Raw genomic sequence first — 72,089 nt, forward strand, 5'->3', positions numbered from 1 at the left:
TTTGAAAAAATAAATTTAATTTAGTCTTGAACCAACGGCAAGAATAACAAATATAGTTTTGTGATCAATTGTTAGTTTATCCATAAAATTTATGGATTGTATTATTAAAGTATTTGTTAAATGATTGATTGGATTTATTAAAAATTAAAATGTTAAACACAGAAAATGTTCACTGAAACCCTTTTATTAAGTCAAATTTTAAAATCCTAATTATTTTATAGTTTGAAGGGTTGTCTTCTTTTATAATGATTAAGAGAGGAGAGCAATCAATCTGAAAGGAGAACTTCTAACACCTATTATAAGAAAATAATAATCAAAGGACAAATCCAAAACTTGAATAATGTTTTCAATGTTTTTAGAAGAATTAATTATACCATCTGTTCGAGATATTGAAGTCTATTTTCAAGTGAGAATAATATTTCTCAGATGCAATCATGAATTGAAGTGGGTGGATCATAGGAGCATTACCATCAAAATATTTAGAATAATCACGTGCACAGCTTAACAACTAACTATTCAAGTTTATGAAAATAAGGAGAAATCCAGGATTTATACAAGGTTTTTAAGACGTTTGTGAGAACAATGAATCATGTGCTTGAAAATTTACAAGAATTTAAGGTTACAATACCTATAGTCAAGGGCATCCTCGTTTTTATCAATTTTATCAGTGGAGAAGTTAGCTTTTTTCATTGCTAGAAGTTGCACAGCACAATAAGTTTTTTCATTGCCAGAAACGGGCAACATCCCAAAGAGAGAGACGTAGGAAAAAAGGGAAAGGGAAGCCGAGCTCAGCTGAAAATAACATGCATGCATGGACGGCTCTCTTGCAAGACGAGATTGTACAAGGCAACTACTTTTTTTTCTGTTTTCTCAAGTGGTTAACTGGTTTGAGTGACGGACAGTTATGATTCACACCAGTAAGAGGGCCGACGAAGAAATTAGAGCTGCAGCGGCGGAAGAGCTGGAAATCCAGGAAGCAATGTAATTGGACTAACCGATAACCACAGGCTCAGTATACTGATCTTGAAAGTCTCCTGAGAAAATTACAAACAATTCGACACAAAACTACACCTGCAGCGATCAGAAGTGGAGGAATATCAGTGGAAAAAGATGTGCTCTCTTGTACAGAATACAGATACATCTTTCACAAACATCATGTACAGTCAATTTAAATCCTAATAATTTATGAGGAGAGCGATATCATACAAAAGATTACTCATCTACGATCTACAATCTCTACAGGGCCACACCAGCCATCCAGGACAGTAAAGAATCAGATCTCGACGTTAGCTTTGTTTCCGGCAAGGATGAGTGAGATCTCCAGCCCACGGCTGAATGCTTGGTTGAAGAGCAGGCGAGACTGGAAGGTAGAAACGAATGGAAACCATGATAAAAATGCAATTGGAACAAAAATTAACACGCCCATCCCAGCATCATACATCCTGGCAAACTCACGCACTGAATCCCACAAGCCTAAACTCCAAACTATCCGTTTCCACGCGATAGCAATCTGTTTCAGCAGAATCAAAACGGGATTTGCAGTCAGTGAAAATAAGAATGGTAAGGACATTGATGAGAATATGCAGGTCAGGACTTCATAAAAGCAGCAGTTTTGAGTTTAGACCATTAAAGTGCATGTACTCTACCAAACCTCTCTCCAATGCACGTGTAATAAAAAAGCAGCAGAAGAAAGCTGCTAAATGAAACAACACATCCTTCTTGCCTCCCCAGCAAGCTTTTTTTTCTTTCCGCTCTGCTCTTTTTTATTTTCTTTTTCTTTTTAGTTTTTCTGAGAGGATGTGCCTAATAAAATGCCTGGTGTCATCACATACTTATCATGGAGTTACTTTCACAAGTAACCACTATTACTGCTTGGACTTAAAGCCAAAACACAGGCACATATCCTAGAAATTTGTTTACAGCTCGCTCTCAAACAGGAAAGCCAGTTTTTTCCTAATTCCTACTACAGAATAAGACCCTTCATGTCAGATTTATGCAGGAATATTCATCACATGAATTTTCATTTCAAACATTGCTGTTGATGTGGTTCTATGCGGAAAACAGAACACAAGCCTTTTCAACTTACAGATAGGATAGTCCATCCAGTGGCAATAAATGCAAGAAAGCTCGCAAAAAGATCAGGAATTGACAAATCAGTGAAGGCAACAGTAAGGCAAAGAGCTGCAACAAGTCCTAAGGACGCGATTCCTTGCATGAAGCGCATCAATAGCTGGAAACTGGTAGATCTTTTTGGGCTATAGGTGAAGACCTTCATGGTTATAAGACAATGAACACATACAAACATGAGTATAACACATACTCAAATATAGCTACATAAATAAAGGAATAATAGATGAACATAAAAGGATACAGACCTTAAATATCAAGACAAGGCAAACCAATACGACCCAAGAGAAGCCATAAATCTAGACAACAAAACCAACTGTCAAGATCAAGAAGCAACAAGGCATACTAGTAATCAAATAGTACTTTCAGCCTTTAATCTATTACAGTTCAAATTGCATTATTCAAACTTTAACATCCATCTTCAACAAACATCCTCAGCAATAAATTGGCGGGGAGAAAAAAAAGGCCATGCAAGGAAAAAATGTTTCTTCCTGATCAAAACAAAGGGCTATTAATCATTGTTTCTAAAGAACATACAAGAGAAACAAGATAACAAACTCATATCAGAACAAAAGATAAGAAATATACCGCAATAGATCTATCCTTTCCTGTGAGATGGAGCTTGTATACGATGCCATATTGAAAAATGAGGAATCTCAAGCTTAATATTGTTTCCAATATACGACCTCTCAAAGTTTGGATATGCGCCTGGAGAAGAAAGAAACCGACTTAAAAAGTAATAAACATTAGAAAATGAAAGGTACAAAGCACCAAAATGAACACATTTAAATACAGAGAACAATGTATAGAAACTTTAACACCACCTGTTCTTCTTCCCACCATGATTCCCAGCTATTATCTCCCTTCACCCCTACACCACCTTTATATAAAAGCCAGCTAGTCCAATCTTCAAAATCATCAACAGTCCTGTTTGCCAACATCATGGTAATTAGCAGACAGCTTAGTTCTTACAAAAACATAATAGCTCTAAAACTGTATGACATGAAGGCAAATAAATAAGAACATGAGGCTTACTTTTGCCACTCAAAACCAGAGGGATTAAATATGTAAGGAGCAAATAGCCATGAGATGACAAGAAACCAACTGCTAAGTGTCAACAAAACAAATGACACAGCACCTCCATCTGTGTACCCATATGCTATGTAAACTATGAGAAGCAGGGCAACTTCGAGCCTGAAAGAAAAGGATGAATGTTTTGTAACAAAAAGAGACAACTTTTAACATAGACAAAAATCAACCTAATTCTTCCCAACCCCACCTTGACTCAGGATGGCAGGTGCCATTAGAAAACGAAAATAACAAGAAATCATTCATGTAAATATACTCACGCTTTAACAAAATGACTTCTTGAGTAGAGCCTGTAATTTTCAGCAAACTTGATGTGACGCACCACAAAACCTCTACCAGTTGCTCTGTACTGTTAGCAAAATTTAAGATGCATAAAAATCAATTTCCAAGTATGCAGGTAGAGGTGTGTGTGTGAAAAGAGAGAAAGAGACATACTTTTGCACCTCCATGGAGGATAGTGCGTCCAAAATAATGAGTTCTAGTGCCCAATGAAAACGTGAAGAAGACTGAACACAACTGAAGTTGCATTGTAATAAAGCTGAAAACAGCCTGGAACACCAGACAAAAATAAAATTACCAACAGGAACTATTGCATTGGAGTAACAACATTAAATTAAATAACGTCTCCAGAATAAATCCTAGTGCATAAAATAAGAACTACAAAAAAGGAAAATGGGGTGTAGAGCCTCAGCTAAAATATTCCCAACCACTACAAACACAAAAAGAAATGCTGTTAACTAGGTTAAGTGACCTGACAATTTTGTAGTACAAAAGAAGCGAAATGCCAAGACAAATTAATAAACACACTGTACTGAAGGAAATTAAATGGACTAACCTTAAGCAATCCAAGTTCAAGTATAAAACCCATTATCATGGGGATTGCAGTAAAAACTCCAATCTGGACCAAGAACTGTGCATTAAGAGCAGTATCCAGAGCTGTATTTCCCATCTTCTTTGCACTAACTGATATAGCATTATCAAGTCCAGAGAAAGCCTGAAAGAGTTGACGCAATAAAAATATGTCCTTGTCTAAATGAGAGAATAGGCTTATTAAAGTCGTGCACAAATGACCAAGTACATATGAAAAGTAATTCGACAGGCAATATAAGAAGAGGCCCAGATCCAGTAGTTGTCTTGGAAACATCATAGAGTATACCCACAGGATGAGAAGAATCACAAAGATCCTCGAAACAAAGTGAGAAATTTATAATCCCATTTCACAATGAAAAGCCTGGTATCCTAAAGAGATATATTGATGCAAAACTCTTAAAAATCTAACAGCACTTGTAAATGCAATGTAACCAAACTCTTAAAAATCTAACAAGATGCAGCCAACCTTTTAAAAATCTAATATGATGCAATCTACCCGATATTGAAGTTTTTCAGAATGAATAACTTACAAATCGACTTCTTTTTCCCGGAACAGAATCAAAATCCAAGTCCATTTTCTTGGGGTTAGGTGGGGGTGGTTATAACATGGGACCCTTTCCTAAAGAGATATATTGATGCAAAACTCTTAAAAATCTAACAAGATGCAGCCAACCTTTTAAAAAACTAATATGATGCAATCTGCCTGATATTGAAGTTTTTCAGAATGAATTAACTTACAAATCACTACTTTTTCCTGGAATAGAATCAAAATCCAAGTCCATTTTCTTGGGGTTAGGTGGGGGTGGTTATAACATGGGGCCCTTTCCAATTATGAGCATAGCCACAAGATGTTTCCAGTATTTTAAGAGCGCTATATTCAGAAAGTAAAAAAACGAACTTCTATGTTCAGACTTCAAGTTTCTTCTTTTCATTTGTAGCATAGCTTACAAGCATTCTTCTAATGATGCCCAAAATTCTAACAAGAAACATCAATCATTGTGGACAGCAAAATTGAATATTCCACTACTCATCTTATAACAGATTGCCAGTTAAATGTCCAACAGATAAGGAATAGCCCTGCCAACACACCAATACTCTGAAATTCCCAGATAATGGTAATGTTCCAAGGCTCTGAGAAAAATGAAGTAGAACAAAACTTGAAATCATAATCACCAAGCTCGCAACTGGTCATACAAGGCCATTTGAAACAACCAAAAAGTTTCAGAGCTTGCAGATACAATAGATCCCTTTTAGAACAAATTATAATTTCTAACCACTCTATTGAAGTAGTTGAGGTTTAAATTAAGATTAAATAAAATAAATTTGCAGAGACTAAAAGTTGGTCAAACCAAGACAGCAAAAACGAAGTTTGGTAGATTACCAGGTAAGCCCTTCCATACAAGAATACATATACTGTGAGGACTGTCATCTGAATCAAAGATACATTCCTTGTCAGATAAACCAAAAGATTAGCTACCTGATTCAAAATTGTTTTAAGTGATAAAACTGATAATAGAAACAGACATACCATAGTGCACACATAGTACCCAACAGTTGTAAAGTAGAAAGAAAGCATTCTGAAGAAATCAAATAGTTGCCCAAGCCTGTACACATCCCTGCTTAGAACTTGCTCGCCATTTCCTCCTGCCACTTTCCCTTCAAAAAGGGCAATCTGGTTTAACCCAACATCTCTGCCCTTTCCAACCTACATGGAGAGGGATATCAAATAACATAGAATATTTATTTTCTTCCCAATATAAACTAAAATGAAATAGACAAGAGCATCGAACCTGAATATATTCATGGTGAGTAATATTTCCTTGCCTCAATGTGGTGTTAAACCCTGGAGCAATTCTCGTTTTAGTTACATGAAAATCAGTTGACATAAAATCATTTGAGCTTGTTAAAACTCAGTAAGCCAACATGATCAGCCATCCAATATTTGACAAAAATGCTGCATTATAATAAGCTTGTTGTATCACAAAATATCAACTTAAAAGCCTTCTGCCCCAGCAAATAAAACATTCAAGAGACATATCTCAGGTATCAACAAACAGCAAGATTGACTAAATCATTCAAATATGTTGCACCTTCTAATCAAAACCAACACTTTTCCTTTGATTGATTGACCAAATATTCATATCCAACATAGGTAACAACAACAGCAACGAAGCCTCAATTCCAAACCAGTTGGGGTCAGCTAAAGGGTGGGTAAGACTGGAGATTGGGCATTCATCATGCAATGTGCTCCACATTGCTAAGCAACCACTAGTTCACTAGAAATATAATGCAGGCCATAAATGTCCAAAATGCATGTAAATTTGCATTTGGGCAGGGCATCAGACAATGAGTATTAGTTTAATAATGAGAGATTCCAGCTCTATTAGGATACTAGAGGGTAGAATCAGTGATTTACTAAAACTACAAGATTGAAAGGTACTAGTCTATCCTCCAAAACACACATGATCTAACCAAGAATCATGGGATTTAACAGGCTAGACCAGAAGTTTAACAAGGGAAACACCACCTAACCAAATAGAAATTCAGATTTAGTTTAAGTCAAATGCAACTCCCTATTTGCTTAACCATTTTTTTAAGATTGTCAAAAGAATTACTTCAAGAGCAAGAGACTGATCATATCTTTGCCCAGACAACACTCAATAATTAATAGCTTCTGAAAAAATCCATTTATTTTGCATAAACGATGAATGATTTCCACTATTTCATTAATAATATACCTGCAAATATATCTTCACTAATATTGATCACACGTGATGCCTTACTGATGCCACCTCGAGTTATATGAAAAACACGGTCAAATACATCTGGATGGCCATAGTGCATGCGGACCCTGCAAGATATTTTTTTCAACCAAAAATCAAAATCATAAAAAGTTTGCAGGCAATCCTTTAAGAGTAAAACATTATTATATAAATCTTCCTTTAGTGCACATGCAAGACATAAAGATGATACGAAGCCACACATCTGAATACAAACCATCTGTGCATCAACACAAGCTACAAAATAAATGAAAATATATTTACAATCATCATAAAAAAACACTTATTTGAAAAAAGAACACTACTTTTTCCAATCTAAAAGCCCTTAAGGACGTATAGACTTGGCTTGGTATATGTTCACTTATTTGAAAAAAACAAATCAATTCCTTAATTCAATGCCTTCACATAGGAGATTTGTTACAAATGAAGGACAGAAGTATACATATCTGTTTACTCTGAAATATATTAGGATATGGCTAATGAAACAGATTTGATTAGTAATATAAAGAAACAGACAAAATGACTACAAATCGTATGTTATTGCACCAAGTTTTGCATAGCTATAGGAACTAATAGTTTAACATGTTGCGTATCTGCATTGTAATTCATGCTACACAAAAATTAGGATGCAAAGTGAATACAAATCAAATTATAACATACCGCACACCTAGTCTATGGAAACCAAGCAGCTAATTAAGAAATGGTTTTAATGATAGATTATTGTCTTGAATTGGTCACAGCTAATGGTCTTAGTAGAAGAATTCATTGTGGACAACATTTTCTTTAATCTCACTCGCGCACTTTATAGGGCTGAAACAAGTTAGAGACTGCTCACTTGAGTGGATATGCTAACACACGTTGGCCCAATGTTACAAAGCTTGTTTCTTGATTGGACATGAACCAGGCTAACGATGAAACACTGCATAAATACACCCAAAAACAATGATTAAGAAAACTGTCAGAGCAAAGATAAAAAAATCAGGTAGCCATTATTTCGAGGAAAAGTAGACCAACCTTCCAGTGAAAACATTTTCCCTTACACCAAGGATGGTGGGAGGTCGAATGCCATGATTTGCTCGAAATTCCTCAAGAAGATTTCTCATTTTCATTGCCTCTTCAAGGTAGTTGTCCTACAAAAGGGCATATCAACCAGGTTTAGTTATTTCATTCTTCCCAAAACACTGTATGCAAAGACACACCTATGGCACCAAAACTTCTTACGAAAGAAAATAAAAAATTAGAAGCATAGACATGATAAACAATTCATACTATAGGAAGTATACTCGTACTGCACCATTTACAAACTCAAGCTTGCAAGAAACAAGCATCTGCTAATACACCGTAAAATCCAGTACTTCTCACTAAAATTCAAACTACAGCAACCAACAAACTTTAAGAAACTCCTTGAGCCATTTATTCTTATATTTCAGAACTTACTATAACAAATATGAGATACAAATTTAATATCATACACTTGCTAATCACAGAAGAGGGCCAAATATCATTTTTGAGCAAACATCATGACAAGACAAAAGGTCAAATACATTATTTCAGTAACAACATCAACAATTAGAAAGTATAAGAAGGAAGATTTTCATGATCAATTTGGTTTGAGTGCCGGTTGAAACAGTTGGAATAGAATCTACAGAGTTAAGGTTTACAACATATGCATAAAATATTTCACAGTAATTTTAAATGAAAAAGATCAGTATTTCATCATCTTTGATAGCAAAGACACGTTCAGGTTACCATGTCAACCACAGCTTCCTTACATATACTGGCATCTTGATTAACCCTAATATCAGAAATATAATAATATAAATTATAAAGAAAGTTTCTGCATCAATATGCTGTTCCTCATCAACCTTACACCATTCTGATTGCAATACGAGAATATTCCAGAAACTTAACATTAACAAATGCTGCTGGAGTTGCGACAAAAATGCCTCGTCATCCAGAAGCACATTCTATCTATACATTGAAAGACACCAGAAACAGCACCAACAAGTACTTCACATGGTTTCTAGAGAATACAGGTCATCCAATGCAAAGCATGTCTCTTTGAGGCCAAATAAAAGCCATTGCAGAAAGCATCCCTCAATAATGGCATCTAATCACTATCAGTAAGAGATTGAAAAATCTGTTTGGCTTCAACCCCAGTGCACCGCACTGGTGTTCTGTGTGGCCAGAGATATTATCCAATGATTAGCCCCATGTACTATGAGCATCCAACCACAATGTGAAACTCGGCAAATTGCTCAGAAACTCAAGATTCAAGTAAAATATAAAACCAATTGTCCAGCCAACATCAATCATAAAAGCCAACGAAAGCTTCAAACATAGGGTTGCATTGTTAGTTCCAAAATGCAGCAAAACACCAGAAATTAACCTAAGAATGAAGCAACACAAATAATACAAACACATGCACAAATTATTGCAGTAGAGCACACATCCATGAATATGTACGCATATGTAACCTGGTTCATGTCAATAGTCTGAATGGCTTCTCCACGAGTGAAAATTATAGCATGGTTCTGGTTTTCAGGCTTCCCTTCTCCAAGCTTTGGATTTCCAGGAAGTTTGATTGAATATATTTCCTACATATAAATATAAAAGGCACACAAATACCACATTTATAGCAATGCCCAAGCGAAGAAACTATATATACAACCATTTCTTTTCCAAAGCAATGAGATAAATGCAAAGAGAAAATGATTTGAAAAGTCAATGTCATAGCCAATGCCAGTACGATAACAATGATTGGGTCAAAATGTAAATTCGCAAAAAGTGGTCATAACTGAATAAGTAGAACAAAACATTGCACCATACAGGTTTATATGATCTAAATAGGTAGAAAAACAAAAGCCATTACTATAGAGCCTTGCCTCTAAAACTATAGAGCCATAGGTCTCACATGTGAAAGCAGCAGAAACAAAACCACGAAGTTGTTCAATCCTTCCACAGGATCCTAATCAAGTTCTCACTAATATCCATGGCTATATATAAAAACACAAACTTTTTAAGATATTTTTTATTGACTACCACAACAAACATTTTTAGAAAATGTTTGACTATTATATCGTTATAACTCTATTATATTTTTTAATCTTAATCATAATCAAAAGCAATTCCAACATCCAATGCATTTTCGCCATGCATTCACTTGACAAGTTAATTTTAATCTAATACACATGCTTAATAAAATTATGGATCCTTTTATTGTTGACTCAATTGATGTTCTTCATGTAACCATGACTGCCAAATTATGTAAATATAATCTGTTATTGAAATAATTATCTCAAAAAGTCATCAAATAAAGAAAATTATTAATCAGTTTAACACTTAAAAAATTCAATATTTTAAAATTTAACAATAACTTCTCCACATCCTATAACATTTTCATATTCAATATAGATGCGAACTTGATGGATATTTTTTTTAGATAAAGGAAAATTAATTAACTAACTAATTAACTTGAATATAAAGCAAACTCAAAATCTAATTTAATCACTTAATTAATTAACAAAAGATTTTTTTAACAATTTTATTAATACATGTGGATGCACATGCCAAAATTACTAGTTTCTTTTAGCAAAATGATCTTCGCAAGACTACAGAAACTGCCTACCTGATCTTTTCCATGTATATCAGCTTTCACAAGCTTCGAATAAAATTCATGGGAAACCTGTCCGTCAGAACTATCACTCTCCTCCACATGTATGAAAGCAACTCGCAGTGCCTCATTCCTGACTCAGAAAAATAGCATACATAACCATGTGCACAGAAACTTGCAACATGAATTACTTAATCATTTAGCCGATTACATCAGAGTAAAATCTCATATAGATCCACTATTAACATATGCACTCATACAGCAGGAAGAGAGAATGCAATTAACATCAGAGTAGCCAGCTGGCAGAGGAGGAATCTTGCCCAGATCAAGATCGTGCAACAAGTAAGGATGCCACCTCACTCTCCAAGTAACCTCTTAGTATGGGTGGCAAGAGAGTAAAAGTCCATACAAATATGGAATAGTGAATATCACATTTACAAAATAGATTAAAAACTCAGAAATCTTCTTTCTTTCCATCAGAAGTAAATGAGATTTTATGCAGCACTGGTCAATACCCATTCCAGGATTAAAATTTATTGAGATGCCAAACACGCAAACAACAGGCACCCAGCACCCATCCCTCACATCTAGGTGACATGAAATACTTTGGCTTTGTAATTAAATGTCCTAAAAGAAATATGATATTAACAAAGATAACCATTTAACATCTATATAGCAAAGAGTGGTCAACAGGATAAAAATAGAACATTCAATTCTATTGAAATTAAAAAGAATATATACCGCTGCAGCAAAAGAGAAATATCAGCTGCCTCTACAGCCTTTTTCTGCTTCTGTTGCCCATAAATCTGGCAGGAGACCACATAAGTGAACTTCAAATCTGCTTGTGCCCGTGCTTCACGTGATAACTCAAAACCTTGTGATGTAGAAAAGTTTGTCTGAGAATAATCATCCACTACAAATACAAGATGACCTTTGTGAGTTTATTTCTTAACTCTTAGATCGAATGGATCAATAAGAGTTGTTCAAAATTAAGCACCTCCTAGTGACCTCCTTTCTAGATAACTCTGCAGCATCAGAGCTCTCCTATAATACATCATACCACGTACTGCATCGCAAGGAAAACGGAATAATGAGAAAAAACCAAATGCCCAAAACACTAAGAAAATGGCAAAGTGATAATATGAAATTATACAATTTCAAAATGCAATTAATAATAAGAATCATGTGGCTATCATACTAAATAGAATTCTAACCGGTCCGAGCTAGAGTCTGTCCACGATAAGATGCCCAGAACCTAAGCTCCAAGGAATCACCAGAACTTTCTTGAAGATCTGCATCCCCGGTAGACTCTGCTCTACCAATCCGCTCCAAGAAATTCTCCCATTCATCTAGAGGAAAAAAAAGATTCTCAGCTATGAACAAAGGAGACTATCAGATGCCAATCATATAATATGATAAAGAAAATGACTGTCAATAAAGGAAAGATAAATGAATATACTAAAGGGCTAGCATTTTCATTAACACTAATTTTTGCAACTCCGGTCCTGTTTAAAAATTCCTCAAGACAGAGAGGGAGTTTAGAGATATTTTACAGGGTAGAACAACAAAAAAAAGATATACCTGGAAAGATTTTTTGAAGATAGAAAAGAATGGATATTCCATCCTCATTTTCCACCCGCAACTCAGAGGAACTATAAAGCACAGTCTCACTGTAGTATGGAGTGAAGACACTGTTCGCAAAGGAATCAAAACCATAAGCATGAAGGAGACAAATAGGGCTATGATTGTTTCATGTAAAATATGCTTGCATAAAATATTCTCCTGTTAGGTTCACTTTGAAAAACCTATGTCATTGAAAATATTTTACAGTCAAAAGAAAAAAAAAAAAAAAAAAAAGCTTGAAACAAGGAAAAACAATTTACAGTTCTCAAGGATATGAAAATATTTTATGAAACAATCACTGTCATTAAATCATGGGTCTCACCACTACTTAATTCTTGTCTTTATCTTTCTAACACTTATTTTTCATATAAACCAAGCACCAAACAATTATTTTCCAGTAGATTTTATTAACCAAACAATGGACATAATATATTTTTCAAGAAAATATTTCCAAAACCAAGTTATTTTACATGAAACAAATGGACATGTCAATTTACAGTAGGGCACAAAGTATACTATTTGACATGCTATAGATCATATTTACCTAAATGGTGTCATTTCAGAAACTGGCTTTGCCAACGGCATAACCATGAATAGTGAATTTGAGAAAAACTCTAATCTTCTTCTTGCTTCAAGATTCTTAGGAATGTTGGCTGCAGAGTCCTTTACGGTGAGAAGAAGTTGCAACCTTTTCACCTGCTCCTTCTGTGACAAGGAAGATAAAAAACAAATACCCATGTAAATGCAACCAGCACAATAAACTAAGAACAAAACCAGATTTTTACACACAGGTGCTTACAATTTCTGGATCCTTTGGCCACTCTATCCTGGAGAACAGGCGTCTTTCATTTCTTGCTCTAGCTAAAATGTTCCATGTATCAAGTTGCTCTCTGTAGCAATTAATCAAAACTAAATTGTGAATTATCATGTTTCAAATACAATAATAAAGCAACAGTGAGGCTCAAACCCCCTGCACAAAATAAATAAATACCTTAGATCCGATGACAGCAGATCATGTGTAACCGCCTCATACACGGCATATACAGCCTTTGCAGCACCATTGGCAAGTACAGGGGTCTCATTTTGTATCTGAGACACAAGTGAATTATTCTTGTGAAACAGGAACACAAAAAGGCAAGTAAAAAGTAACATGTACTACTTTCTAAAATACTATTTATTTCTGTTATTCGTGTCTGCTTCCTGCCCAATCTACTTCCTAAACTACAGATGATCTAGCAGGTTGACACTTATGGACCCAAGCCAGGGTAATTTATCCATGACCATGGTGAAGCTAAAGGTAGAAGTTTTGTGAATGTGTAAACATAATAATTGTGGCATTTAATATTCAATGCATAGAAAATCATTAGTCTTGGAGTTTCAAACTTAATCCAGAATCCAGATACAAATGAATTCAGATTTTTCACCACCAGCTCAGGCCTTTTAGTTGGTCAAAAGCTGGGCCTGGTTCGTTCATTACTGTCATCCAGCCAAACCAGAACCAATGTCAAAAGTCCATTAAACGAACTTGTGGCGAGCTAAGTACAGTGTCACATGGCTCAGCTCTGGGAACATAAGCCCATTATATGCGACACATCAATATCATGCTGTTAGCATTTACTAGTTTCTGTGGTCAGAAATATGCCAATTGTTTATGAGTGACATGGTCTCATTTCATGTAGAGACTTAGTTAAAATGGAATCACTTGAATCCCCATTGGTTTGAACCAGGAGGAAAATGGCACACAAGAAAGTCAGCATTAACTAGCAGGTAGTCACAAGAGGACAAGCTTTTCCCTGTCTTGAATGTTCCAGATGATTATCTATATAGCAAAACATACTACACTTGTCAGTGTTGATGATGGTAAAACCATAGTTTTAACACTCAGCCTTCTATGGGAAAAGCAGCTGAGCTGCCCTCAGGAGCTGCTGGTGAGACCAACAAGCCTGAATTGAGCTGGAACTTTTTTGGCTCGCCAGGTGATAATATTCTCATATATTGTAATGAGCAAAGATTAAACAAGAAGATAGTCCGTTTGATTTGGTTCTTTAGACAGCCAAACATTCTAACCAAATATGCCAAATATCTAAAATAAGCAACACAAAAAATTCAAATTTTATAGCATAATCACTGATGCTCTTGTCTGAACCACAAAAGAAACAAAAATAAAAAAACAGATGGCATGACCAAAGCAGAGATTAGCATAGAATAACGCCAGCAATTGTAACTAGCATAATTGGGAATACAGTACCTTAAGGTAAAGCAGTCTCAATTATATTATATGATCACAAAAGATTATACTACCTTAAAGAAAAGATAGCATTCATATTAAACCACAAAAGCATATAAATAACAGTATTGTGTTTTTAAGCTACCCTATTTTCAAATTAAATTTCCAATTTAAAGCAATTAAAAACAATAATATCATATTAGATGTCAAAGAACCATCTCAACCTAATAGCTTAAGCTATTAGGTAAGGTCCCAAGATATGATTTATATTATTCTCTAACACATCCCTTCAAGTGAAGGCCCTTTGGGCTTGAAACTTGCACAGGTCAGCATTATCAAATAAATGAGGATGATGAGATTCAAACTCGTGACCGCTTGGTCATCAAGGCTTTGATATCATGTCAAATAACCATCTCAACCTAATAGCTTAAGCTGTTAGATGAGGTCCCAAGATATGATTTATATTATTCTCTAACATTAGAGACAGTTTGTGTAGCATCACCCCCTTAACTTGTCTGAACTAATGTAGTCACCCCCGATGAAATAACATTATATAAGTAAGAATATGAGAATAACATATGCCTACCAGTCCAACATGTAAAGTAGTTGCATCTCAAATCGAAATGTACAATTTAAAATAGCCTAAATCCATCAGAAATTGCATTTATTATTGTCTATAATATATTACTCCAGCTTTTTTAACTAGTAGACAGCTTTGATAGATTTTAACTATTTAACTTCAATGAAAAAAAAAGAAAAAAATATAATTCTAATGAATCAATAATGCTTTATTGGCAAGGAAAATCATGAAATGGTATACAATGTCCACAGGCTATAAATTTTTAAAAGCTAGCATAGGAAGCCATGAGTTTCTTGCACATAATGGCAGGTTTGACTGTGAAGAAGTTGGATGATTACAGGCAGTACAGCTTTTGTATAGGATAAAATAGGATTTGAGGGACAAGACCATTTCTCCCCTCTTTGATGGATGTATAGATCAAGTCTAGTCTGTACATTATTCTTTAGATAAGAAACCAAAATGCTTATACTGTCTATTTGAAGCTATATTCAAAAACCAACAATATTAATTCTGAATAGAAACAGCAAGTATAATCTAAAAACACATACCAGAAGTCCAAACAGTGCAATAAATCTTGACAACACATGAGGAAGCTTCTCAAGACGTAAAGTTATGACAAGTGATCCCTCCAATATACTGTTGTTGATCTCACGAAAGATCCTTTCAACCCTATCAGATACAGGAAGCATAAAACAAAATAAAAAAACAAATGAACAGCAGCACACCCCCAAAACATGGGATACAAAAGCCCCATTCATAGAAAAGCCATTCATACCAGAGTCTTCCTTCACCATCAACCAGGGAATGCAAGATTTTTTCAACACTGTAGTAGCATTCCTGAACTGCATATGCCATGTATTCATCCTTAGAAATTCTATTCCAAAGATCCGCTTGTGTATCTTTGCAGTCCAAAGCCAAATCTACTGCCAATAAAATCTGGAAAAGCATACAAGTATAAGACCTAGCTTGGTATGATACTGGAATTCATTTGTTAAAGGTAAAAGTATTCTGCAGGATGTTAAAAGGTAATAAGATAAGATGCACCTTGCTGCTAAGAAGAAACAGTGGCCATTGAACTAATCTTAGACTTCCTGTGTTGCTCGGAATAGAAAGCAAGTCCATCTCCCTGGAAGCAAAACAACCATGAAGCAAATTTTGATTGCAGAACAGCAAACACAAATAAATTTATGGAATGATAACAAGTATGTCCCCATGATCTACCTATTGCTGATATAATCTTCCTCGCGTAAGCTTTTGATTATCTCATTCCAGAAAGGAGCAAACAGTGCAGCATATGCTTTGTTCATATCCTGAGCTTCCTATACAAACCATACAAATTCATACAACAAACATTTAGATCATGCAGAAGAGAACACAAACTACATAGGGTATTATGCCTCCAAGCACAGGAGGTTAACTCCCCACATGAAAGTTAGTTCTATGAAGACACAAGCTTCCTTTTTAAATTTCAATATGAACATTTCACCCATTAGCCTCAACTGTTTATGAGATAGAAAAATTGTGTTTCAAAGAAGTGCACCCATTACCTAATGTTGTTATGCAAACAGCAAATAAAAAGGGCACGCCAAAGGGATGCCACCCACTTACAAAGAACTATATAAATGATAAAAAAAATTAGCATTCCCTATAGCTCCTATATTTCCTGACGATTCCCCCTACAGAAGAATGCGACATTCTAAACTAATTATCTGATACAGATACTCTATTTGCAAATCCCCCCTCCCTAAATGCTCTATGGTTGCAGTCTTTCCAGGTCAACCCAAAAATACCAGAGAATAAGTGGTTACATAAGAATACTTCCAGAAACAATGGCTTAGAAGGGGAAAACGAAAAAAATCACTCACTTGAGATGCATGTCTGTTGGGCAGCATCCTGCAGCACACATCAACCAAAACATTACTGAAGAGAGTAGAGAAAATAGTAGAGTGTAGACCAAAACCCATGAGGGATTTTTTTCTTTTATCAACAAGTACAGAGGTCATTGAAAAGTGAAGCTTTTAGTATTCTGTAATCATGAGATAGCAAGACAGAAAATACTCTAAAACATATCAAGTTCTACAATGAACTGTCAAAACTGCACGCTTCAATCCATGGTGCTTAACAAATTTAAGCAGTGCTCGCAAAACCTATTTGTCATCCATGCTAGAAAAGCGATGAGCTACAAATTTTATGAATAGACATGTTTTGTAAACAAACCAACTCAGCACACAAACCAACTCAGCAGCTGCCTCAGTATTCCAAATAACATACATTCTGACACCAGAAGTGATTATGATTGCACTTATCCAGTATTTGATGGAGTATCAACACTTTATAAGGTAACAAGAGTACTCAAATTTAAAACCCAGAGTTTGACAATGACTTCAACCCCATCATCCCTAGTACTGCGCATTCCCATTTGTAAACAGATGGTTAAACACTTACCTTTGTGCTTGTGGAGAGACAAGATTCTTGACAAAGGCCGCTGGGAAGCTCTCAAAACGTTTATGAACCATTTCAATACTGCGTATCTGCCATAAGTCCAAATTGAGCAATGGACACGATAAGAATAATGATGGCAGGAGAACTTGAAATAAAATAAAAATAAAAATGGAAGCACCTGGCATGCATGAAAAGGTTCAAAATAAAACTACTATATTAATTCAAATAAGCATTTCATGATACTTTGTATACCTCGCCTAAACGAGCTCGTGCACCCATCACACCCCCAACAACTGCTGATAAGATAGTGTACCATATGTGAATGTCCATGATATAGATCTAAGAAGAGAACACAAGGATTAGGAAAATGAAGATTTGCAAGTCATAAATTAGAGCACAAATAGTATTCTTAAATTGATAAGATTCTACTTTCAATATGATGCAAAGGATAAAGTTTCAGAACTGAGAAAAGGCCAAAAACAGCATCTTTGTTAAGGAGAATGGAATTTATTATTAACCAAAAAATCTTCACTTCAAGGAACTTCCATTGATTTTGATTTTTCAGAAACAGGTTCAACAAATTATAAAAAAACCTGCTTCTATTGCATTCAGTAAGCCATCCCATTCCAAATTTCATTTTACGCATGGAGATAAACAAATAGAAACTACTCACCGCCACAACAGGAGCCCAAAGGCTAGCTATGGTCAAGACATTGTTATTATCTGCAATAATGATGAGAATCAGTAATTTATACCAAACACAGTTTGAGTCAATAGCCATCCAGTAAAGAAACGTGAACAACAGGTTTAGTTTTATTAGAAAATGAAGTGCACAGAAGAGCAAAGTAAATATTAGCAGATTTTTAAATTATAGCAAGAATTCACGTAACAATGTGTTTCTTAGTTGCCAATAAGAAAACAGCATCCCAGAATGAGAGTATGCTTGCTTCAAGACCCTAACAAAAGACCCCTCACAGGGAAACAAATGGAGATTGCTATGACACACTCTGCTTGCTTCAAGACCCTAAAAAAAGACCCCTCACAGGGAAACAAATGGAGATTGCTATGACAAACTCTGCTGCTTTAATGTTTATAAAGGTCGTTCACCAAAATTAAAATGGTAGCTTCTGTGGTTTTTCATCAGTTGAATTTTTCTGACCTAGAAGTTCATCACATGCTACCAGAAAGTTATACAAATGGTTAGCATTGATTTATGTAGTCCTACTAAACACCATGGTAGAAGACAGAATTCATGAAAGTGAGGATGATAGGAAACTCACTCTTTGAGATCAAATCATGCCATGAGTACGGTAAAGATGGAAGTGCCCTGATGGTATTGGTTGGTTTGACAAGGGGTCTAATCTGCACAGGATTAAAAATTACAAGAAAATGATATTCTGATGTGTAAAGTCTCTCCTGTTTAAGAGCAAATCCCCAAATAGTAATCATATGCATAATTAACAGATGCGAGATCAAGACATGATAGCTTGCCTGGAGAAAGTAAGCAAATGTGAATTTGCACGCAAAGATCACCAACCAATAGAGGACATATCTGCAGTTGTGGGGGGAAAACAAACAAACATTAAGTGAAGCAAGATCAAGAAGCAAATAGCATATGACATATCAACTAATTCTTTTGAATCACGGTCACTAATGTAAACCTTTGAAAGTTAACTGGGGACTTATATCACTACCTATGAAAAAAGACAGTTATTGAGATGAAACATAATATATAAATATTGTAGGACATGAACTTATTGAACCAAGTCTCCATAAACATAGAATCTGACAAGCATATATGAACTGAAAAATTAAGCATTTCATATTTTGAACTCCATTCATATGAAATCTAACTAGCACATCCCAGGCCATCCATGCACCACAAAAATGCATATTGAGAAAATGGACGCATATCTCTAAATGCAAAGAAGCTCAAAAAATTGATTAAGGCAACAAAAAATTATTTTAAATATAGAATCCAGACAAAAACAAATGAAGTTTATCTCTGCAAATAAACTTGTTCACAAGCAAAAACAAAAACAGAAATTGATAGGAAATAAGAGAACACATAACATGAAAGCATTACATCTATAGTGAAATGTAGGAAGAGGAGTGCAATGCCATATTATTTGTTACTAAAAACTATTTAGTATCATGAAAACAAACCTGCAGTAATCACTCATCTTCTCAAAAAGACCACGACCAACATAGTATCTTTCCTGAACCAAATTTATTTCACAAGTATAGGTCATCTGATACATTACCAAACATTTTATAGCAAATGTTAGCAAAAGAGATTGAATGGAGCTTACCTGATAAATCCACTTGAAAAATTGGAAGAATGATTGATCAGACATATCAGACAGAGCATGACAAGCTGGAAACTTTAGCATCAGGGCAAGGAAAAATCGCAAAGCTGCATAAACACCGAGAACAAGTATATATATACGGAAATGGAACGAATCCGAGTTCCGTTGATTTTTTTCCTCCAGAACCTTCCTGCAATAAACAGATACTTTATATAACTCATGAACACAAGGACAATGCATGTGAAAACATGCCTTAGTAAACGTGATCAACTACTCACACATATAAGTATGTTACGAACACCGAGCTCAAGCCACACCAGAAAAACCTAATAACCAGTCTTGAGATAGCCATGCCTCTCGCTGTGGAGTAGGCACCAAACATAAGCAGCACATCTAAACAACCTGCATATGCAGCAAGTGACCAACAAACAAAGAAGGAAAAAATGAGTACTGGAAAGATTTATCCAGGTATTTCATCTAATATGCTAATTCCAAAACCTTTAGAGAAAGCATACTCTCTATGAAGTTCATGATGGCAAATGAGGGCCCAACGCTGAGCATTTCTTTAAAGGTATCTAAACTCATATCTCCATGGTTGAAGGCTATAATTGCCAAAGCCTGTGGTCAGCATGGAAAAGAGCACAAATTTAGTTTTTTTAAAAAAAACAAAAACATCGTAGATCCAAGAAAAAAATAAGATCCTGAAATTTAAAGGAACATTAGACCTGGAACATCAGAGCTAAAAAGATCCAGAGCCGATGGAAACTTCGATATATGTGAAGAAATGTGCGATGCTCAACAAAAGTGCTTTTACCAGTCTGTCAATTTGTGAAATGAAAAAAAAAATGTGAAAAGAGTTGAAATATTAGATACAACCATTTTCCACGAGCTCGAAGTGAAATAACCCGCATTCCCCACAAGGCAAAATTCCGAAAACAGTAAAATTGTATTAACAATTCAATAGATATAAAATGTAGCTATTTGTTATTTGCAAATTGCTTAAAACAATAAACATAAATGTCAGATATGAATAGAAGACTCCAGTGTAGAAATGACAACAGCTGCAAATATTAGCTAATCCAGAAACTTGACTTCGCTCGCATGCCTAAACTGGTGCTTGACAATGATTCTAGAAAAGGTACTAGGTAACCCATATTCCAGGTGTAACACAAATTACAAAACCCTTAGCATGCATGAATCAAAACAGGTCAGGACAGATGTTCAACAAAAACACTCCAATGCCTCCATCAGGAGGTCAAAACATCCACAGCTACTGCAAGAACTAATCTCAAAGCTTGAGATAATATGCTGAGCAGGTCATAGCTCCCAATGCATAGCAAATCTAGACAAAACATAACTGAAAGCACTACAGAGCAAAGGAAAAAAAATACATAGACTGTTCAACAGAACATACATGCGCAACTTGTTTGAAACATGGGAATAGTGAGTGGCAACAAAAACCATCATGCAACAATCGTTGATTAGAAATATAGAGAAAATTTTCCAATTCCTAATAGAAAAGAAATCTAAGGGGAAACGGAGGGAGAAAAAAAATCACGAGCTTCATGGTAAAATCATGGTTCCAGAACTGCATTGTGACCTTTGCTCCAAAAATTATAACAAATAATTTTCACATTTAGCACCAAAACTATGATAGACTTGGCTATTTCTACTAACAAACATGGTCATCAAGATAGAAAATGGAGGTGGACTATTTGACAACGGGTGAAAAGGGAAACAGCAAAAGAAAAAACATGGGAGACTATTTCCAAACAAGCAAGGGAATGCCACCACCAGGAATGCAGAACTATCAAAATTCACAGGTTCATAGAGAAGGTATAAGACCTTAAACAGAACCACTAACATTACAAATTCCTAACATAACTCCAACTTGATCATAAATTGATGAATGGAAAATTCAACTCCTATACAAACTCGTACTCCTCTACAATCATTCAACATCAAAGTCATCTCTAGGTGAAGAACATCAATCCCATCAAAAAATCATTAAAAAGTAAGTTTTAATCTACCTTCCATGTATGTACAAAAAACTTTTCACAACCACGCTCCAAGGACACTAAAATTATGGCTAGAGTTATTATGAGGTCATCGTATCAAACAACACAAGTTCAAATGAAACTTAAATTCAATGTCAATATCATCCTTTAAATATTTAGGCATGTCAAGAAAAAATTGCATTTATGTGGTTTCAGTTTCAACATACGATAATAAATGGGATACAAAATTTGGGTAACTCATGGGAAAATATCATCCTAACAACCTACCCTTTTTGACTTTTTAGGCTTCAACAAGAATGAGGAATGTTCTTTCATTGGCCAGCTCAACTCAAAGCAAGCAGGGGACCTGCATATAAATTGCAAATGAGAATGAAAGATGATTCAAACTCCTTACTGAGCAAGCAATCATAAAAATCCTAAACAGCAAACCAAAAATATTCATTGAAGTCGTCATAATTCCTCCATGCTGAATGCGCAGCTTTTCCATTATTATTCCTCTCAGCTTCCTGCAAATACAAACTATCTTATATGTATCAGAAGGTTCAGAATAAATAGTAACATCACAAGAAAATTTGTTTAATAACTCACATGATGTCCTTGAAAATTATTTGAAGTACCCAAACAGATTCAACCCACAGAGGTGGAAGGTATCAAAATTGCAATGACATTTTTAAAGAGAGCTAAAGAAGACAAGAATCACAATTCATTTAAGTACATTGAACTCCACACACACAGACAAAATGGGGAAAACAAAATCATGCAGGAGAAGTTAAAAGGAAAAAAACTTAATCACATGCAACGGCCACTTGACCCACTTCACCATGAAAGAGCAACCCTTCATCTATTTACCCAGTTTTTCCATCTAATAATCCTTCAAGAAACAGGGAGCAGCCACCACAATTCAAACTTAATCACATGCAACGGCCACTTGACCCACTCCAACCACCTAATAACCCTTCATGAAACAGGAAGCAACCAACACAATCCAAACAAAGTGAAAATAAGGGACCAAATCTCCCTGATGACTGCAGATGATTGATCAACTTACTGCTATTTTCCACGCATATAGCAAATCAAAATAACAGCACCTCTTTGTCAATATATCAATGGTGAGTATTACTTGAAGCAAAGATCTATAAAAAAAGCCCACCTTCTACGTTCATCAAACTGATGTAACATCACCTTCCACCCAAAATGTTTTCAAGCCAAAAATTTACTACAATCATTCTGACCCTAATTCGATAAATCTTCTTCATTTCAACCCATATTGAATCACTGAGTTGGCCAATTTCATAGCATAGCTAGTATCAGTGACAGAAGTGGTATCCTCTACAGCCAACTTACCTGAGATTCCATTCACATTGACCCTTCTCTACTCCCTACCCCAAGTGCACCCTTATTCGCTAGGCTCAGACTCATATATATAAGGCTACCTAGCTGACATCCACTTTAGGAAAGGAATCACTTGAAGAGTGGTTCTTCTACCTTACATCGGATTGAATTCTTAAGATCCAATCAATACTTGAATCATGATTGCTGTCCAATGTTGTATTTTGAAGGTCAATCAGTCTCGCCATTCAAGATTCAACCACCAAAAAAAAACCTCTAACCTCTGATCTGGAGAAGGAATGCTAGTGCGCAAGCTCTTCTCTTCTTTTGAGAAGAGAGGTTTTTACCTATATCACTAGCCAGCAGGCTGGTAATACCACTTAAAGGTGGATAGACCATCCACCCAGTGCCGCTAGCCACTTATAGAATGATGGTAACAAAAAATATAGCCCTGAGACTCAAACTCCAGAAATAAAAACAAAAAAAATTTTGGACTACTGCATGCAAAAATTTGCTAAGCAATCATCAACAAAAGCACATTTAATTTCACTTCTGCTATAATATGTGATAATCAAAACTTTCCCAAATGGAGTTTGATAATCAGTTCCACTGACCGCTGCTATTGTCTGGTATATAGGACAAATGATTTGCTCAAGGAAAGACACAGAACCACTTTCTGTTATACAGCTGGCGGCACGATTAGCTTCACCATGATCCAATATTGCATCCAACTCTTTGGCCATCTGAAATGCACGATTATATATGTTATCATAAGTTACAAAAAGCACATTGTAGGAAAAATAAATTTTCAGAAACATAACAAGGGTAAACCATTTGTTGTGTGATCTACTCGAGAATGAGCAATGTTATTCTCATAGCTTACATCACATAACTTTCACAATCTTCCAAAGGTATTGTTTGCTATTCTCAAAGCCTAAATCAAGAAACTATAGACAGTGAATCAGCTTTTAGGGAAGTGAGTATTTCCTAGGGTAGCACCACAGCCTTATTTCCATTAAGCCACAATGTGCTAGAATATATCCTCTCTCAAAATATAGAATCTTGGAATCCCGAATTGATTACTCCTACAACCTACAAGGGAAAGCCTATTTCTCACCATGAATAGCAAAATGCCTTATTCACATATCCCAAGCCACAAGCAAATGATTTGGTACGGTAAACAATAATTATATCGACTATGATAAGAAGAAACAAGTTATCATTGTAGAGGGGTAGTAGGATAAAGTTCAAACAAAGCAAGTAGCAGGCCCATTGATGAACTCAAAGAGAATTGAACAACAAGATAGTGAGGCTTACATGATGAAATATGTAGCAAATGCACTCTGGGAGAAAACGAACATTTGCAGCTTCACCCCATATAAGATAATATAGTGATACCAGAAAAAGCTTCCTGTCTCTATTAATCGCTTCAATACTGTAGGAAACAAATAAAACTCAGACCAGTGGCATAAAAAATAACTCTTTCAGGATAACAGGAGGCACCAGACCTATTCCAAGCAAGGCGTTTTCGCAAGTATTTGCACCATTTGATGTAGTTATCCAACACCTTCAAGAAAACCTCATTGATAGCTTTCTCGTCAATTTTCTGTACATGGAAAAAAGGGAGAAAGCAACCACATTGAGAAAAATCTCACCAACCACATCCCCTTGTCCGGATTACAAACTATAAACAATCTGAAACAACCCTCCAATAACAAATCAATAATGTAACACAGCATATACTAAATCCAAACTGCAATGTGAGGAATAGTCACAAAAATTTCTGCAGAGTTATTGTGACATTACATATTCGATTTAGTTCATGCTTCAAGTGATTTTAGTATATTCTTAAAAGGTAACATAATTGGTAAAGCATCAATAGAAATAAATACAGACTTTGAGAAAACAATCATCAAAGTGCAAAAGGTTAGGCATTTTGTAAAGTTTATATATGTTCATATGGTTTTGTTTTATGCAGAAATCAGACTGTTAAAAGTTGAAGCCCATAAATGACAGGTAAGCAAATATAGCTATTCAGATGTTCCAATCTTACTAGAACTTGTCAAACCAATTCAAATGTCCTTTGGTCCCAATCAACTGAAGCTCATCCAATGCAATAAAAACATAAAAACTATCTGTTCGCTTATAAAATAATAAAATAAGAAAATGAATTCAAAACAAAAAGTATCCAACTACTTTTTTCTTTCATAACTCAATGGGGAAGGGAGATTTGAACTCATAGCATCTTCTTTTCAGGAGAGGCTGCAATTATAATATTCCTAGGCCACTATATTCAATCAACTTTATAAAAGCAAATTGAAAAGCAACGCAACTAAAATAATGTCTGCCAAAATAACAAATATTAATATAAATCTATTTGCAAAATGATGATTATTACAACCACAGTGATTTGGAAAGAAGAATGATAAAATGATAAATAAGTGTCAGCACTCAAAACACTCACTGGATCTGCTTGGAGGGGTATGCCAAGTCGAGACTGTGCATTTGCTATTGCAAGAACAACATTTTCACGTTGATTCCTTACATTATCATTCTGCAAAAGAGGGAGCAGGGAGGAGGTTATTGACCAGGGAAAAAAAAAGGAAAGTGTCATTTGGACATTGATTATTAATACATATTATAAAAGAGACAGTTCACTACTTGCATTTCCACAAACAGCCAAGATTTTCACACAACTGCAGTTTCTTCTTTTACGCACATGCTTAATTAAACTAGATGAACATCTAGACTAATTAAAAGGATTGTTTAATCCATTAACATCTTTTTCCAGAAAAAAAAAAAGAATTTTCTAAATAAAGACAAGGAAAGGAAAACCAATGTGGAGAATGAGACAGACTCTCAGCTACCACAAAGGTAAAATGATAGCAATATCTAATTTGTCTGAGTAGCATCAAAAACAGTCCCTTTAACATTCAAAATGCAGAACATAGTAGTGAACCACGGAAACAACTCCATCCCAAAGTAACTACTTGCATAGATGCTAATGGTTTTTTGAAATTCTTAACATCGCTTTTCGAAACAGCAAATCACCCAAACAGAAAAGATCATATTCCACAAATTCTAAACCACCAAACAGTGCAAGAAGATCCAAGAAATTATAAATTGAGGAAAAAAAGCCTTTCGCACATCAAGATTCTTGGATAAGAGAAATGATTATTGTTCGTGAAGATGAATAGACTTTTTTTCATATTAGATAACAATTGAATGTTTAAATACATAGAAGGGAAAAATGAGGAGTAAATTAGAAGATTAAAACATGAAAGCAAAACAACATACAAGAAATCAAAAAAAGCAATACCATAACAAAACAATACACCAGTCCCGCTGAATATATCTGCAGAAGACACTCATAAAAGACATTCTCCTGAAGCAAAAGACCATGAAAAAGACGGGCACTGCTGCATTCCAAAGCAATTCTCTCAAGAGGGAGTGATTTGTGAACACATGAAGCTTTTTTTCAATCAAATGGTCCACATAACAGCAAAAAAAGGGCATCTCCATAAAATTCTATTAGACAAAGTTTGATTTCTGAAAATTGTCAAAGTTTTGCCACATGCAAACACCAAACAACAGTAACAATTGTATACTTTGACATTTTTATTGCAGTCTCTCTCAAAACCCACTAAAAGATTATATCAGCTTCTCCCCATAATGGAACTCTCACCACTAATACAATGAAATCAATTCCACATTCCAAGAAAAAAGAAAAATGCAAGATTAATAAATCAACATGAGAAAATAGCTTGGAGTTTTGATTGATAAAACAATACACAAATGAATGATCACACAAAATGAATCATACAGACTACAGTTGATAGCAAATTACCATATCAAAATGAACCTCCAGACAGAGTCTCTTAGAAATCCAGCTAAATAAAGGAACCAATATTTTAATAATTTAGTAAAGAAATATATTACATTAACTTTATTATTCACATTTTTTTAACATTCCCTAGGAGCTATTCAAAATTTCTAACGAAATTTTTATTATGGCAGGGACATAAAGGTGAAAAGGAGGAAGATGACACCAAAAAAAGAAAACATGACAAAACAAACACAAAATAGTATATACTTGTTAAATAAAATGAATTCAACTATTAAATTCCTATTGACAAGCAGAATTTTAATGTTACAAATTTGTAATTCTTACAGTCAGTGAAGCACTAAAATCTAGTTGAAAACTTTAATGAGAGGATTAAAAAGTAACGTCTATACAAACCTGAAAACCAAAGACATATTCAAGAAGATCAAACATATCTACATCACGTTCTCCAGAAATCACAAAATCAGCAGGAAGTCTGGGGTAATGCTCAGCATATCTAATGGCAGACATTGCGCCTCGAACCTGGAAAATTACCCCCGATAAAAAATATAAGATTTTTCTGGGAAACTTGAATTGATTGTACTTAATACATCTCTTATTTCTTGAAGTAAAATTTTTCGATTATTGAATGGGAGTGCGTAGAAGCTGGAGGTTTGTGAACACGGTTAAACATCAACAGCAAAGAATGTGGCATATCTCATTAAAAGATCAACTTACTTCAGGGAAAACTCCAAAAGCATTACTTAATGAAGGTGCTTCCAATGGGACAATATTATACGATGTGAGCTCCCCAACCGTTTTAATTCTTTGTAGCTGAAAAAATACAAGATCAAAAGGCATGTCAATCAATACCTTTAGATTTCAAATTTACAAAATATCAAACTGTCCTTTTTGAGCATCTGTGTTTGGTGAGAAACAATAATCCCTCATCATCAATTTTTTTCCTTTTTATTTGTATAAAAGATTGGCTGCTATTTAAAGAGAAGAGAAGTACTTCTCTTTGGAGCAAAGCTTGTTCCTTTATTTATCAAATAACCATCCCCTATTCTATGAACATAATAAAATCCAAGCTCATGGAACCAGTACATTCTACCAGACTAGGTTCAATTTAGCAAAACTCAAGCATCTGAAAGTCCTAGATCTGCATGAATATGAAAGGTAGAAAATGACTCTACAAAACAGCATGTCCAAGCATGTTTAAAATGCTCCGTAACTTGATGGTCCATATAGAAAAGCAGGTAGTAGACAGGTACCTCCTCCATGATATGTCTGCCAGCCCCATGAGGATCTGCATCTTTACTGAGTGCTTCCATGACATATACTAAGGCCCTCAAGGTAGCAAATACCTTTTTCATCTCTGGAGATCTTAGCTCAAACCTAAATTACAGGACAATTTTGCAGATTTTGATCAGTGATGCAAATGCATATCCAAATTCATTAATAAAAACAAGAAAGTAAGCTTTATAGCAGTTTTTCGTGCTGAATTAACTTATACAGCAGCAGTAACTTACAAAAATGTCTAACCAGACATTGTAACCATAATTCATTCTTAATAAAAGCAATACTGATTGGCCTCAAAAATTACATAGCAATTAACAACAATTAAAAAAATTACACAATATCCGAGTGAAGTTCTAATATCCGCCCAAAGAAACAATTATATGCAAGGGTGCAGGTAAAAAACTATATGGAAAATCACAAATTCAAACGGATAACTACACAGTGAAAGATAAATAATGAAAGATGCCACAATGCATCCTTATAAGTGGAGAAAATATATCGTAGACTTTTAGCATGCCAAAAGGTTTGATACTCCAGAAAGAATCAATTCAATTGTAATTTATATTAGGGAAGAAAAGTTTAGTCATACTCTCCCAGATTAGCAGTAGAAAAATTTCCAGATTCCCTGAACTTTTGTTCCTCTCTTTGGATGTCATCCACTCTGTGACGTCTCTTGTAGCGCTGGTAGAACTCCAACAAGTGTTCAAAATCCCGGTTGCGATCTATACTGGCACCATCCCTTTTGGCAAGTTTTTGCTGCAACAAATGGTGAACTCCTCAAAATGAAATTCTAAAAAACAATCAGAGTAAGTAAGCTTATCAAAAGTGTTACTCACTGCATTCAAGATGACAGAAATAATAACATTCTACCCCAATCTGTAAGCACCAATCACAAGACAAAGATTAGACATACCTTAATGACAGACATCAAACCGGTTTTGAATTGGAGAACACCACGACCATCACTGCTTGGGTCCAAATTTTGTGCCATACTATATGCTTGCTCACACACTGAAATAAAAAGGTAAAACTTGTATAAATATTTTCAAGGTTCACATAAATGGTTCACAAGGAAAACACACATGCATGGGGAAGGATTATAATCTTGGAAGCCTTGGCATATGCTCCTGAAACAAATATGAATATCCAGAAGCTCAGGTTGGCTATCAGAAAGTGTTAATATGCAACAGGAGATATGTTCCAGTTCAGGAGATAGCATGGGTCAGATAGCAGATATAACATTGCACCTTATTACATGTTCCAAGATTGGCAGAAATCCAAGAGATTCGATCAGAGTTGAATTTGATTACAGATTCATAATAAAATATGAAGAGAAACGGAGAAAAATTAAGGATCAAACTGCCCTCGCATTGATATATTCTACATTGAACACTTAAAAAAAGCCTCAAATGTAAAAGGAGTTGGATATTAATGAAGTTGTATCTACTATCTATGTATAAGCATTTGATTTTCACTAAAGGAAAATAAATTTCTTCCAATTCATCACATATCCAAACTGCCTAGCTTTACTTCCATTCAAAGAGCAGTCTACCCAAATCAAATTCAGATCAAATGAATCCTGCCCAACCTGACCCCATCTATAATAACAGTTGCAGCAGTATCTTTTTTTACTACATTTGAAAAAAGTCTCTTAATACCCCCACAAAGCTTTCCACCAGAATTACAGTACACGGACATTTCTCCAGCTTGCAAACAGATCATCAAAAAAACCACACTCTTCTGGTTTCCAGCACTGTATAATCTCATGATAAACAAGATCATAAACATCGTATAATCCCATATTCCAAATTCAAGACATATAGTGGAATTTGTCCTTCACATGTGTAATTTAAAGAGCAAAGGCAACGTAGAAATGACATGTGTCTTGTTAAATTCCAACTTGAAATAATAATGATGATGATCTCCTAAAATAAAATAGTTAATATCAGCGTTAAATATTAAAAATTCACTAATTTTACAATCCGAGCGTCACTTGACTATCAAAGTACAACTCAAAAACTCCAATTTAACACTGCACAATCCTCCATGAATAACTTCAAGATTAATAACCTAAAAAAATCAAATTGACCAAAATGGAAAATCTCTATTCTTAAAAAAAAACCTTACAAATTCTGGCAACGTTAGGGTCCTCATCTTGAATCTCATCGGCAGCCTGCAAAATCGCGTCAATATTGGTCGTACGGCCAAGCGAAACTGGCACAGCTCCGGCGATGCCACTGGACATTCTCTCATGACCTTGACCGTGTTCTCGCTTCAACGTAGCCCTCACTAACCTCTCCCAGTTATTGCTAACCCGAGACATCGTTTACAATAATGAACGATCAAATCAATCCAGAAATAGAAAATTTAAAACCCTAGATTAGGAAGAATTGTAACTCGGGCTTTGACTCGGCCCGAGTTGGAGAATTTAAAAACTCGGCTGACGCTTCAGTCTTAGATCTGTGATTCTCATTCGAATTCAAAAGTTGCGTTTTTTCTGGTTGATATTTAAAAAAAAACGAAAGATGTTTTAAAGAGAGAAGAAGAGACAGCCAAAACGCGGAGCTAGTGGGGAAAAGGCAAAAGGTCAAGGAAGATGGGGAGACAGTGTTGAATTACTGGTTTGTCCCTGAGAGATGGTATTGTGCAGTCTAGTGTATTGGGGTTGGGGTGGTAGTTCATTTTAGACGGTTGGATTTGTAGTCTGATTTTTTAATTTTTCTTAAGTTTCTTGATGTTTTTGTTTGTGGGGGGTTTGATGGAGAGGTGAGTCTGTTTGAGATTTTGGGCTGTTATGCGTGGTGTAGAGGATTTTGGTCTCTCACGTGTGAGAATTTTTTTTGTGCGGCTGGGGGTAAATTGTATTTGTAGAGAAATAGACAGGAAGGGGTAGACCAATTCTTAAACTGGAAGAATTTGAAAAAAATTGGGGAGGAAATTGAGAGAGAGAGAGTTGAATCTGAGATCTCTTTAGTTCATTTCTTAACGATCAAGGGAGTCTTTTATCTTTAATTTTAAAGATGTAATTTAAAATTTATTTTATTAAGATAATTAATTCAAGTTTTATAAATTTTAAAATTACTAAAAAATTAATAATTATTAATTTTAGGGTCTATAAAATTAATTAAGGTATACATAAATTAATCTAAATACCTATATTAACAAAAAAAATATTTTATCTTATTATACCGTAACAAATTTAAATTAGGTTTTGTAACTGTTGTTTTTTTACACTGTTTTGTAAGTATAAAAATAAGTTTAGTTGTCAAAATTAAATTAATGAAATATATCAAAAATTATTAAAATATCTGAATATAACTGAAGAAATGCATAATAAATGTCAGAAAAATATATATCATTCGTAGCTTGATATATATGAGTGAGATTTGAACAAGTTTTTTTCCAATTAGAAAATGTTTAGGATTGTAATGGCTTTTATTTTTTTATACTTTTTAAAAGTATGTTTAATTTGAAAAGGTATTAAATTGATTTTTTTAATATTTTATGGTGATTTTAATGTCATCGTATTAAAAATTAAAAATATATATTTTTATTTATTTTTTAAACAAAAAACATAATAAAACACACAATAAATCTTAAATGTATTGAATATCATGGGAGAAGAAAAAAATCTATACTATAATTTTGTCTGTATATAAAATATATTGAAAGGTGGTGCTATTTCTTTAAAAAGATACAAATACAAACACAAGTCATTAAAGATTATAAACATCGGTTTTTTATTTATTTATTTAGTGTGTGTTTGAGATTGTAGTTTAGAGTATTTATTGAAATAATTTTTTGATTCTAAATATTTTTAAAAATATATTTTTTATTTTTTTAACATCAACCATCAAAACCATAAAAAATTAAAAAATATTACTTTAATATTTTTTTAAAAATAAAAATAAAAAAACACTCAAAAAAGCATAAATAAAACTTTACCAAACAGCCAAACAATAGTCAAGCCTTTCGGGGAGTATTGTTGCGGTTATTTTCAAAGTGTTTTTTACTCATAAATATATTAAAATAATATTTTTTTTTATTTTTTAAAATTATTTTTGATATCAGCGCATCAAAATGATCTAAAAACACAAAAAATATATTAACTTGAAAAAAAATAATAAAAAAAACACTTTTGAAATACAAAAAACAATCAAGATCTTAGGCATGGAAACCAAGAATATAGTATATAGATATTATCTTACTCCACCCAAAATCCTATCCCGATCTAAATTATATAAATAATCTTAATTTTTTAAAAATATATATATATATACACCAAATTAAAATTTAGATTTTTTTTTCTGCAGTGCACACTTAGTGTTTGGCACTACGGTCAGAAAGTAATTTAGAAAAGAATTAATTTTTTTTTAAATTAAAATATTTTTTATGTTTTCAAATCATTTTGATGTGTTGATGTTAAAAATATTTTTAAAAAATAAAAAAATATTATTTAATATATTTTAAAATAAAAAATACTTTAAATAACCACTACCACACTTATAAATGCTTGTTTGGCAGTGTGGTTGCGATTACTTTTCAAATAACTTTTCGTGCCAAAATATTTTTTAATGTTGTTTTTTTATTTTTTTAAAAATTATTTTTTGACAGTAACACATCAAAATAATTTAAAAACATTAAAAACATATTAATTTGAATTTAATAAAAAAAATCAATCTTTTTCAAAAACACATTAAAAATATAGAAATAAACAATATAAAAATTTTAATACAAAAAATTATTTAAAAAATAATTACAACCACACCACCGTACACACTCTTCTACCTTCTCATTGCCACCTTTCTCTCTCGTCTCCGACTGCGCGCTTTTGTCATACACTGCTAACTACACTACCATAGTGAAGAAAGCAATCACCACCGGTCCTCTACCCATAACCTCCACTGCTACCACGGCGGACTGGAAAAAGAAAAAGTGAAGAGAGAAACAATATGGCTATTATCATTACCAAAATAATAAAATTGATACTAAAAAACTCTTCTTCTTTTTTCAAACATGAAACCCTAGCCACCAACTTGAATTCCTTCATATTATATGTGCCCAGCAAGCTAGCACAACTAATTTTTCTCCTCGTATCCTTTTAATAATATTCTTAGAAATGGGTTAACTCTCCAGGATAAATTTCCTTATCGACAGTTTTTTTTTTAGGGCAGTTCCAGGAGAAACGTTCATATCATTGCATGAGAGGAAGTGATCCACGAAGCCAAGAGCAGTTACATATAACATGGGATAAATCTCCAGGTTCCTTAGAGCCAACATAATTTAAACTCGCGAAATCTTGATCACGTGTAAGCAATCAAATCAGTTTTCCCTCGGGCATTGATTAAACCCTTTTAGCTACTCAAATGATCCAACAAGAGAGCATTCATCAAGATTTTACTGGACATGTAATCGTTTGGTAGTACAGATGTAGGTGAAGTTTATCTGCAGTAACATATATTATTGTTTAGTTAAGAAAAAAAAAGTTTTATATTGGCAGGACCTATCAATTTTGCAGCTGTGCTGCAGGTTTTAGAAAAGCAGCATTCGCTGCTTCTCGTATGAGAGGAATCATTAAACAGTGAAGTTATGTTTTGTAGAAAAGTTATGTTTTATTGTTCCGGCTGGACCGGTCCAGTCTAAAGTTAAAAAAGTATTGAAGTGGACCCGACTCAGTAAAAAAAAATATTTTTTATTTTTAATTATGTTTTATTTAAAAAAACTAGTGTTAACCATTATTCAATAACACTATAAATTAGATGAAGATCGTTTGATGACATAGCATTTGCAGAATTTGATTACAATCCCAATTTTGTTCATGATTATATTTTACCTGGTATTGTTGTGTTCTTAAAAAAATTTGTGAAAACTATAGTCCTTGTCGGATGTATTTCACACGTAATGAAATTGTAGATAGTTTAATGGAACAATATAAAATATTATATATATAAAGTATTATTTTATTTCATGATGTAATAACAATATTTAAATTAACAACCATCAATATTAATAGATATATTTTTTAATTTTTTTATAATCTCAATTTAAAAAGTATTTTTTTAACCAAACACATTAAACTACTTTTTGCTCAACCTCAATTTCAACCATAATTTTAATTAAATATATATTTTTCTAAACCCACCTCAACTAAAAATACTTTTTATAAAATATATTTTTAAAAATCACAATCACAACAACAACCATGTTACCGATCACACCATAATAACCATGAAAAAAAACCTGCACCATCATCCTCACCAGCAGATCCATCAAAAACAAAATCTTCTGCGAAATCCTTGAGCCGCTGAAAATGCGGGACTGGGTTGCCTCGTTTGCAGGCCTGCTACTCCATTTGCTTCAATCAGTTTTTGTATCAGTTGGCACATAGTGAGTATGAAAGGAAGAGAAGAGAGGTTTTATTTGCTGTGATTATTTTTCTGGACTTTCTAGTATTCTCTTTTGGCTGACTGTACTCTGGAAGCGGCATTGTTATGAGAATATTACTCCATCTATTTTAGTGGAACTTGGTAATCTCGTGGCAAGAGTTCATGTTGCTGGTGCTGATAGCGTTGTGTGGTTAATACAAAAGAACATGGACCAAGTATGGAAAAAAAAGATGACAACTTAAAATGTTAGATTGATGGGTGAAATTGAAAAAAGAAATTATTTAAGCATCTAAAAGAAAAATTAGCAACAAAAGAATAAGGATGGAATTTGAAATGACAATGAAATGAGAGGACAACTTTGAACCACGGATAGCTTGGTGCATGTTTCCACGAAAGAAGAGAAAAAAAGAGAGAGAAGGAAGAGAGAGTCATTCATAATATACCATTGTGTTTCCGGTTACACACGCCACATCTTGGAATGAAGAGCATGTTGTGAGGCTCCCAGTGTCACCAAGGAATATGGTGTTTCACCACCGAAGGAAGTTGCACACATTAAGAACATTGTCGCTTCCTTTACTTGCTAGCTCGTGTATTACACGCACTAACCAATCTTCACGTGCATCAAACCAAATTTGTCTTGACGTTAAATTTAGCCTCTCAAGTTAATTTTAAATGCTCTAAATCAACAAAATTTAGATTTATTTTGACAAACAAAGTACTAACCAAGTATGAAAAGTTTTTGGTGGTATTGCTAGATCCCTATGTCTAAGTAACTAAAATAAATCATTAAGTCAATTCTCAAAATACTAAATCTGGAAGGATCGAATTAAAAGAAAAGGTTTATTAACCGAAAAAAATAACTTGATTTCCCCCCTTATCTATGCAATCAAGTCTATAATATGAGAAAATTAAAGGAGTTTAATATTTTTTAAAGTTTAAAATTGAGTTCTCAAACCTTTAATTGTTCTAAAACAATAAAATAAAATTTTATTTTATAAAATCAAACATCAATCAAATAAAAAATAATTTTATAGATGCATTGGCAATCCCATTCACATGTAGATAAAACAACCATCCAAGTCCAAACCCACATTATAATTTCAAATGATTAAAATAAAAAAAAAAAATTGAATGACAAAATGTGATAAAAATACAAAAAGAAAAAAAGAAATCCAATGCAGTGTTTGCTGAAGGAGTGCAGTAACTCCAAGATAGTTCTAGGTTTTTGTTAATGTGAATTCAGCCGACAGCGAATGATTAAGTGATTTAGAATATATTTGGGAATATGATTATAGTTAATTTTTAAAGTGTTTTTTATTTAAAAAAATATATTAATAATATTTTTTTTATTTTTTTAAAATTATTTTTAAAATCAACACATCAAAATAATTTGAAAATATAAAAAATATATTAATTTAAAAAAAAAATCAAAATTTTTCGGAAATGCTTTTCAAACATACTGCAAAACACCCTTTTAATCATTAAATAACATATGGATTTAAGATTATCCTATCATGGCCTAAGAAGAGTTCATTATAATAGACAGTGGTTTCAATTTTATCTTGAGTGTGTATAAAAATATAGCACATGCATGCGGATTCTCAGGATCGTATAGGGGATGTGGCATGATGGGAAGCGGACTTGGTGGCCTCCCCGCTCGCCACGTCTCCTTGCACCAGGCAATGTTAGTTATATTTAGAGTGTGTTTGTTTTTGCTGTAATTGTTGTGGTTGCGGTTGAAAAAAAGCACTTTTTTTAAAAATCACTTTTCCTGTGGTTTGTTTAAAGATTTGAGTGTTTGGTTAAAAGTGTGGTTTGACTTTATTGCGGTACAAAACATGTTTGGTTAAAACTGTGGTTGCGATTGCTTTTGTACAAAAAATGACTAAATAAAAAAAAATAAAAAAAATGACATTAATAAAATAATTCATTGTGTTAAGAGGAAATAAAACATTTTTTCCACATAAATACCGACAATAATAGAAGCGTGCTTTGTTATTACAGAAAAGATTATTGTCCCATCAAACTATTTGCAATGCCATCACGAATATAATCCATACGCGACGGCCTCTGGTGTCCACTTGTTTGTGATTGTGGAGCGACATCGGGAAAAATATCTTGAGGAACGAAATCAGGATGGCTATCAAACTTGTTGAATGCAACATCTTGGGCCGACTTCCGTCGAATATAGTTGTGTAGCGCCATTGATGCAACAACAATTTTAACCTGTGATTTGTATGGAAACTCAGGCATGGTTTGCAAGATTCGCCATCTTTTCTTCCAAACTCCAAATGTACGTTCGATTACACATCGTAATGATGAATGGACTCGGTTAAATAGTTCCTCCCGACTCCGTGGTTGTCCTCGTCGATGAAATTCAGGAAGATGATATATTTCCCCTCTATATGGACCCAAGTAACCGTACTCATTCGGATATCCCGAATCAACGAGATAATACTTCCTTGCATAAATTTTAAAATTGATTAACGCTTACAAAATACTTCATATTAAAACAAATTACACCAGTTGAACAACAAGCACAACTTTTTTTTATATATACCTTCTGGTGGTCGTGGAAATTGTATGTTTGTATTTCCAATCGCCTCATAAAAAATTCTTGTATCGTGAGCACTACCTTCCCACCCAGCCCAAACAAATATAAATTGCATGTCAAAGCTACAGGCTGCCATTATATTTTGTGTCGGTATACCTTTTCTACCAATAAAAGGTATTTGATTTTCTTGTGAAACACATGCACGTACATGTGTTCCATCAATCGCTCTAATACAATTCTACATACAAAAAACAATTTTTCCGAATCAATTTAATTGCACGTGAATATTTGATTGTAACCTTTTGAAATATTTAACAACTTGTACTAAGTATTGCTTACCTTGAAATAGGGCATGTATCTGGGATTCATTTCAATTTCCAATGGTGTTGTCGTGAATTCTGGATCGACTGGTCTGATTAAATCAGCTGCTAGCAAGCACACAGAACGAAGAACCTCGTTGAAATTTCTAGAAACAGTTTCACCTGAATGCTGAAAACGCTCCTGCACTTCCCTATTCGACGCACCGAGAGCTAAAGTGTAGAGAAACATGCCTACTTTCTCAATAACACTCATCCGTCTAGACGGTTTCAACCCGTACATCGTTTCCAACTTCAAAGCCAAACTCTTCAATGTCTCAGCATCCATACGAAACATGTTCACACAACGAATCCAATGGCCATTTAAAATTTCAGTCAACCAGCGCATGCCAGTGTTGTATGAATTCATACACGGCTCTTTATAAATATACGTATTGTAATACATCGCTAGTGCTCCAGCTGTGCATATGACTAATTTTTTGCGATCACACTCTCTCTGCCAAAATAAATCTCCAACGGCATCGTCATCGTCATCCTGTTGATTTAGGTCATCGTGCTGAGCCTCACTATTATAGTTTACATAACGATCACCAAAACTATCTCCAAAACCACTTGCAGAACTTGTACCAGCAAACCCATCAGACACATATCGACCAACATTATTCATAACATTTTCATAATGCTCATCAAAAAGCGTATTAAACCAATTCGCGTCCATATCTTTGCACGTAAATTTAATATCAATTTCCAACCTGCATAGTATTGGTACAAAAAACATGTTCATTAAACGATTTGTTTTTAAAATATGTGTTGCTCATGCCGGTCTTAACACATGCAATATTTTTTAACACAACAATAATTGGAATTTTCAACCTGCAACGTTACATTAACATGAAAGTTTTGTCTTGTGTAATTTGTTTGCAATATTTAAAACAGTACTGGTGACATTAACTTATCCCCCAACATATATATTTTCGGAATCCAAGATAAAGGAAATTATTTACAGCGTCATTAACTTAAGGAAAAAAAATATAATTTCAAATGAACCCTACGAGACGAAAAAAATTTACTTAGAAGTTTCGCATTAAATATTATACAACAAAAACATACATGCAACATCAAAAAACAATGTTCATACATTAAAATGCTGTAAATTAATTGGTGGCATCATTAACTTAGAAGTTTCGCATTAAAGGAAATTATTTACGACGTCATTAACTTAAGGTTGAAAAATATAATTTCAAACGAACCCTACGAGATGAAAAAAATTTACTTAGAAGTTTCAAATTAAATATTATACAACAAAAACATACATGCAACATCACAAAACAATGTTCATACATTAAAATGCTGTAAATTAATTTGTGGCATCCACTTAAGGTTTCTTAAGAAAACTAAGTACCTAGAAGGGATAGATATATAAATACGAAAAAAATAAACATACATTCACTGCTTAAATACACAATAACAGCAGCCTTAAAAGCATTTATAGGTGCAAATTCGGTAACAGCTGTGCAATAGAAAGCTTTATGACCTAAAAAGCATCCTTAAAAATCAACTAACCTTGTAATGGCAAAGAACCTCAATTTGCAGTATACAAACAGAAAAAAACCTGCAATTACAGCCCTCACTTCTGTGGGAAGGGTTAAAAATTTTATTCTCAGCCAATCACACCTCTTTGCAAGCATACTACTTCTTAAATACAAACACACACACAACACAAACAAGCTGTTTTTACTGCCATACACATCAGCAACCCATAAATTGTACACTTACCAACCATTCAACCAAACATTCAACCAAGCAACTCCTATTCAACCCACTATCAAACATGCAAGTAAATTCACAATAATTCACAGCAGTAGCTGCCATTCCAGTAAACTAAATTCACCCAATCAGCAACCATTCAAATGAACATAATCTCAGCCAATCATCCATTCAACTCATAACAAATGCAATTCGTTAGGTGAAAATCTAAAATACAAGGCTGAGAAAGCATCCTGAATACATAAAATGTTCCAATCATCTCAAACATAACTAATTAGGCAACAAATACAAATACAAAGGCAGAATCCATAAATATGAAACGTTACAAGGTAATAAACCTGAAAAAAACAGCAAATTCATAACTGTTTGCATCAACCATTATGCAATTCTACAGCCGCAAGAAGACCTCATCATCCTCACCCTTTTGTGGACTGGTAACTGTGAAAAAAACAGTTAAAATACAATATGTTAACAGCTCATTGGAATACAAAACATTAAAAAAACATGAAATATGGAAAGCATGCAATAATTACCAAAACATATTAAACACAACAACATTTAATTGCTGCAACATATAACAAACAATAAAATACATAATTGTAAGTCTTCCATATATCAAATGAAAACTTACTTCAAGGTCGGAAGTTAACCCTTCGCTCAAACATTAATTTCAGCCATTGAAATTTTCGGTCCATATCACCAATTGTTGCCCACATTTCCCTCCTGCTTCTAACCATAAAAAACTCTGTTGCAAAGCAATACAGCTCACTGCCGAACACCACTTCCTCAATGGAGTGGAACTCCTTCATCACATCTTCTATGCTACATCCTTTTTTATCGAAAACACTTGATGTGCACTCACTCTTGGTAGAGACACTATCCACTAACTTGTCTAATCGCGAAAACAATTGTGATCCCCTTCCAGCACCCCTTTTTTTTTTCTCATTTTGTTGGGAGCTTTGTTGCGCACCTTTTCTCTTCCCACTACTACCAGTTGGATTGGCATTGCTTGTGCTGTTGGCGAAATGGACACCAGCCACCATGTTATTGACATCGGCAACAAAATTTGGAAGACTATCCTCCTCAGAATCGCCACTACCTTCAGCAAGATTAGGGTCTTCATTAACTGCATTATTTTGCCTTTGACAGCCACCATCTTCATTCGAATTCAGACCCTGTGATGGAGCCCAAGCATACTGACCGGTAGCAACTGTGTTTGTAAACATGATATCATATTTACAACACAATCCTGAATCAATGCCAGCATGCCTAAACTTTTTTGCCCCGCGTATCTCCTACAACAAGGGACAAAGAACAACAAAATGCATAAAAAATGATGTAAAAACACGAAAGCAAGCTGCTTATAACAGCTCTAAACATACTGAAAAAAGACAGACCTGGTTTTTAGCTTTCCACCATTCATCTGGAGCTGCAATTGTTCCAAGTTCAGCACTCCATCCAACTCCTATTTCGGAAAGCAACTTTTTCCAGATTCTCCAATCTTTTTTAATTCCGTCCCACTTATTCTTTAATTGAGCTTTCGTTAATGCATGACCAGTTTGATCCTTAAAGCAATTGATAACATATTTCCAACCAGCTTTGTCGAAATGTGTGTTGGGTCGCATACTTTGCTCAATTGCTTTAATACATATGTCACAAAATGCATGCAACATCTCTCTACTCCAACAAGCCTTATCTTGTGATTGAGAATCGTCCATGTTGTTGGTTAAAATGTGTTGTCTAATTAACAAATAACAGGTTACTTTCCTAGAGGCGATGTAAAGGACATGGAATGCACAATCTATACTAATTAAATCGCAAGCTGAAATAGAAATTGCAGATTGATTACACTGCAAATTGATTACATAGACTTACATAATCAGCTCAACACTTTCATTGATAGGTTTATTTCCATTAAAGTGTTTACAAGCTAATCTATTCATTGCCTAAGCGTAAGATGGCATGCTAAAGAGACAACGTCCAGCATTCAGTGTATATAGCAATATTCAAGTACTGATTTATTTCCATTAAAACATGTTCAAATGGAATCCTCCTTCAGTTTTGAAAATTTTCCTAATGTTAAACACATCAGCTAGTTAAACTCAACATTAGGCACTCATTAAAATGCACATACTTGAACTCAACCTCAGGCCATCAACATAACCCCACATAAGCAACAACACAAAACAGTGTAACAATATTTGAAGAACCTGAACAAACACTACATGATAGGGCATCACAAACCGAATTATAACACAGAGTAAGCTGAACAAATCACTCGCAAGTACAACTCTGTTTTACATTAAAAAAACAGAGTTTAATTATAACACATATGAAGTTATCGAAATAAAAAGGAACACGAACACAAACACAGTAACAGAGCATCATAAACCGGAAGAAAAGCAGATCATGCAGCGGTAATAATAGAAAATGTAATATACAATTGGCATAACAAAGTAACAGAATTAAAATCAACCGAAACATACATAATCAAACACAACAATAACAGAAATTTTTATTCTAAACCCTAAACACAACAACTGAAAATTAAAAACTACATTAATTTGTGCAACAGACACAGAGCAATTGACCTTAATTTTTCCTTTGCAACCGAGACAGAGATTGGTAAGATGCTTGGCCTTGAGCTTTCCAAGAGGACAATTTCGATGTTGTATTTGGTTCTGGCAAAGAAAACACAGAGCAAACGAAATTTGTGGTTAGAGAAAACAGTGTGTTTAGCAGATAAGCCACGATGTAAACAATTTTTCAGGTGAAGTTCGAAGAAAATTACCTGGGTCACAGTGTGTCTTCTTCAACCGAGAAAGAAGTTCGTCATAGCAGCAGATCGGTGGTAGATGGGCGTGATCTACACTGTGATACACACAGTGGTGATGATATGTGTGAGAGAATGGGTATTGTGGGTGTGTTTCCCTCGCTGTGAAACAGCTAGCTTGAAACGGAGAAGACTGATTTTTGGCTTGAAATCAAGAGGAGAAGGACTGATTTTTGGCTAGCTTGTCAAGAGGAGAAGGACTGATTTTTGGCTTCGGGCTACTTTGGAGGGGGAGAGCTCAGTGAGGGAGGTTAGAGCTTCAGTGAGGGACGTTAGGGCTAATTAATTTTTTTGGTAAAGTTATTAATGTGTTTTCTCTGAACAGCAGCCACGCAAGAAGCATATGGCAGATGCTTTTGATAAACCTGCGTTTGGAACGCAAAGACAGTGGGCCCCATGCTATTTGAAAACGCCGGTTGCTGTTAACCAAACAGCTTGTCAAATTAAAACGCCTGAAACGTGGACGTAACCACGTAACCAAACGGGCTCTTAGAAACACAGTTTAACCGTGTTTGAAAACATTTTATTTTTTTTAAATTAAATTTTTTTTATATTTTAAAATTATTTTAATATTAAAAATAATTTTTTAAAAATAAAAAAATATTATTTTAATATATTTATAAATAAAAAATATTTTAAATTATAATCATTATTATAATTTCAAACAAGCTATAAATTATTGTGAGTATACTTTAGTTATTTTAACTTGTCATACACAATTATAATCCAACCAAATCTCCTTTTTTTCGCATATATTTTAATTAATGGCAGTATAAATAAATTATTGGTACCCTCCTCCTTTCCAAAAACAAGCATGTGCTTGTTTTTGTTTTATTTATTTATGACTAGACGAGTACTTGCCTTTATAGAACTCTTTTTTTTTTAATGATTGTAATGTGCATGGCCTATTCTTTCTCCTTTCATTTTTCCATGGATTTCCTCTTTCAATTTTTAGAACTGAAATTTAAGATAGAAATCTAAAATTCATAAACCTGCATAAGAGTGTATTGTTGGTATTTGATTTTGTATTTAAAAAGTATTTTTTAAAAAATTTTAATTTTATAATTTTAAATGATTTTAATATGCTCATCTTGCAAGTAAATTTTAAAAAATAATTTTTTTTTATTTTAAATGTTTTTTTTTTTAAATTACTACTACTGTAATAATTCATTGCGGGCCGAAAATTGATTATGGGTAATCAAGGTCGGGCTCACTATACACGTGCCTGAGGTCAAACCAATTATTCGGTGATCCAATCGGTCCGCCATTTTAAACCTGGCGAGCGCCAGCAGCAGAGCTCCCAGACGTCAATCTCAATCTCCAGAAGACGAGCTACGAATCGAATCAAACACTCAGGAAGCTTTTCCCTTTTCCACTGAACGGTACCATCACTTCTTTATTTTCAATTTCTCTAAGATTTCTGTTTTAGATCTTAGGGTTTTCACTTCTAGGTTGCCCGTTAATCTTTACCAATTGTATTTGATTAGGTTGGATAGACGATGGAATACTCGGAACCTGTGACAGCAGAGATGGATACAGCGCAAGTTAATGCTGTCGCCGCCGCCGCCGGTCCTAGGAAACCTAGGATTCTACTAGCGGCAAGTGGGAGTGTAGCTGCTATTAAATTTGGGAATCTTTGTCATTGTTTTTCTGAATGGGCTGAAGTGAAAGCGGTTGCTACTAGGGCTTCTTTACATTTCATTGATAGAGCTGCATTGCCTAAGGATGTTGTGCTCTACACCGACGAGGATGAATGGTCGAGTTGGAATAAGATAGGAGATACTGTGCTTCATATTGAGTTAAGACGGTGGGCTGATATCATGGTTATTGCTCCTTTATCTGCTAATACGCTTGGCAAGGTAAGCTTCTTTTTCTGTCATTTGGCTACTTTCTGTATGGAAATCTTCCTTTTTTTTATATGGTCCATGTCTGGTATAACAAATATTGAACATAAATTTCCCTAGTTAAACCATATATGTGATTGAATTGTATATTTACCTGTAGATATTTTAAAAATCCTAAAGGAGAGAGGTAGAAACCACCATGTGGTGGAGGAATAATATTGCGTCTTTTGTGTCTCCACAGTGTATATCTAGCCAATAGGCTGCATGGACAGACTAGAATGGTTAATGTTTCGTACTGAATAAAGGATCACGGTAGTGTTATTTTGTTAAGTTCCTCTAACATTAGACATTGAGGATAAATAAGAATTAAGGACTGGCCTTATTTTGGGTTTATTTTTATTGTTTTATCTAAACATATGCTCATGTATGTTGAGTAATTCATTACAGAGTGAGTGATCTTTGAGAATGACTTATCTTGGTCTCCTGTAATTGTATTTCCTACATTATTAATTAACTTAATCTCTTTCTCTTTTCAAGAATCATTGAAAAACGTGCTGATCTTTTCTTCCACATTTATGCGTCAATGCAGATTGCTGGGGGGTTGTGTGACAATCTGCTGACCTGCATTGTCCGAGCATGGGATTACAGCAAGCCACTTTTTGTTGCGCCGGCTATGAACACTTTCATGTGGAGCAACCCTTTCACGGAACGGCATCTTATGTCAATTGATGAGCTTGGAATTTCCTTGATCCCACCTGTTTCAAAGAGGCTGGCATGTGGAGATTATGGGAATGGTGCAATGGCTGAACCTTCTCTAATCTACTCAACTGTTAGACTATTCTTGGAGTCACGGAGTCAAGCCGGTGATAGAAGAGTTGGTTAATTACTATGGATAATTTCATCTCTAGTGAGTCCATTGTTTTCTTTATGCATGTAATTGGTTTCAAGCATTTTTTATGCTTAGAAATAGTTGTCAAGAGCTTAAGTGATTTTTCACTGATTAGAGTGCCACTAATTCCAGATGATGTTTGAGAGCTTATGTGAATGGTCACTGATTGGAGTACTAATTCCATTTTCCAAATGATTTGTATGCTGCTGAAACTTTTTTTTTTTTTATGCATGTCAACTAAGTAGTGTTTCTTTTTTATGCATGTCTTGCATCATCATTGAGAGATGCAGGCAAGAGCCCTTGTTTGTTTGGTGAAAGTGGGAGGGGGCAGAGATATGCGGTCTCCATATTTTAGTTGGAAATTGATCATACCAGATGATTAATGCCCCCAGGCGAGTCTAGATGGACCATGACAGGGAAAGGTTTTTCTCCAATTTAAACCAGGTTCCAGTTGCCCAATAACAGGGAAGGGAAACAATAACGGGAGCAATACACGCGCAGTTGAGTAATGAGCTCTTCCGGATTATAAACCGCAAGGTAATTTTTATCAATGCGAGATTGTACTGTTAGCCATACGGAGTCCCTTCCAACCATGTCTAGATTTCCAATACAAGAGGCATTGGAACTCAAACGGGATAGTTAAATTTTGATTTTTTATATTTAAAATTAATTTTATTTTATTTTATTTTATGTTTTCAGATGGAATGCCAGCACAGTGTTGCAAGCTTATAAAATAGATGTATTTGATAGTGTTATAGTTATGAACCAGCGCTAGATAAATAATAGAAATTAAAGGTATGATGGAGCCAATACTTTATTACAAAAAAAAAGTTGTGTTGGTGATCAAAAAACTTAGAGATTGGACAAAATGATTTGTAACAATTCACAGTATTTTTTGAGGAAAGATACGGTGCTTTCATTATATGATTTGTCTTTTTTGTTAATAAAAATCAAAAAACATTACAAAGCTAAATTCTTCATCAATTTAATATTAAAAAAATCAATAGATAATTTTAGAAGGAAAAAAACCTATAAGAAAAAATATTGTATTAATTGACAATGTTTTGTGAGGAAAATTAGAATGTTTTTTCTAATAAAATAAAATAAAAAACCATTTAGAGAAATACTATTAAAAAAATAAAAACATTAAAAAAAATGAAGTGAAAAAAATTATTTTAATATATTTTTAAAATAAAAAATATTTTAAAAAATAATTAATACATCACATTAAAATAATACTCGTACAACCCAACAGAAAAAAGGTGATTCTTAGAAGACACCTGTCAACATGCTTGCTACACTCAGTCAAAGATGGCGACGCGACTCCTGCCGACGAAGTACGCACAACGGTGCCGCAATTGGTTCAACAACCCTTGCCAAGTTAAAAACACAAAAATTCAGGCTTACATCTTTGTAAATGACCCTTCGATGGCAGTGGTATTAGGCCGTGGCCACAACAATGGACTGGTCGGGTAAAAGGAACTAGACATAAGTGCATAACGCGCCCCTTCAAGGGCGTTTTGGGAGGTGACGACAAATAAACTACATGACAGTTGGATTTTTCTCATCCACAGGGCTAAATGGCAAATGCCTGTATAAAGGCTTAGATGCTACTGGGCCTGGGTTAGAATTTTCTTTTTCGATTTGGATCTATTTATTAAAACAATAATTATATTTAAATAATCACTATCAAATTATTTTTATCACATAAAATTTACTGGCAGTAAAATCAATTATTTTGATAATCAGAATTTAAAAAAAATAATGACTTTCTCTTTTAATACTGGAATCTAGCGATGCTCTTGCTCTCACTCTCCTCTTACAAATTAAAGATTTTAAAATATTAAAAATAAAGTTTTGCACAAAAATTAAATTTGAAAAAATAGAGACCAAAAATGTATAATTTTGAAAATTGGAGGACCAAATTAAAACTGTAATGCCAACTTTGAACACAACACCTATTTCCAGCATCTTTTTCACCTCGATCCTTTTTCTTTCAATTTTTACCCTAGTCAAATCCACGCAACACTAATCTTGTTTTTCCAAATGTCAGCCTCGTTTTGATGATTTGGAGGAGAGGGGAGGAGGGAGAGAGAGTTCTTTTCTTTTCCAAATGTTCTTTTTAGAAACATTCTGATTTTTTCTTAAAGTTAATTTCATTTTTCACGAGGCCTATCCCATCATTTGCATTTTGGATTATACTTTTTGGGGTTTGCTTACCGAGTGTGATACTGTAAAATCTGTATCATTTTCAGAAGCTTTGTAAAAACAAATTGCAGAATGGACGCCAAAATTTCCAGCCAACAATTCGGTTTATGACATGGACACATCATAAATTAGATGCCAATACCAAGGCTACGGTGGAGGTAGCAATGGGGTCCCTTTTCAATTATTACCCACCACGATCAATCTCAGGATATCCTTCTTCCTTAAAGACCATGGCCATATCCATGCAAGTCACTGCAACTGCAGGATGGACAAAAGCCGGCAATTTACAAGGAAGCATGGTGAATTTATTTGCATGGTACAGTGCATTTACACCACTGCTTGGATAGCAATGGAGGTGGTTGTCATCAAGCACCGAAAAAGAATGCTGAGAATTTATTGTAAACGGGAAAGATCTGCCTCTCAACTTCAACCACCCACCATTGCTATAATTTCCTTTGCTGGGATCCCTTTTCTCTATCAGTCTCTCTTTTAAGCGCTCTGATCAACAGGGAGACAGTTGGAGAGCACGTCGTATCCTCATTTAAAGCCCCAACTAAATTTGAGTCCAATTAATTAGAGGCTCGGAATTCTTAACCCTGAACCATCCAATTCGCACCATTGACATTTGACACTTCATATTTGTACGGACCAATGTTCTTATGATAGAAATAAATAACAGAGCCCCATTCCTTCCGCAGGTGTCTTCTGGCTTCTTGTAGTTTAAGAGCACCCCACATTTTTGGTATCTATAGAGGCGAAAGGCATTAATATGTTCATTATTAGGTAGGCAAAGCAAAAGACTAGAGAAATCACATGATCCATCTTTAGAGCTTAGGTAGGTTCAATTTGAAAAATGATAGCATGAGTTGAAAGAGCAAGGACACAACTGCCATTCACAAAAAGATCACAAATATATAAGCTGCATCATATATTCAGCCGGTAGAAGCTGCTAAGTGCTACGCCTGTGAACCTTTGAGAAAATGGTTGCTCCTTCCACTTATTTCTCTTTTGTAGTTTTCTTTTTCTGCTCTTCGAATTTTGCTTTTAACTCTGCAGTTCAGACCACTAGTCCCTTCAAGAAAATCTATGCCTTTGGTGATTCCTTTACGGACACCGGCAACACCAGGTCTGCGTCAGGTCCTTCTGGTTTTGGCCATGTCTCAAGCCATCCATATGGCAGCACCTTCTTTCACCACCCCACCAACCGATACTCTGATGGGCGGCTTGTGATTGACTTTGTAACTGAAACACTGTCCTTACCGTACTTGCTACCCTACCGAGGCTACAAGGGCAATGCACCTCACGGGGTCAACTTTGCTGTTGCTGGCTCCACAGCAATAAATCATGCTTTCTTTGTGAAGAACAACCTCACCCTTGACATGACTCCTCAATCTATTCAAACTCAAATGATTTGGTTTAACAAGTTCTTGGAGAGTCAGGGCTGTAAAGGGACTGTGTCATCAAGCCCTGAGTGCAAGGCAGTATTTGATGACGCATTGATCTGGGTTGGTGAAATCGGAGTCAATGACTATGCATATACTGTTGGATCTTCTGTATCAAGTGACACAATTATGAAGCTTGCGACCAGCAGCGTCACCGGATTCCTACAGGTAATAACTGAATTCTCATTCTTCTACATGGCAACAACTACTCCATTTTAATTACTAACGAGCAAGATCAATTCAGTGATGGTGATATCATTTCTGCAACTCGATTTTATGAAATTGCAGACATTGCTGAAGAAAGGTGTGAAACATGTTGTTGTTCAAGGTTTGCCTCCAACAGGATGCTTGCCACTGGCCATGGTCCTGGCTTCTGAAGACGACAGAGACGATTTAGGCTGCGTGAAGAGCGCAAACAATCAGTCCTACACCCATAATGTTGTTTACCAAAAGACAGTGCAGGATCTCAGGAAACAGTTCCCCGATGCTGTCATTGCTTATCTCGACTACTGGAATGCCTACGCCACGGTTATGAAGAATCCAAAGAAGTACGGATTCGAAGAGCCATTCATGGCATGCTGTGGATCAGGAGGTCCACCCTACAATTTTGAAGTGTTTTCAACATGTGGCACATCTCAGGCAAGTGCTTGCTCAAACCCTTCTCAGTACATTAACTGGGATGGAGTTCATCTCACCGAAGCCATGTATAAGGAGCTCAGTCACATGTTTCTGAGTGGAACATTCAGTCATCCTCCATTTGGTTCCTTGATGGACAGGAAACAGCATGTGTGAATTGTTCTCCTTCTAACCAGCCTCAGTAATGGTGTTTATGAATCATGAGATACTTTTCAAATCACCAAATCAAATCACCAAATCACCGGATCTTAAGGTGAGCCATCTTCGGAAGTGAGCGTCTAGAGCCAGGGTCTTATAAGTACATGCTCACCTTGACTAGTAAGACGCGTTTTGGGGTCATACGTGGCTGTCAAGAACAAAATCGTGAGGGTGACTTGGATAAAAACCCTGGATTTGGATGAACTGAGAGGCCTAAAGCGAACAACATCTTACTAATAAGATGGGGTGTTACATATTAGATATGACAACAACGCCTATAGATTCATTAAATTCCGTAGGTGGTGCCGAGATCAATGCAGTTAATTATATCTCTTCTAAAAGTTGGTTAGCTACCTCTCATTTTGTTCCTGGGCTCTTCCTATTCATAGGTCCTTTATACACGCGGGAAAGGCTCGTGCAGCTGCAATAGGATTTGAAAAAGGAATTGATCGTAATTTTAAACCTTTTCTTTCCATAACTACTCTTAACTAGTTGAGAAAAGAGAAAAAATAGTTCAAGTAGGAATCAATTTGATTCTACTATATATATTGATTCGGTCGATCAGGTACTATACTAAGAAAAAATGCATATAGATTCAATCATGACACACTCTATCTTAACATTGGGTATCTCTGGCGTGGATAAAATATCACAAGACACTTCTCCTTATCAACTTCTATGACTCGGAAATTAACCAGGATAACCTGAGGGGTTGATTGAGCAGGACTAAACATTTTCAGCTTTCATCTACAGCTAAACCTTTCAGCAATATGCTGCTAAGGAGAAACGCAATGGCTTCAACATTTCGACTAAGAAAAACTCATAAATGGTATTTACAGATAGAGTTTTGGAACTCTGTATGTAAAACAGGTGGATAAGGAAGAAAAACAAAGCGTGCCTTTCGGTATCCGAAACCGGCATCAGTGCAAGAGTTCTGCCCATATATACCTACCAGATCATAACCATGTTTCCTCTGTTCCAGTGAATAGAGCAGGAAATCATACCATGTGTGAGAATGCCACTAAGCTGTCTGACATTTTCCACACACTATGACCTTCTCTTCCTATAGATTATCCACTAGCATAAACTGAAACTTCAAATATCAAGTTGACTTCTAGTAAAGCAATCAATACAAGGCTGATAACAGAGGCAATTGTTTTTGCATACTTCTACTGAGAAGATGTGGACTAGCAGCTCCAAACTACCTGTTCATGATTGCTACTATGCATGCGATACCAGGAAACCATGGTATTATATTGTTTAACTTGTGCTGGCATCATTTGCATGGAGAGTTTTACAAATTCAAGCCTGCCATGGACAACTTGGGAGAATGCTCCACAATCATCAACTTGATAAGGAAGCACAGAAACAAGTTTCTTCATGTATCTAATGATTCACCTGTCAACTAACTTTAATAAAGGAATTCTTTTTAAATGCAGGTAAAAGAAAACTGTGAACAAGCATGGAATTTACTCCTAATAATTATATTAAAAATTAAAACGTCCATATCGTTTGAAAGATAAAGATCTAAAGATTTCTTGTGGCACAACAAAATGCTGGGCTGGCTTTTATTCCTCAGCAGCATATCATTCCCATTAATCAGTCCAAAAATCAAAGTCAACTCATGATCATGATAGTGTAAGAAATCTCCCAAGAAATAAGCTCAGAAAAATGGAAGAGTCAGATTTCACAGTTCAAACTATCCCCATGTTCCTTTCGCTTTCCTTCCACATTCTCAACAAGAAAAAATCCAGATTCGATACAATAACTGGGCTTTCTTCCATTGAGCATATTCATTATTCTGAACAATCAATCAGTTAATTTTCAATGCGGAAACCTCACCATAATTTATGTCCATGTGATGGTATGATATTTTTTCTCCAAATTTGACGTCATTCTTCTTGTCTACCATATTAGACTAGGTACTCATAATACATCAGGAACAGATCATCCGAGATATCCTTCGGCAAGTTCTTTATATAAAGATAGAACCTAAATACATCTTCCTTTGACACGGTGTTAGTGTCAACAACATCAATACTGCAAGTGAGAACCCACAAGTCTTCTGAATTCACTCTCTTCAGACTTCCTCGGCAAAATGGGCAAGATGCTGACCTTGTGTTCCTACAAGGAATGGGCGTAAAATGTTAAACCTACGCACCTTTTCCACTACTACATGTAAATGATGGAAAATATTAGAATTTAAGAGGTAAAAGTGAAGCTTTAAAAATCACGTACCAGTCACGGTAGCAGTTGATGCACATTGCATGGCAGCAGCCTGGCACGACAATTTTAGTGCAAGGTTCCAAGCAGATCCCACATTCGTCTTCCCTCAGCAGTTCCACATCTGAAAGCTTCCTCCTATCTTCCAGTCTATTCTTCACTATCATTTCCAAACAGTGACCTTCTTCCCGAGTCATATCTGGTTCCATTGTATCACCATGAAGACGCTGAAGAGATGGTAATATAACATCTGCAATTTGAGCGAGCCAGGACTTGAAATTGTTAAACTAAGCACAAGAACCAAAATATTCAGCCAACATGGGATACCATGATACCATATCCTATTCATGATTTGGCAAGAAATCTTGGAAGCACAATTCATTACTTAAAAACATACAATGGTGTTCAAGAATGGATGCCGATACAGTTGTTAACATCCTTAATCATTACAGGAAAAAAAAACAGAAATACGCTGAATGTTGTGTAAGGCAATATCTGCAAGAAACTCCATCTTTACATCCATGTACCATGTCTGTGCATGTTATTGACAGTCATTGTATAGATGCGAAAACTATAGAGGAATTTGTTTTTTTACACACCATAGAATTGCCGGATGGTTGCTATCCGTCTGCATGAAGAAATCTTCTGCTTCCTGTCTGAACATACCTAAAAATGGAATTAATTACTTAGCACACCAAATTTTAAGAACTGTGGTTTGATTCTTCAAAAGATAACAAAAGATTTAAACCATCTAATTCGAAAGAGTAAAGCATAACAAGCAGGAAAACAGCCAACCAACCTTGTATACAACAACGTCAAAAAGGCTCAAATAAGTTGAAAGTAGACATGTACATGAGCAATCCATCCATTGAAGAAAAAACAGAAAAATGGGTGTTAAGTGGTTATAAACCAGTTTCATTTGAAGACAGGAACCACATTTGGCTCTTGGAATAGAAGCTGCCCTGCAAATATCAACCCTCAAGTAAATTCACACGCGAATGAACCTCAAAGAAGTACTATTATAGACTTAGCAGTTCAGAATTCACTTATGCCCTACAATGCTCCAAACTCCATAAAAAATATAGCAACTAAACTAAACTGTTTGCATAAACAAGGCTAACTCTGCAAACTGCACCCACAACACAGCAGAAACTCGGGATTTTCTAAAATGAATGAATGCCCTTCAAAATGCAAAATACAGAAAAACAGAGGAAATTGCATCTTTCTGGTATGCAAGCTGGATAAACTTCAAGCACAAACCAGAACTAAGAATGGACTGTGAACAAGCCACAATTGCCCAAATGAGTATTTAGTCAAAAGAAAACCTTAAAATGAATGACTTGCTTATGTGATGATGAAAATCAAAATGAAAATTAAGCCATGAGAACTAGAGATTAAATTGTTGATCATAAACCAAAGGACTTCCACAAAATCCACATTAGTCATGCAATTTTTCTGGTTCTCCTTCAACAACAAGAGGATAGAGTTATAACACAGAGACCAAATTTCGAAACTTTTCACAAAACTTGAACAGCAGCAAAGCATAAACAGCAAAGAAAACCAAGAACCCAAAAAACCTAGAAACACTGAGAGAGAAGACTCACAGCACATTGGCATGCTGAATATCAGCCTCAAGAACCTTAAGGGTGTCTTGGTAAGATGACATAGCAGCAAGCTCATGATAGTCCATCATCTCTCTTACTTGCTTATGGTCTAAATTTACTTAAATAAACTTTTCTAAATTAGAAAAAAAAATATTACAAGAAAGAAATGATCAAAGAAAGGGAAATACAAAAAGTTTTTCTTGCTTGTTGAACAAAAATCAAAGAAACAAAAGGAAAAGTTCTTTCAAGTCTAAAGTCAAGAAGAAGGGGTGAGAAGGAAAGCGCAGAGGCAACTTGGTCATGAAAAGTACCCATTGTCACCTACTTAACATGAGAGATTTTTTAAATTGTTTTCAAGATTTTCAGTTGATTATTTTATTTTGGTGAACAGTTAAGTTTCATGGTTTGACTTTAGTTCTTGGAGTTGGATTGTCTTTTGGGGGTATAGCTATGAACAGGTGATTACTTCCTCCAATCAAGAACCATCTTTTTTGGTCAAGGATTTGGGGTAAAAAATTATTTATCTAATCTTAATTAGTTCTTCAGGATCATTGAGCTGGATGGAGCTTAAGCATTCTTACCAATTTTAAGTTTTAACCCTCGACGGGCTGTGCCATTGCCAAGGCTAATAGCCTGTTTACGGGAATATTTTTATTTGGCTTCTTGGAGGGGAAATATGGATTAGTACTAATCAAAATTGTTGAACAGGAGAAAGAAACAAAAGTCAATCTTCAAATGCACCCAAAAACAGAGGGAGGGAGGCGGAGACTTTGACTTGTAAACGGACCATCAAAACATAACTGCCTTGTTTATTAAGGCAGGACTGCAGTCATGGCGTGTTTGGAATAACCATAACAATTGTTTTTATTTAAAAATATATTAAAATAATATATATATTTTTTATTTTTTAAAAAATTATTTTTAATATAAAAAATAATAATTTTAAACAAAAAAAAAATTTAGTTTTTGTGAAACTTTGTTTGGGTTGGCCTTAACGTTATAGAACTCGACTTTTCCAAGGTAAAGCAAAAGAAAAGTATTTCCTCGTCTCATAAATATAAAATCTGAGAAAACATCAATTAATCCATTAATTAACGTGTGTTTTTCCTTTATTAACTTATTAATTAATATTTTTCCTTTTAAATTTAAATAGTCAATATTCATTAAATATTAAAGAATATAATGGAAATCCAATCCTTATAAAATATCGATTTTCAAATGGCCTCAAAATTAGCAAAAGTTTCATTTTCATATCTTTATGCTCCAAGACAAGATTTGTCTATTTGATCATAAATGCTTAAGAAAAGAAAATTTAATAGCTTCTGAAAACTGGTTGGAAAGTTGGGCCTCCTTTGCCAGCAGCAAGCAAATGAGCTATCGGCTCCCTAGGCCTGTAAACTGCTACCATCCGGACAGATTTTTTTTTTTATAGTAATTATTTTCGGTTTGATTTGGGTTTTATATATAAAAAAAAAATTAAACAAATTTTTTTTAAAATTTTTTAAAATTAATTCAAACTGACCGGTTTTGATTCGGTTTTTTAGGACAAAAACTGGTTTGACTCGGTTTTTTTCTGGTTTGAGTTCAGTTCGGTTTGGTTTGGTTTTTTCGGTTTCAGGTTTATAAAAAAAAAACCGAACAATTCGGTTTTTTTAAAATTATAATCGGTTTAATCGGTTTTTTTTTATAATTCATTTTTTATAATTATTTTTTTCTAGTTTTCTCGGTTTAATTAATTTTTTGGTTTTTTTACTCATTCCTAATCTCTAAGACAGTCATTGAAAACTAGAAGATCCATCTTCTAATTAGACATTGACTGGAAACCCTCTTCTAGTTCTGATCCCCTTCTTCCTCAATGCTGCGAAAGCTTCTGTACTGTATGGCCATTAGGCTAAACTAAATGGTTCATTTTGTCTGTTACAACTCATGGGTACTGAGTAATAAATATACTAAATAGTTCTCCTACGAACTAGGATGTGAATAGGATGGCAGGAGGCAGCAGAGCACGTAATGGGAAAGTCCATATCTATGATAAGAGTGCATGTGAAAGGCTAGATTTTTCTGTGAGAAGAAATCAGAAGGAAAGGGCTGAAAATAACACTCGAAATTTCACCACTGAAGATGGTCTATGCCTCGTAGAAGATAAGGTTTCAACGAGCTAGAATAGTGTCAAGTCCCTCTAGCTTTGCTGGTGTATAGGTTGAAGAATGATGTGGGAAAAGCCGAGATGGGCACAAAAAGTACGTCAGCTAACAAAAACGGGACTAGAACAGAGAAGTTTGTTTCTAAAGCAGAATGCATTGAAGAATCAAACGACATGATCAATGGAGATTTAGTGAAGACACAGGAAGAATATTGAGGAACTGTAGTTGACTTGTCTAACTTGGAATTGTCAAAAAATAACCTGGGAAATCAAGGAAGCAACAACATTTCAGCTGCTAACAAGAAGTGTTCTCATCATGCTTGCTAGAGAATTATATAAATGCCTAAGAGCTTAAGCTTTACCTCTATTAAATCCCAAAAAAAAGCTGACTTTGGTAATAAAGAGTCACTATATGAAAGGTTACAATCTTGTATAATACAGTTAAAATTTTAAACGAACAAATACAACAGTGGATTTAATATTTATATAAGATAATAAAAAATTTTATACTAAAATTTAAATCTAATCTTAAATCGTATTATATAGTAAATTGATTTGATCATAGACCTTATATAACTAAAATAATTAAATATTAATTATATTAAAGTTAATAATGTAAATCTTATACAGTACCTTAAAATTCTAAACAATTAAATTAATAAAATGTATTAAAAAGAATGAATATCATTAATTATAATTTTAAATCAAGATTCTAACAATATCTATTTATTGTATGTTTAAAATCAATTACATTTGAAATTAAATTTAATTCCATGTGTGATTTAAATTCAATTGATAACCTATTATAATTTTATATTTGAGATAAAATATTAAATTATATAATTAAATTCAATTACTCTATTTAGAATATATATAGAATTGAATTGAATTAACAATCTTAACTATTTTGCTTTTAATTCAGAAATTATTTTTTTGTTAAAAAAATACATTTGTCTTTGTTAATGTGAAAATGAAACCCATAAATTATTTTATGATAAATCATGATGCATGGTATAATAAAAACAACAAAGACAACAAACAACTTTACGTGAAAAACATTAGGAAAAAATGATTATTATTAACAACAACATCATATTTTTTTTTAATAATAAAGATATTCTCATACCAATTTTCACACATTAAAACTATTTCATCTACTCTTAAATAAGCTGTCACCATTACTATTAAAAATATATTATATCTCAATACCACTTAAGCACACATTTGTAAATCCATGATGATAGACTAACGATATACTTTCCTTTAACACCAATTAAGAAACTGTCTTTCATTTCCATGTTTTCTCTTCTCTCTTTCTTTGTTTTTTCCACCACCTTCACTTTCACTTCAGAGACAAACCGGGGAATACCCAACAAAACAATAATGTAATTAATGGAATAATATGATTAAGGCAATTTTCTTGAGAGAAAAAACCAAAGCTTTTGTTGAAGAAAAGAAATATATAGACATGCAGTAAAAAGAAGTTGTGGGGTTTTGAGAGAAAAGAAAAAAGAGTATTTTTGGAAGAGTATTTCTTATTTAGAATTCAAATTAGATATCTCCTCTCTAACTTGTTTTTGCCCATTGTAATTGAATTTAATTTTAAGAGTTACAAATATTTTGTTAGGGCTTGCATTGTTCGTAGCTAATTTGTATAAAAACATTCTCGAAGTTTGTTGTTCGATGTGGGTGCCATTTTTGAATTTACAGAACCAAAACGCCCATAATTTATTTATTTTGTTCTGAACTGATTTGCCATGTTTCCGGACACTATAGACTTGCATCACGTTTTGCGTAGTACTTGATGTTAGGACTAGGAGCCATGTTCCTCGTTTGTTCTTCCTTTGAGGCATGATACGTATTACAAAAGATTAAAAAAAAAAAGATTTTTTTGTCTTTAAACTATGCTTGTCTACATGCCAAAAAACATTTATGCTTGGTTAACACTCTTGAAACTGAAAATCATCGTCAATGTGTCGAGAAGTGGAGGAAACATACACACTTAAGAAAACTGGAGAGACACGTTGCTATAACCTTAAATAACTTCAATTGCAAGATCTGCACCAGCTGTGGCGGACACTTGATTTCGCTCTTCCACTACCATTCCCCTCATCTTGATCAACCACGCCATCAACCTCACAATATAATCATACAAGCTAAGAGCAATGTACATTCCGATGCCACCAACAATCCCATTTGCTATAGAGTAAGTTAGTGGCATCAGAAGCATGGTAATAAAAGCAGGCACTGCTTCCTTGATGTTCTCCCAGTCGATATCCTTCACCACCTTCATCATCATAACTCCGACCATCACCAGTGATGGTCCGATAGCCCAAGGAGGCACGCTAGTTAACAGAGGAGTAAAAAACAGTGATACAAGAAAACACAAGCCAACAGTCACGGCGGTTAGTCCAGTTCTACCTCCTTCTCTGATCCCGGCAGATGACTCGACATACGTTGCAGTTGTTGTGACTCCTAGTGTAGATCCCACAATTGTAGACCCTGCATCTACAAGGAATGCCATGTACTGCCCTTCAAAATTTCCCTTTTCGTTCACAAACCCTCCAATTTCAGCCATTGTGTACAATATGCCAGTGGTGCCTAGCATGTCTACATAGAATAAGGTTAGAAAAGCCAACCAGGTACCACTTGTGTTGAAACTAGTGAAACTTATAGCCCCAGCCGTGGATTGGATTTTGTGAAAATCCACCACTTTCTTGAAGTACTTGTAATTGTTGTCACCAAGTAGGGTTTGTGGAAAGTATGTCACAGCAGTTCCTCTAATCCATGATGTTAATGTGACAAAAAGAATGCCATAAATCATGCTGCCTTTGATTTCCTTCATTAACCCGTAACATGTAATTAATAACCCAACTGAGCCAAGCCAAAATGTTGGGCTCCGCATTTTGCCGGAAATGCATTCCCCAGTCACCGGATTTGTGCTCGAACATGCTGTCACCGTCACCAACGTGGACTGATCAGGCCCGACAAGGCCAACGCCTTGATGGACTTGCAAGCCGACGAAAGCTATGAAAAGCCCGATACCAGCTGCGCAGGCGAGCCGGATCGGTTTTGGTACGATCCTAGCGAACTTTTCTCTAAGCCCAAGAGCAGAAACTATGAAGAAGGCGCAACCTTCAACCAGGACAATTGCCATTGCAGTCTTGTATGAAATATGCCCGGAACCGTGAAACCCTACCATATTATAAGCCACAAAAGCATTAGGACCCATACCCGGGGCCAAGCCGAAAGGCAAATTTGCTAAAATTCCCATGGCAAATGACCCTATCATGGCTGATAAAACAGTAGCTACAATAAGGTCACTCTTGGTTTTATCAAGACAGCTCTGATACCCTTCATTGGGTTGAAGCATGCAGTCTGGACCAGCCGTTTGGTTCACCGGAGCAGAGCAGTCAGCAACGGAGCAGGTACCACCGGAGTCGGCAAGAATGGTAGCGTTAACAGTGATGATATAAGCCATGGTGAGGAAAGTGGCGGTGCCAGCACGTAGTTCTTTAGTGAAAGTGCTCTTTCTTGCATCTAGCTTGAAGTATTTGCCAACCTTTGTCTTTGAGACTGCATCATTCAGACCTTTCTCCATATTTTTCCATGAACTCGACAGTCTTGGACATAGCCCCTCTCCCATTTTTTTTTCCTCCCTCTCTCTAGCGCTCTAGCTAGTGATGTATTTGACGAGTACTATATGCGAGGTAGGGATGGTGTGTGCTGATAGTGTGTGTGTGATGGGGTTATATGGAGAAATCAAGGGAATCTTTTTAAGATATTAGAGTACTGATCAGTACTGTGGTGATGAAAGGGATGATGATTTGCCTGATTTAGGGGATATGCGTTACAAGAAAGAAGTAATAGTTTTAGCCTTTAGGTCTCGCCTAAAGAATTTGTGTAGTTTGGATTAATAATATTAAAGTAGCACATATATATATATATATATATATGGGATGTGCATGGTGACTACTTTATCTTGCCATATTATATATATTTGGGATTTGGTCGTTGTAGGAGAACTATATATAGAAATCACAAGCAATATGCAAGCAAGATTCCTTTTTTGACCGATTAATTTTCCCTTGAATATTACATTAGCAACATACTAAATCCTTCGAATATGCATTTCTCGAACATTAAATATCTAGCTATATTTGTTGATTAATAATGTCCAATTATAAGTAACCTATAGATAGGATTGGTAGATGGATAAGTACTACTATATATATGCATGGTTTTTTCACAGAAATAAATACTTTTTAAAATTATTTTTATTTTTATGTTTAGAATTTCTTTTGAATTTTTTTACTTAGAATAATTAATATTTCTAGGGAACAATTTTTCATTTTTCTTTTCAATATTAATAGTTTTTTTTAGTGTTATTTTTATATAAATAATTGTAATAGCTTTTTAGTAATTGATGCTTCAATAAATAAAATTAAATATTTTAGGTGTCTCTTTATAATTATACTGTTCTTGGTTCTTCACGATTTTAACTTGTAACAAATTTTGTTATATTTGCTCCTTTTATTTTGGTTGGTATAAAAGTCTAAAATCTTGATGGTTTTTGCTTTGTGCTATTGAATTATCATGTTTGGAGACTGTAGAGAACATGCATCAGAGTTTAACAAATTATAATTGTTTATTATTATTAAAAATCATGGTAGTTGGATCCATGATAGAATAAAAATCTTATAGATTTATGATGGGGTGGTTTACATATAAAAAAATCATTATGTACGTTATGATGTTTTCATGGTGAAGAAAGATTTCTAATTAAGAAGTATCTATTTCATGAATAATTTGAACTCGAAGATAAGTTTTTTTTAGCCCTAGAAAATTAATGCAAGAGTTTTTTTTGTAAATATTTTTATTTTTTTAAGTTTAGGAATTTTATTTTATTTTTGTATCCAGTATTATTAGGCTTATCTAATTTATCAATTTGAATATTTTTATTTTTATTAATAGAGTTAGTTTTTTTCTATATAAAAAAATGTAATTACTATTTTGGCATGTAAAACTTGGAAAAAACAAAAATTAAATTTTTTTAATTTAATGTCTCTGGATCAGATGAGATTAGTATTTGGGTGCAAGACCACTGCTGCACAAGATTAGCTACCGCAATTTAATTTAGAGACGTTCTTAAGATAATCAAATTATTTTCGGTATCCAATGTTTTAAGACAAAGTTTAATGAATCAGACCCACTAGATTCGACAACCACACTATATACAATTCTGGGAAATTATTATTTCTGCAATTCCAACTTCGAAATCTTTGGAAGATCTGATATATAGAGATCGGTCTTCCTAAGTTTTTTTTTTTTTAAAAAAAAAAAAAAAAAAAAAAAGAGGACCAAATTCCACCAAAATGGTATCTGGAAACGCTTGGCATCCATGCGTGGTGATCGTTGCTGTGAATACTTGAGTTTAAAAATACTAAATTGATACCTTTTGTACTTCCAATCGTATTTTTCTACAACCACCAAATGAGTCTTTAATCTGTTTATAACAATAAGAGTGGGTCCTAAAATATTAATATGATTTTTAAAAAAAATTATCTTCAGTAGCTACTAGATAGTTGTCCTATTCTACCACCTGGTCAAGCAAAATCTTTTTCTAAAATTAAAAAAAAAAATTCAAATATTGTTAAAGTATTTTCGAGCAATAATTATTAACTCTAAATTTGATATATATTTAACAAAGTAGATTAAGGATTATATGAGTCAATAAACACTAAAAAAAATATTATTAATAAAAAAAAAATTAAATTGTGAAGTTGAAAAAAAGATATATATAAAAATATCTGATGATGCAGGAGGTTCTTTAATTTTGTTAACTTAATTGCATGGAATTAATATTTTTTATAAGAAGAAAAATAATTTTTGTATATATATATATATATATATATATATATTGGTTTCTATAATATTAAAAAACCAATTTAACCTAATAACTTAAGCTAATGATGAAATTTCAAGATATGATTTATATTATTTTTAACACACCTTTTCAAGTGGGGTTTATAGGCTCATACTATTTTCCTTTTAATTTTATCAAATAAATAGAAATTGTGAAATTCAAACTTGTGACCACTTGGATCATCAAGGTTCTTATATAATGTTAAATAATCAATTTAATTTAATAACTTAAATTATTATGTGAAATCTAAAATATAAATTTTTTTTTTATGAAAAGAATTGCTCCATGAAGCATAAGATATCGTGGTCACCGGCTGATTAATCTCAAGCCTTACTTAACTACAAAAGAAAAGGAAAGAATAATTCAATTTCTACATATGTGCTTGCTCTGCTCGTGTCCCTTTCGCAACCCTAGCTACTGTATATAAATATGCACAGCTTTTGATTTGATCAAAAACTTTGGTTCTTCTTGCTACTCGCAAGATTCCACCTAAACAAATTAAATCTTAAGAAATTAGCGAGCTAGGGCCTTAAATCTTATTAATTTATGCTAAAAGAAGAAGTTGATTAGTTTAGCCATGGTGGCCGGTACTTCTTATCAGAACGTTGTAGTGCGACAGGCTCGCCGTCATGAGGGCATTTTCCTTAAAGCAGATTTCACTTTAGGTTTAAAAAATCCTATGCTCCTGCTTTCAACTGTGAATTCACTTTACCTGTATTATAATATATTCAGACCAGTAACCTTCAAACCCTAGAGGTGATGTAGATTTTTTTTTTCTTTGGAGTTTCAAGCGTGAAGATATTGCTAATTCTTTAATGGAACTTTCGAGGGCTGCGGTGGGTTCTTCTTTTTAGAGACAAGCGGGTACTGAAAGTAAGCATATTAAAAGAGGAAATTAACAAAAACAAAAGAAAACTGAATGTTATTGTTAAATTTTGTCATTACTTACAAAGTTAAAAAGCTGAAATAAGTCTTTTTGGAGTGTAGTTATGATTGTTTTTTAGAGTGTTTTTCATTCGAAAATATATTAAAATAATATATATTTTTATTTTTAAAAAATTATTTTTGATATCAGCACCCATTAAAATGATATAAAAACACAAAAAATATATTAATTTAAAATAAAATAAATAAATAATTTTTTTTCAAAAGAAAATGTTTTTCACTAAAAAATATATCAAAATAATATATTTTTTTATATTTTAAAAATTATTTTTGATATCAGCGCATTAAAATGATTAAAAATACCAAAACATATTAATTTAAAACAAAAAATAAATAAGAATTTTTTTAATTTTTTAAAAAGTATTTTTGAAATATAAAAATAAATAAGACGGTACACATTGGACATGCAGCAGCGGTTACACTATTGTTTTGTTAATTTTTTGATTTTTTATTATTTTTTTAAGTTTTTAAATTGTTTTACAATATTAAATTTTAAAAAATAATATTTCTTACCTTACCAAATACCCGCAAATAACCGGGAGTAAAAGAGGACGAACGTGGTATTGCCAGCGCTGGTAGGCTAAAGTGGAAGAAGAGAGGCTCTTCTTTTTAAGGGTTGTAACTGTAGTTTTCTCCTCCATCATTTCACCCACCGCTGTATCTAGGGTTGCGGTGCTGCACGTGCTATAGCTAATAGCCTCCCATATTTTCCAGTCAAAGTAGCGACGAGGGATTGCTGGGAAGCCTTTATCTTGATGTCATTTTAAAAATGTTTTTAAAAGAATTTAATTTTTTTATTTTTAAATTAATATATTTTTAGTGTTTTTAAATTATTTTAATGTATTGATATTAAAAATAATTTTTAAAAATAAAAAAATATTATTGATATATATATTTTAATATAAAAAATTATTTAAAAAATAATTATAACCAGATGAACAAATTAGCTCCGTATCTAAATATTCACCTATAGGCTTCGAGGCACGGAAGTTAATGCAAGGAAATGAGTTCCGTTCCATCGTAGCCTCGTTCAAACTGCACCCATTCCTCATAATTAGGTCATTGTTGGCCGCTTCTGGCTTGAAAAGGTGGGGCTTTGGTGTCGGGAAGGAGCAGGGAGGTTGCGGTTTTCGTTTGATTCAAGTGGTAATTAATATATCATGATTAACGATTTGGGGTAGATTCTATGATGCATCACATGATTGGATTCTAGCCTCGGAGAATACCTAGCTAGCCTCCATAATTCGCGAAATTCTAGACTGACACGCATATTTAATCAATTCATTAGGTGAGTACTGTCCTTGATTGATGAAGACAAACCATTCAAGTTTCCTCATGGTTTCCAAGCACTGCCGGTGTTCTGCTACATGACAAGGCAGAATCCGACCAGCAACAAAACTGGAATTTGATGTGAAGTGGCCAGCTCAGAGCATCCAGATGGGTTTGAGTTTCGCAATCTCCTCCCCCAAGAACACAGGAGAAAAAATGGCAGCTTCTTTCAGGTTGATCTTTTTTTGTAGATGCACGAGAATAAACTCAAAGAAATCAGAAGCAGGTGGCGGTAAAAATCGTAACTGAAATTTGATCTCTCAAAAAATATAGAATTATACAATATAATAAAACTTCCGAGTACCCCTCTAACTATTTATTTTGATACAAATTATTGTGAATTGAAGTAACATAACAATAAAATTGTTCTTACAAAAAATAAAAAATTATTAAGCATACAATAGAGAGTGAGATTTCATAAAATATATTTGACATTAAAAGAATAATCGAGAATAATCAAGAATAAAAGTTAATTTGAATGGTAAAATTAAAAATTATCATCATCATCGTTATCATCATTAATAAATGTTTTGAAAACATATCATTACTATTAAAAAAAACCATAAATTTGATTTAAAGAGATTAAAAATTATAAAACATAGGTGTTATTATTATTATTATTATATCTAAAAAAATATTATTACTATAAAATAAAAACTATAAATTTTATTTGAAAAGATTAAAAACTATAAAAACTTAAATCAAACAAATTTAATATTATTACTATTGAAAAAACATTGATTTGATTTGAAAGGTAAAATCAATTATTATTATTATAATTATTTTTGTTACTAACTTGGGTTTCACATTCCTTTCCAGATCCAAGTAACTTGAGGTTGGAAAGGAACACAAGATCTAAGTCACTTGAGTCTTACAATCTCGCTAAGCCTTGGGCTCTTGAATCTCAACAAAAGGCTTTGGAGATCCAGCGTTGCAGCAATACTCAAAACTTTTGGACTCAACATTCAGCCAGAGCCAATGCTAGCTATGCCCAAGACTTTAGGTCTCGCTTTGCAAACATACCCAATATTCTTGAATCTTAATGTTTTATTCTTGAATCTTAATGTCTTATGATATTTTTTATGAAAAAAAAATTAATAATAATAAATAACCAGCAGCATAACGGCCACCTAACTAATAACTCACTAAAAGCATCATACAACAGATCTTGCATGCAAATGATTGACAAATTCATCCTATCACCGCGGTCTGTTTGAATTCGAGCCCAATCGCGGTGCAAGGAGGAATGATGAACGCATTCTTAACACAATTTAATCACTGTGACAGCATTTTACCAAAAAAATTATAGCTGACATTCATCTACAGGGAAGCTGTATATTATTTATTTTTCTTCTTGCCTCTCTTTCTTGAACTAGTTTCAGCCTCTTCTGCTTCTTCAGCTTTCTGCTCCGCCTCTAATATAGCCAACTGAGCACACACAAAAGAAAAATACAACATCATGTAGGCTGTAAATGTGAACAGATCTATATATCTTTAGGCAGGCTCCGATGTAAACCATGGGATATAAAGTTGGAAGGATTACCTCATCAAGAATTGGTTTAAGTTCCCTGTATCGTGCTTCAGCAAGATCAAAACCATCCTTACGAAGCTCCTGCAACGCAAATGACAATTTATGTTGCACATACTTAAGAACCTCCAGTTGTCACATATGTGCACGCAAGCGTGTACGAGCATGGAAGAGTCTAAAGGAGCATGGTTCATGGTTTGCGGGAGAGGGATCCTCTTCTAATCTTGGTAGCAGGACTCGATCACTATTTGCCTATTTCCATCTTTGTTTTTCATTTCAATGAAACCATTTCCCCTCCAGCCACTTTATTCGAGATCTTAAAAAATTCCATTCTTTTAACAGAAAAGGCCTGGTATTTGTTATGAGAAGACATGGAGCCAGAGGCATACCTACGTGCTCAGGAACCGAAACAAATAAAAACTAATCGGCACCTACTTGAACAAGTGGATCAAAGTGTCTAATATGCCTCCCTGTTTCAATCCTAACCAACCAAAGACAACATAAAATATTATATCTATATTATTTACAAGTAAACCAGAGTATGGTTTGGTCACTGAAACTTGGTACTTGTCTTTAAAGAACCAAGCAAGCCAACAATGGATTATCGAATCACAGAACAAGTCTTTGATGGGTAGAAGAACCAGCAAATCCAACATCAACAGATTAAACAAAAATCCACCTAAACTGGCTAGAAATTTATAAGATAAGGGAACAGACCTTTCCAGTGTGTTGGGTATGTTCATGTGCTGCCATTTGCCAGTAAAGGTTTGTACGTTTATAAAAATCCTTCAAAGATTCTCCAGGCTTCAAAACACAAATGACAGTTGTTAAATAAAGAAAAGAAGCGGACAAAAAAAGAAAGAAAACAGCAAGTACCGTTGGTGTTCTTTGTGCATCCGAAAGACCAAGATTGGCTCTGATCTGCTCTATCCTGGCCCGTTTCTCCTTCCTCCGTAGATTTTTCTTTTCACCTTTTATTATAGCAACAGCATCTCCCACTTGAAGTGATCCAGAACCATTATTTCTAGCCTAAATTGTCAAAAAAAAGTGGAGAGTTGAACGAGTGAGCAACAACATAAAATTAAATTCAAAAGGATATTTTCATAGCAAATATCTTCAGCTCTCTTCTTCACTTGCACAACACACACACATGCATAAGCACACATTTACATGTTATTGCATGGATGTCTCAAACAAAGGCAACCACCTGCATACACACGTAGAACCAAATTTTTTAATGAAAACAAATTAGATTGCAGTAGATTTTGTATCTCTTTAGATATAGCTTACAGCATTCAGGGGAAAAAAAGGGGGAAGAGATTAACTTAAATTCGAAGATGAAGTATGATTTTAGGATAGTTTGCAGTTTATGTCAAATGTCAAATTCATCATTAAATCAGCGTCTTCTAATTTAAGTTGGATGGAAGCAAGAACGGAACAGAGGAGAGGCAATAGGGAGTGTAGAGACAAAATAGAGCAAAAAATTGCACAGGTTGAACAAAGTTAGAATTCAATCCTCCTGTCATTCACAAAACGAGGTGAAGAAGGATGGAAGGAAGAGCAGTTGCTCATTTGATTTTGCTGCATGAGAAAGCTAAGACGTACCTCTACATCATTATCATCATCATCATCATCCTCGCCATCATCAGTCTCATCATTGCTATCGCTCCCACCCTCACCCTCACCGTCACTTGCATCTTCATCTTCGTCATCATCTTCATCTTCTGATGCTTCAACCCATTCTGATTCAGATGCCTGTAAAAAGAAACAATAGCTTAGTAGAGCCAAATTCAACCAAGGTGAGGTGCTCACTACAAGGAACAATAACTAATCCAGCATGCAAATGGCATGAAACACTGAATTCCAGAAAGCAAAAGGATATCATCTGAAGACTGAACAAATTGAACTAGGGGAAGAAATTTCACAAACCGGTATAATGCACTTCCACTCATCAAGTTTGCTGAGATTGAGAGAATACAAATCATCGAGTGTAATTTCCTGGTCTCTAATCTCCATCATGCCACCATATATGTACAACATATCTCTCCCCACAACCATACAAGAATTTATACGTCCACATGGCTTCACTGTCTAAAAGTTCAAATTAGATTAATAAATCAACAATTGGACATGAATAGGTGCATAAGTGGACCAACTCTATCCATGACAAACCTCTGATAAAACAGAATTTTGCAGAATTTGTTTAGCTTCAGATGTTTCAGGTTTCCCATCTAATTTGGCAGCCGACAAACTGCCATCGATTACGGTAATTTTTCTGGTCAAATTGTGAGATATTTCATCAATACTGCTTTCAATATTTTCTGCTTCTTCATGGTACTCTAGGTTCTCATCTGGATCATTTGGGGTAGGCTCCTCCCCTATATCATTTGAATATTTCTTATTATCAATAGTAGTCCTTTGTTCGGAACTCTTTTTTAACTGCAAACAATGCAAAGCAGATTACAACAGAGGTCATCTAAAATTAACAATTTATAAGTTATTAGTTCACAGGTAACATAAAAACATGATTATAATAAGCAGAAATAAGGAGGATCACTTCAGCAAATAGGAAGCAGCAAAAATTGAATAGATGCATGGATTTTTGCAGTGTGATATTAGCTGACAAGTATTTTGGATTAGAGTTGAAGGACAGGGAACAACCAATACTTGAAGAGTTCAGACATTTTGGCAGTTGAGGATATACTTGAGGCAAATCAGAGTATTGTGAATTAGTTGGTGAGTACAATGCCCGGAGCAATAGTTGTGATATTAGCTGACAAATATTTTGGAAATTAGAGTTGAAGGACAGGGAACAACCAATACCTAAAGAGTTAAAAAAATTTGGCAGTTGAGGATATACTTGTTGCAAATCAGAGTATTGTGAATTAGTTGGTGAGTACAATGCCCAGAGCAATAGTGACTGCTAGCTAAGTGTATTATTGATGTTGTGGATGGCATGAGAGTTCGGGGGGCTGTAAGAAAAGTATAGCGAGAAAGAGACTGCAATGAGCCAAAAGCCCGTCAAAGAGAAGCAAAGGATTATTCGTAGCGGAAAGGATTTAGCCATCAGTAAGGAAGATTGGTGGTTGTCCAACAATTAAGTGACAAGTGGCATTGGTTTGCGATTGCAGAGAAAAGGACAAGTGTCAAGATTTGAGCATCCTATGTAAATGTCAAAAAAGGGCTATTTATTCAGTAAGCCTGATACAAGCCACCAAACAAATTCCCTCTAAGATATCACATAAACCTTTCATTAATTTCACAATCCTACAGCAAATCCTTGATTAATCTTATTCATTTATGACAACAAAAATAATATCACCAACAGTTATTTGAGAACAAGCATGAACATAATGATTTTTATATGCAGTTATGTTGTCAACAGCATCATTTACAGTTATGAGTGTGACCGTACCCTATCTTTTGTAGACTTCTCCTTCCGCAGCTCCAATGGATACCTATATGCAAATGAAGCATTTGATTATAAGAAAATACACTGCACTACATGATATATTTGTTTCCATATGCCACACAAGCTAATTTTGTTTCCTAATTTTATTTCAGAATAATCAAATATACATATATACAGAGTAGGGAGGACAGTCTCATGGCAAGAGGTGGGGGGATGGATCTTGCAACCCTCCATGTTATTATGATATTATGCTGTGAGAACATAATTTGTTATTCTGATTAAGCCTGTGCATTGTGGTGACTGAGTTCTTAGCAAATAAGCAAGATATATCCTGCAAAAAATTTCAAGTGCATATGTCCAAAAGGGCATTGCAAACAACTAATACAGCCAATTGAAAATAACTTAAGATGGAGAGTACCAGCGACGGTTGTCTAGTTGGAAGCCATAAAGTTCATTCAAGAATAAGCTCATCATTACATCACCTGCAATGATAAAAAAAAAAAATTACAAGAAAACAATGACTAACAAGGGAAAAGCAAAAGTATGAAGAGGAGGGGCTAGCGAGTATAGATTAAAATCTAAATGTTTTAAAACAGGATAACTGCAGATGCTGAACAAGCAGATTTCATTCATTTCATTGTAAGTGGTTGTTTCAATTAAGCAAGAAATATCGAATGACATTTACTTAAAAAGCATATCAATAGCTTGTATCTAGGTGGACTGCTAGATGGCCCCTTGACTCTCTTCAAGCATGAATAGGGGGGGAGGTCATCACCCTACTTAGTTTAACTCAGCTTCACAAAAGGGAATGAGAATGGCAAAGAAAGAACATTCCAGAAAAAGGTGTCAAATCAATAACAGAAAAGATAGTATTTGTTTTCCAGGATACATGCATTTTTGCTGCCCGAAAACATTCACAATATGTTTGGAGGTTGGACCGTGTCTATTGAAAAAAATCATGGAAAAACATAAAAGTTTGGATTTAGTGTTACTCAAATTGTAGACAAACATTGCACGGATGATTCAAAGATGGTGAAGAATTTCAGAAAAATAAACAATGGAAAGTCAGGGAAGAAGATAGACCAAACTGAGCTTGATAAAAAGGTAGGAGTGCCAATTCAAATAGTAGCTTACTTACAAGCACATGCACAAAGAAAGAAATTTACCTTCCATTTCCATATCCACTACACCTCCAAATAACATTGCACGCTTTTTATGAACACACATGGAAAATCCAGCACGAGGACCAGGAGGCATCCCACTTTTCTTTACCTATCACCAGGAAAAAAAAAAAGTATAAAAGGACAACAATATACATTCACCATAAAGGGAAACTTTGATCTATTGGAGAAATGGAAAAGGAAAAAAAAATCAACCTTGTTCCATTCCCAGGTCCTAGGATCAAGGGACCACATATCTGAATGAACAATTCCTTTCTCTGAGATGCTCTTATCAGATGAAACTTCTTTGGAATAACCACCATATAAAAAAACCTGCAATGAAAAGGTATTCAGCAAAATGTATTCAGCTCTACCCCTCAACCTTGTAACTGGGAAAGTAACAATAGCCCCAAATTCATACAAGGACAAATATCAAGGAAAAAGCATCCAATATAACACAGTGTGCATGGTGTGTTAATAGAAAATCCATGATACAACATAACAAAGATATATGAAATCAAGCAGTCAATAGATTCTTGTTTTCAAGGCTATCAGTCTTCAGTGCTAGCAAAACACATTATAAGTATCAACAGATCAACAACCAATTAACAATAGTTAAACAAAGAAACTATGTGTGAAATTTTAATCATTTCCAGCAATTATAGATTTGGAAGGGGGTGGATGGGAAAAAATCTATACTAAAAGAACCTGGCATTGATCTTTATACTCATCTCAACTTGTATTTAAAATCCTACTCATGAAGATGAGGTTGCAAACATCCTTAATTTACTTTCTTAGGACTTACATACATTAATTGTATTTATTCTGCAATTTAAATCTTTTTCTTTCTGCACTGTACTTCATTTTTTTCTCAAATGCCAGTAGGTGCTACTCAATACAACCAACTATTGCATCTTTATCCCACCACATTCACACAAAGCATATTTTCTTCCAAATTTCTTCATTTATATGATAAATCAAGAAACTTTTTCAATATTTTCATTTTATGTAAAGCTCAAGACATTTCACATTATGCCTGTCTTCTAAGATAAATATCACCTTGAAAGCAAATTAAATATGATGAAAAGCATGTCCCAGTAGCATTTGGAATTACCTCATCTTGATAAACAGAAAACTGGAAACCACTCCGTGCACTTGGCCACATGGCTCCAAGCTTTGGTTTTATTTCTTGCCACTACAATGCACCAATACACATTACTTTTAACATAAAAACGAAAGAATATAGACAAAAAAATCAAAAGCATGATATGAACAATTTTTTTAATTATTTTTTAGATACAATAGGTTTCCAGCAAATGAGGAGCCAAATATATTCACCTTGAATTGATCCAAGTCAAAGATGTGTAGATCATTATAATACCTGCAGATATGGAAAGAAAAGCTCCATCAACCATCAAATTATGGATCAATTGACAGATTTGAAGAAATTGTTATTAAATTTCAGATGGAAAAATAAACCCAACCAAAGAACATGAAACTGAACAGTTTTCAATTTCATATTAAAACGTCATTGATAGCACACACTACAAACAACAATCAGAACCACAATAATTTTATAATAAAAAAAAAAGACTGCGAAGAGCCTGGGGATCTTGATCTGGCCACTTTCTGTCAAAATCTTGAGTTCAAGTGAAACATGCACGATCCTCTACAGTTGGAATTATGAAATTTTCATGGGGAAAAAAGATGAGCACTTAACAGTGTGGCCAATAAGATAGATGATAGTAACAGGACTTTATATGGGAGTTACCTATCATATTGAGATCCATAAGTTACAAACAATAAAGTTATCTAGCGAGTTGTTTATGATTAGGGCATGTGCCATATCAAATTATGATAGATACATATAGAATCCTGTACAGTGAGTTGTTATATAGAATAGTTCATTCTCATAAACAAAGAATCTGCAATATATGGCTTAATTGTGAATGGTATCAACAAGATGCCCCTTCAACTAAAGATGATTTCTAGATAACTTCTGTTGAAACTTTTTCAACGACCATTGAAACTCCAAACACACCATCCTATTTCTCTTCAACCCAACTTAAGCAGCATGTAGAACAAAAGCCACTTTTCTAACTTAATTCAGCTATCACGAGCTTGATTCTTTATAGATTCTGCAGTTACATTGACCCTGTCTGCGTGCATCCTTTAAAATAATTGCAATGGAGGCTAGCAGCATGACGGCAGATCATGCAATGTAAGTTGCTAAAAGTTTATGAAGCTATTTCGCTTATTTCCCTTGCAAGGTAACCATGCAAAATAATCATAAATAGACTAAACAATAAACAGGTTACAAGCACTTAAAGGAACAGAAAAATGTCAAAAGAAATCAGGCCTCTGCAGAGAATTCCTCACAATGGTGTGCAGAAGAGTGTATTAATTCAAGCAGACAGATAGCACAGATAGCATGAGCTAATAATTAACTGACAAGAAAATTGTTCAATGAAGCAAAGACATATCACAACCTTACTTCTCTGAGAGTGTCATAGAAGCCACCAAAAAGAATAATTTTGTGCTTGTGTAAAACCTGCAGCAGAACCCCAAAGTGGGAAAACACTCATGAGATGCAGACTATACTAAAATTTGTTT

The 72,089-nt window shown here is 34.3% G+C and overlaps 6 protein-coding genes across 6 annotated transcripts in view; 2 read left to right on the forward strand and 4 right to left on the reverse strand.

Moving 5' to 3' along the window:
• Positions 1 to 985: 985 nt before the first annotated feature.
• On the reverse strand, positions 986 to 30,689 carry LOC118057625 (callose synthase 10). Its single transcript, XM_035070260.2, has 51 exons — positions 30,260 to 30,689; positions 29,046 to 29,143; positions 28,722 to 28,888; positions 28,105 to 28,228; positions 27,569 to 27,664; positions 27,248 to 27,373; positions 25,472 to 25,561; positions 24,516 to 24,613; positions 24,325 to 24,442; positions 23,622 to 23,750; positions 22,108 to 22,184; positions 21,946 to 22,024; positions 20,386 to 20,478; positions 20,176 to 20,278; positions 19,939 to 20,062; positions 19,664 to 19,850; positions 19,518 to 19,570; positions 18,843 to 18,903; positions 18,632 to 18,713; positions 18,025 to 18,074; positions 17,604 to 17,690; positions 17,355 to 17,440; positions 16,775 to 16,802; positions 16,131 to 16,228; positions 15,954 to 16,035; positions 15,685 to 15,845; positions 15,458 to 15,578; positions 13,094 to 13,191; positions 12,902 to 12,992; positions 12,647 to 12,807; positions 12,061 to 12,170; positions 11,694 to 11,828; positions 11,477 to 11,545; positions 11,221 to 11,392; positions 10,495 to 10,612; positions 9,344 to 9,463; positions 7,881 to 7,996; positions 7,702 to 7,785; positions 6,825 to 6,937; positions 5,877 to 5,929; positions 5,615 to 5,791; positions 5,468 to 5,515; positions 4,052 to 4,210; positions 3,652 to 3,765; positions 3,477 to 3,565; positions 3,163 to 3,321; positions 2,952 to 3,054; positions 2,716 to 2,835; positions 2,376 to 2,426; positions 2,087 to 2,269; positions 986 to 1,510 (listed from the first exon to the last, which is right to left on the reverse strand). The coding sequence occupies exons 1-51, from the start codon at positions 30,453 to 30,455 to the stop codon at positions 1,274 to 1,276; spliced, it is 5,694 nt and encodes a 1,897-aa protein (XP_034926151.1). The 5' UTR covers positions 30,456 to 30,689; the 3' UTR covers positions 986 to 1,273.
• A 12,510-nt stretch (positions 30,690 to 43,199) lies between these two features.
• Positions 43,200 to 44,914, forward strand: LOC118057624 (probable phosphopantothenoylcysteine decarboxylase). Its single transcript, XM_035070257.2, has 3 exons — positions 43,200 to 43,371; positions 43,477 to 43,848; positions 44,423 to 44,914. Exons 2-3 carry the CDS (start codon positions 43,489 to 43,491, stop codon positions 44,714 to 44,716), a joined length of 654 nt encoding a protein of 217 aa, XP_034926148.1. The 5' UTR covers positions 43,200 to 43,371; positions 43,477 to 43,488; the 3' UTR covers positions 44,717 to 44,914.
• A 2,714-nt stretch (positions 44,915 to 47,628) lies between these two features.
• LOC118057623 (GDSL esterase/lipase At3g48460) lies at positions 47,629 to 49,216 on the forward strand. Its single transcript, XM_035070256.2, has 2 exons — positions 47,629 to 48,540; positions 48,661 to 49,216. Exons 1-2 carry the CDS (start codon positions 47,911 to 47,913, stop codon positions 49,162 to 49,164), a joined length of 1,134 nt encoding a protein of 377 aa, XP_034926147.1. The 5' UTR covers positions 47,629 to 47,910; the 3' UTR covers positions 49,165 to 49,216.
• A 924-nt stretch (positions 49,217 to 50,140) lies between these two features.
• Positions 50,141 to 53,428, reverse strand: LOC118057622 (E3 ubiquitin-protein ligase AIRP2). The gene is made up of 5 exons (XM_035070255.2): positions 53,034 to 53,428; positions 52,229 to 52,391; positions 52,029 to 52,095; positions 51,445 to 51,679; positions 50,141 to 51,330 (listed from the first exon to the last, which is right to left on the reverse strand). Exons 1-5 carry the CDS (start codon positions 53,120 to 53,122, stop codon positions 51,120 to 51,122), a joined length of 765 nt encoding a protein of 254 aa, XP_034926146.1. The 5' UTR covers positions 53,123 to 53,428; the 3' UTR covers positions 50,141 to 51,119.
• Positions 53,429 to 57,206: 3,778 nt separating this feature from the next.
• LOC118057621 (adenine/guanine permease AZG2) lies at positions 57,207 to 59,010 on the reverse strand. The gene has a single exon (XM_035070254.2). The coding sequence runs from the start codon at positions 58,820 to 58,822 to the stop codon at positions 57,212 to 57,214; it is 1,611 nt and encodes a 536-aa protein (XP_034926145.1). The 5' UTR covers positions 58,823 to 59,010; the 3' UTR covers positions 57,207 to 57,211.
• Positions 59,011 to 64,470: 5,460 nt separating this feature from the next.
• Positions 64,471 to 72,089, reverse strand: part of LOC118057620 (uncharacterized) — a 9,256-nt gene continuing 1,637 nt past the window's right edge. The window contains exons 7-20 of the mRNA XM_035070253.2: positions 71,966 to 72,027; positions 70,815 to 70,857; positions 70,591 to 70,671; positions 69,693 to 69,809; positions 69,483 to 69,588; positions 68,735 to 68,798; positions 68,320 to 68,362; positions 67,077 to 67,343; positions 66,834 to 66,995; positions 66,510 to 66,659; positions 65,781 to 65,933; positions 65,622 to 65,708; positions 64,920 to 64,988; positions 64,471 to 64,804 (exon numbers count right to left, since the gene is read on the reverse strand). Coding sequence (XP_034926144.1) covers positions 64,715 to 64,804; positions 64,920 to 64,988; positions 65,622 to 65,708; positions 65,781 to 65,933; positions 66,510 to 66,659; positions 66,834 to 66,995; positions 67,077 to 67,343; positions 68,320 to 68,362; positions 68,735 to 68,798; positions 69,483 to 69,588; positions 69,693 to 69,809; positions 70,591 to 70,671; positions 70,815 to 70,857; positions 71,966 to 72,027 — 1,494 coding nt within the window. The 3' untranslated portion in view covers positions 64,471 to 64,714. The remainder of the gene's footprint in view (positions 64,805 to 64,919; positions 64,989 to 65,621; positions 65,709 to 65,780; positions 65,934 to 66,509; positions 66,660 to 66,833; positions 66,996 to 67,076; positions 67,344 to 68,319; positions 68,363 to 68,734; positions 68,799 to 69,482; positions 69,589 to 69,692; positions 69,810 to 70,590; positions 70,672 to 70,814; positions 70,858 to 71,965; positions 72,028 to 72,089) is intronic.

The sequence above is a fragment of the Populus alba genome, chromosome 15 (assembly GCF_005239225.2).
Source record: "Populus alba chromosome 15, ASM523922v2, whole genome shotgun sequence".
NCBI lineage: Eukaryota > Viridiplantae > Streptophyta > Magnoliopsida > Malpighiales > Salicaceae > Populus > Populus alba.

Excerpts from the sequence above, each read along its gene's own strand:
- LOC118057625 (XM_035070260.2), bottom strand. The coding sequence starts at position 30,455 with ATGTCTCGGGTTAGCAATAACTGGGAGAGGTTAGTGAGGGCTACGTTG. Across the intron at positions 23,751-24,324 it reads TTTGCTACATATTTCATCAT|ATGGCCAAAGAGTTGGATGC; the intron begins GTAAGCCTCACT and ends CGTGCATTTCAG. Across the intron at positions 12,993-13,093 it reads CTGCTGTCATCGGATCTAAG|AGAGCAACTTGATACATGGA; the intron begins GTATTTATTTAT and ends TAATTGCTACAG.
- LOC118057624 (XM_035070257.2), top strand. The coding sequence starts at position 43,489 with ATGGAATACTCGGAACCTGTGACAGCAGAGATGGATACAGCGCAAGTT. Across the intron at positions 43,849-44,422 it reads CTGCTAATACGCTTGGCAAG|ATTGCTGGGGGGTTGTGTGA; the intron begins GTAAGCTTCTTT and ends GCGTCAATGCAG.
- LOC118057623 (XM_035070256.2), top strand. The coding sequence starts at position 47,911 with ATGGTTGCTCCTTCCACTTATTTCTCTTTTGTAGTTTTCTTTTTCTGC. Across the intron at positions 48,541-48,660 it reads GCGTCACCGGATTCCTACAG|ACATTGCTGAAGAAAGGTGT; the intron begins GTAATAACTGAA and ends ATGAAATTGCAG.
- LOC118057622 (XM_035070255.2), bottom strand. The coding sequence starts at position 53,122 with ATGATGGACTATCATGAGCTTGCTGCTATGTCATCTTACCAAGACACC. Across the intron at positions 51,680-52,028 it reads AACCATCCGGCAATTCTATG|ATGTTATATTACCATCTCTT; the intron begins GTGTGTAAAAAA and ends CTCAAATTGCAG. Across the intron at positions 51,331-51,444 it reads ATCAACTGCTACCGTGACTG|GAACACAAGGTCAGCATCTT; the intron begins GTACGTGATTTT and ends CATTCCTTGTAG.
- LOC118057621 (XM_035070254.2), bottom strand. The coding sequence starts at position 58,822 with ATGGGAGAGGGGCTATGTCCAAGACTGTCGAGTTCATGGAAAAATATG.